This window comes from Gossypium hirsutum, chromosome A02, assembly GCF_007990345.1.
Source record: "Gossypium hirsutum isolate 1008001.06 chromosome A02, Gossypium_hirsutum_v2.1, whole genome shotgun sequence".
NCBI lineage: Eukaryota > Viridiplantae > Streptophyta > Magnoliopsida > Malvales > Malvaceae > Gossypium > Gossypium hirsutum.
In genome coordinates, this window is record NC_053425.1 from 105,751,114 (window position 1) to 105,802,470 (window position 51,357).

The window sequence follows — 51,357 nt, forward strand, 5'->3', positions numbered from 1 at the left end:
TGTTGGTATGAAAATTACGGCTTACCACCCTCTCTATCTTGAAAAACGTGGTAGATATGAAGGGTCCGTTAAAGATTTTCTTTAACTTTATTATTCATATTAATTATAATTTATATTATATCACTACGTTTTTAATGTTTATTTAAAAAAAAACATTCACTATCTTAATTTAATTCTACAATTCGTATGTTCGTTTTCATAGCATAAATCATGTGTAAAATTTTTCTAATGTTTTTTTAATTTATATTTCAATTATACTTGTAGAAGAGAGAAGAGGTTGATTACTTGCGAAAATTTTTCAAATATTGCCTGATGGGAGGTAATAGATCCCTTAACAAGTGATTTTTTCTCTTGACTTTGACGAGAATTTGAGTGCTTGAGGTTGTTTAAAAAAACAATAAGTTTACAAAATTATCCATAAGTGCTATATATGTTGTAGGGAATGAACTCAAGCTTTATCAAGAACAATCCACTAAAATTGAACACCAAACTTTACTTAAATTACCTTAAATTCTTACTACTTGAATTTTTTTAGATTTAATTTAGGGTCATCCATGGCATATAATATGACCCTTTGTCTGCAATATATTGATATGAAAAACACCTTTAACCACTTGAACAGGTCATAAAGTATATGGGCAATGGCTTAAACTATATCAAAGGAAATTCAATTAATCAACATCATGTAAATAACAAATATACTAAAATTTAACAAATTTAATTGAATAAACAATCAATTAAAAATTATCTATATAAATATTTAACAAAATAAATTAAATTAACAATCAATAGAAAAACATAAAATCAAATCAATTTACCCATAAAATTTTTGTAAGTTTTAATTAGATCAACTAAATTTTTTAAAAGTTCCAATTTAATCCCTATTTTTTTTTTAAAAAAATTCATTACACTCCTTTAAAACTTAATCCCAAGATCCGTTGGCGGAACATTTTATCTATTTGTTTTTGAAGCATAAAAGAAACATTTTATCAATAAATATTAGGTGTAATGGTAAGGTACATTTTACTCTCAAAGGGAGAACGAATATGACATTGTTAGGAGGGATAATTACAAACCTCAAACACACACCATAAACCGAATATGAAAAGTAAAAATAAAAAATAATTTTTTTATATTACATATAAAATATAATAACAAGGTAAGCAATGCAAAATATCTAGTGTATTTTAATAATATACAAGCAAATGCAATGAGACAACTAATATATCCCATGAAGGCGGTGTAGGATTTTGAGATAACCCTCTCTATCCAACTAGCGAGCCACCCATATAAATTGCATATGGAATTTTATCAAAATCCTCAGTATCAATTAGTCCAACTTGTGTTTAAACCCTAAACCCTATAAATGTATATATGTCTGCGTGCATTGCTCATCGAACCACTCGCATTAACTAGCTTGGAATCCAGTTCTCTTTGTAAAAAAATTTTAAAAAATAAGGGTCTGCAAGCAAACCTTAGCCATCACATGTTGGCATGTTCTAATACCCTGAAATTTGTTGGCCACCGTTTTTCTTTTTTTCTTCTTCCCTTTCTTAAGCACCCAATCATTTTTCAGCTTTTTTTCGGCCTTTGCTTACTTTACAATTCATTGTTTTTTTGGTTTACCCTATTTCTATATGTATTCTATACTTTGCTTTTTTAGGGTATTGTTTAATAGCATCAACATGTATTGGATGCTTTTAGTAGTTGAATTCCAAGAACCAAAAACCTTAGCTAATCTTATCATGTGCTCACTTTCTTGCCCAACTTTTTCTTTTTCAAGGAATTCCATTTATCGGTATATTTTAGGGGTTTTTTTCAATGGATATGGGAAGAGTTTATGGTTTTTCTTTTGAGTTCAATTTATTTTTCAAAGCCAACGAGGACTTGATTTAGTTTGGGTTCTTTTTATATTTATTTTGGGATGAAGTTAGAAAATTATTTTAGGGGACCAAAAATGAATGATGAATTTTTAAGAGGTTAAAATATAATTTTATCATCACACTAACTTGCAATTTCATAAATTTTGAAAAGGTTATAAGAAAATTCTACCTTTTTTTAAACCCTTAGATATATATGTATCCTTGGACTTAAGTTTCATTATGTGTGAATCTATCTTAATTTAGTTTTGAACATATTTTAATTATCAATCCCATCAGACCTTATAATATATATATTGGTAAAATAAACAATTTTGATCCTCTTTATTAAAGTAGATTTTGATCCTTCAAACTTGTTGTCACTAAACGATTTTAAGATTATCCAATTAGATGGTGACCTCGTCATATTATTATTTTTAGGGTGCGTTTGGTTCGCTGTATTGGATTAGAGGTGTATTGGATTAGAAGTGTATTGGATTAGAGGTGTATTGGATTAGAGGTGTAATAGTAAATCAACTGTTTGGTTGAATGTAATGGAATAGAGGCGTAATAGTAATCTTGTGTTTGGTTGAATGGAATAGAGGTGTAATAGCATAGTGGAAAAAACTAAAATGACTAGAATACCCTTAGCATAAATTTGTTTTGGTAAATGATTATTGTTATTGTTATTTAAATTTTAATAAGATTATTATTATCAATAATAAATATTTTAATCATATTTAAACATAATTATTATTAAATATATTATAATTAAAATATATAATTTAATAAAATTCTTAATAATTAATATTCTTATATGAATTTACTCAAATCATAATATATGATACCATAAAAGATAATTTGAAATAATTAATATTAAATATATTTTAATTAAAATATATGATTTAATAAAATTTAAAATAATTATAACTAATAAATTATCTTACATGAATTTGTATAATTTAAAATAATTATTATTACATATAATTTAATAATATATAATTTCATAAAATTCTTGATAATAAATTTTCTTATATGAATTTATACAATTTAAAATAATTAATATTAAAAAGAACTAAAAAGCACGTCCCGATGAATTTGGATAAATGATTGTCTAGATGCACTTGAATCAATAAATTCATTCTTGATGTAAAAACCTTTTTTTTATATTAATTTATAAAATTTAAAATTTCAAAATACTAATAATATAAATAACCACTTATTAAAAAATACATATAGAATGGATCAAGATAAATAGGTGTCCAAATTCAATTGTATCTAGATAATATTCAAATAATAAACATAAAACAGAATGGAATGAAGAGGGCAGACAGTAAAATTTTGCCATAAAAGTATGACTGCGGATGCCTGCTAAATAGAATGCATGTCTTACAAGATCCACCTTGTTTCTCAAATGATTGGATAAATTTTTCTCACACAATTATTTTCTTATCATTACAGCCTAATCTTTCCAACCCAGATCACCGCACAAGAGAAAAAGGGGTTAAAACAACAGAAACGGTTCAGAAATTCTAGTCGAGACCAAAAGCTTGGCCATTAAATTCACAAAGATGTCAATAGCCCCAGTAGTCATTCCGGATCTCATCATCGAATTTCTTTTTAAGCTCTGGATGTTTCTCAAAGTACTCTTCTGCGGTCATGGTGCTGATCTTTTGCTGTTCATAAAAAAAGATAAAAAAATTCAGCAATTGTGATTTGGAACACAACAACACACATTCCGGCATTGTTTTATTTATTACCTTAAGTTCTTGAACCTCGGCAATTTCTTTCTCCAATCGCTCAGACTCTTTCAAGGATTTCTCCTCTGCCTCTTTCAATTCTACAAGCTATAACCACAAATAAATAGCACATCATTCGAGGAAAAAACTTGGAGACAGGGTAAAAGAGAGTCAATTATCCAGTTGATTCTCACCAATTCATCAAATTTTGGTTTGTATTGAGGAGTGACGGTGTCAACAAACTTGGGGATCTCTACACCTGCAATGGAAGAGTATATAACATTTGTAACGGTGAATCCCTCAAAACTCCATCCAAACCTTATAACAAGCATGATAAATATGATTACTTCGACTGCTAGAAATTGCAGACAAGTGAGAATTGAGTAGCTAGATGTCTATATTTTCTTCATTCTACTTTGAACATAAGTATAGGAGTATCTCAAGTTTTGGTGTCCAGAAGAATCTGATCACATAATAGCATTATTGAAATGAAACATCTACGGCATTAATCTGAAATTGTTAAATGCTAATAGCATTCAACAAGTGAATTGCACATAAATAAGAATTGTATTTGCAAACAAAATAGCAGCCAATTTAAACAATGTCCTCATTGGCAATTGATTTCCATTGAACTTTCAGTGAAGTATGGGGCATGGAACTGATCTAGGAAAGATCAAGGAGATCTGGAGCTGGAAAATGATTGATAACTGTGTTACGCAAACTCGAGTGCAAGTGTCAGATCAGGCTAAATGTCCAAAATGGGTATGTTCAACTTTTTTCCAAGAATTTGTAGGGTCCTTGAAGGGTCATATCCCCATATCTATGGTCCAGATATAGGTCAGGCATTGATATTTCCGTAAAAAACAGTCAGATAAATATAAAGCAATAGCAATATAAAGCAAAGGGCACAGAAATCCTCAGGAATCAGAAAGCTCAATCTGAAACTGCAAATTCCATTCTAAATACTATCACATGCTATGACCAGCAGAAGGGAGAGGAGTATCTTGGCTGAATGAACCATGCAGAAGATCACCTGTACGGTGGAAGCAGACGATAGTTGACAATTTCAAGCACCAGAAGTGTCACCGCAGGCTTGCTCAATAAAGAAGCATTCCTCTGTGCCAAATGCTGCAAAGAAGGCATTTTAAAGAAATCCTATTATTCTATTAGCAAGTGACAATATATTTTTGTAAATCCATAAAGAGAGAATAAGGAAATCAGACTTTAGCTTTGGTCTAAATTGAAAAAATCAGCAGTCAGACAACAACTAAGCCTTCTCCCACTACATGGAGTCATCTATTGATCATAAATCATCATTGGCTCTTATATAAGTTGCCAATGGATGGTTACAATGGGTTTGGAAAGAAATTTCCAAAGTGCAATTTTCTAAATTAAATGATTTAATAAAGTGTGAATTGTTACATTTAGTCAGTTAGTTGGTTTGGATGAAAAGTAGCATGATCTTGAACAGATGTCAGGAAATCTGAAAAACAAATATTATATTGACAGATAAAGTCATTATAAGTCAAAATTTGTTTTTCCAAATTAGTAGGATGATTGACTTACTTTCAGCCAGTAGCAAGAATGAGGTTACAAGTATATTGAAAGTGGCAATTACTTCTTAAGACTTCCATTAAAAATGAGATGGAATAACTTTTCCAATGGACAAAATTTATACCACAAATCTCGAAAACTGCATGACACTAATCCTTTACTAAGAAATCTTCTAAAAGATAAGAAATAATAACATTAGAAGGGAAGCAAGTTACACTGAAGTGCGAACAAAATAACGAATGAGGTGCAATGAGCAACAATCTGGTGTATGTTTCAACCATAGCAATACTAGGAACAACCTGCGTCAAACGAATCAATACCAAGCATTAGAAATAGTTTGAAAATCAGTAGTGATCCAATTGTCAAAGACCAAATAAAAATTAATTAAGCCTACAAGAAAATAGTGATCAATTTATAAATTAGATTACATTACTCTATTCAGGATAATACCTGCCCAGCAAATAAAGATTCTTCCATTTGAAAGACCAACTTCAAATAAAGATTCATTGAAAAGCCAGATAACAGTGAAATAGGCAATGGACTAACTTCCCGCATCACCATGAATCTCTCATTGGGCTGTACATTTGCTTCAGGTAACAACTCTGTAACTCCACCAGAAGATAACCAATTCATGACCGTTTCACAAGCTGGCTGCGCCATCGTGTAGGAGACAACCCAAAACATCCCAATTGATTTATAGAGAGAATAAAAAAGGAGCTAGGGATTAGAGAGAAGAAAAAGACCTGGCTGAATTTGGTTTGTAAAGTAGAGTTAACTTCATCAAAAGTGCGACGAAGAGTAGCGAACTCTTTGCGAGCCTCATCGGAGACCAAAAGCTTAGCCATCCCTTCCCAATCAATGTTCTTTGATGCTTTGAACGCGACATCGACGACTTTTTTCCCCGGTCTGCTCATTTTTCTCGCACTTTCTCGCTTCCCAAACGCGAGACGGTGGAGATTTGGTTCGAAGAAAACTGCTGTTGATGTTGGGAGGGAGAGGGTGGGGTGGAGCAGCAGATTTTGGCTGGGGAGGGTAAAACAGAAACGATTAGCTAATCCTTACTTTTGAAACGGATTGGCTAATCGTTGTTGAAGCAGAGAAAATGAGGAATACATCCGTGTTGTAATAGGCCTGTAATAGGCAATACATCAAACCAAACACGGGATTAAGTGGGGATTAGTGGGGCCCACGGATTAGGGGTGTATTGGCTAATCCAATACACCCAACCAAACATGCTGTTAAAGTAAAAGTAAATCATTTAATATATCCCAAAACTCAACAAAAACGACTGAACATTTTCCTAAGAAGCGATCATAGTTCAAAATCTAATTTTATTTTTATTTACACACGAAGAAAGTTATTAAAACGATATATTAAGATTAAATTCATGTTCCATAACTAATAATGTAATCATTTCGTACAAATTTATAAACTTTATAAAATAATTGATATAACTGAAGTTACCCCAAGTTGTGTACCAGAAAGTCCCACATCATAATTAGTGTCCAAGGTGAATGAATGGGGGGAATTGTGGGGTTGAAGCATTGCTTAAAATGTGTGAGTTCCAAGTTACTTAACTGACAATAAAGGGTAAAATCACGTCAACATGCATACATCAAAGCCTGCACTGAAAAAGAGAGCCGAAATTCTGGCCACTATTATTATTTTTCCCAATTTTTCTTTTTTTAAATAAAAAATTTCATTTTTTTGTGTGCAATTCTTTGCATGAAAGTGGCAGAATGGGTGTGATTTATTCATTAGATATAGGAGCTCACTTTTTTCTTTTTTTCAGTTTGTTATTTTCTTTTAATAGGAAGAGTCCAAGTTACACGTAAGTGATAATATATAAAATAGCCTTTATATATTAAAAAATTGGGTATACTATGAGTAAATTACATTTTATCTTTTTACTTAAGAAGATTAGATTAAAGAGTAAACTAATTTTTTTGTTAAAAAATTTATCTATCTATTTTTATTGTTAAAAATTATATTATACATGGGTATGAGATATACATGAAATGTCACGTGTGACTATCTAGTCATTTCATCAGTCACACCAGTTTTTAATAGTACAAATAAATATAATTTTAACAAAAAGTGATCAATTTATTCTTTAATCTTATTTTTTAGTAAAAAAATCAAATTCAATCTGATTAATACAGGATCTTTCGTGATACTTATACAGTGAATCATGTATTTATAATTATAATTAATTAAAGATGAGTTAAAGTTAATGAAGATGGGCAAATTGTGTGATTGAGTTGCAGAGGTTATTAAAATTAACTTTATTGAAAAAAGTTTGGTGACATTCAAGTTGCTTTCAATTTTTTAATCTATGGGATAAGCATGAAACAGCCTTATAGCTTAGCTTAGCCTACTTTTTTACATTACTTTAGGCAAACATTAAATTCATGGGAACATGTATTTAACGGCTCAACGTAGATTTTTATCAAAGGAATATTTTCACAATTACTTTAAAAATAATTAATATATCATTTATAACGGTATCAAATTTGACCATCAATTCTTTCATAAAAACTTAAAATTATTATTTTTTAATAAAAATATTAATTAAAATATTAAAATTTTAAATATGATAAATTATATAATACTTTATGTGTAATTCATATATTTTTATAATAAATAATACCATGTCCTAGGAAGTACAGATTAACTTTCCTATCGATTGTCATGCTGGCAAAATAATGTAATTTCAAGTTTTGTTTGTTGAATTAATCAAATAAAAATTATTATTATGTACCAAAGATCTATTGTATACCACAAAATATCTGCCACTTGCAGTCAAAAGGTCTATTTTCCTGGGAGAAACAGAAAATAAATTATATTATATTATATTAAAATTGAATTAGTGGGATTTTGTCAGTTAATGGATTAGGCAACGACTCACGTGACGTGAGTCAAGATACATCGAACCGTAATTAAAGCCGACGACGGCTTGACCGTCGCCTAATCCAATTTATTTACGTATCACATTGTCAAAACCATGAAACGGCCGACGGCCGATGGTCCATAAACAAAGCATTTATAGCCACCACCCAAATAACTAGCTAAAGCAACTTGATTCATGTAATGAACCGAATTTTTGTGTATATATCCATAAATTTGAGATTAAGCTATTTAGGTCATTTAAAAATATTGATAAATTTATAAAAAAATACGTCAAAATTGGATTAATGTAACAAATTAATCTTAATTTAGATGAAATAATTTTTTATTTTGAATTGTATTTATTTGAGTTGAATTTAAATTAGATATAACATGTTTTTTGTTGGCACGTAATTAACATGTTTTAAACTCTATTGGTGTTTGTACTTTCTTTTTGAAATCAATTATGTAAAAACATATCAATTTAAGTTTTTTGATTAACAATTTTTGTCATAGATCGTTAAAGTGTTGATATAGCTATTAACAATTATTGACTCAGTCGTTGTGATGGTGATGTGGTGGTCCACATAAAAATAATTAAATAAATATCAAATATAAAAATATTTTTTTAATACATAATCAATGTAATGGAATTGTCAAACTAAACTAAACAGAATGGAAATTAAAGTTGAACATAAAAAGTTTTAGAACCAAATCACAATGTGATAGGTGGAGTTAAAATGCACCAACTTGAGTCAATATCCACGCATAAAATGCAGCCTCATGTTGTGGGGGGACTCCCATCAAATGAGCTCATGCATATGCAACCACCTTTCACAGGTTCATGGAATCTAAGATACATTAGCCATGGTCATGGGGGCCAGCCCCTTTGATTATGACCCTTTTCGGCTTTAGCCACTGGTAGTTTTTGCTCAATTTGTAAAGTCCCAAATTTATTTAAGCTTTCGGCTACACTACCATTGCTGGGGTTTTATTGTTATTTTCCCTTTTTTCTTTTTTTTTTTGAGTTAAATCTTTTGGTTAATTGTATCCATATTGATCTTAATCTTGTTTGTATCAGGTTTTTGGACCTACATAAGTGATCCACATATCATGGGAGATTCTCTTATAAGATCTTTTATTTTTGGTTGCCCCTCCTTTTAAAATGCTATCAACTTGGTTATTGCAGAAATCTTTACTTGGATTTGAACTTTGCAAATAGATTTTAGCCGCAATTTAAAGGTTAAAAAAAGAAGAAAAATAAATGTTTGAAATTTTACTTTTTAGAATCTATAAAATATCATTTTATGAAAAGGACTCTTGAATAAAAATGGTTGACGTTTAGGGAAAATATACTTCACACAATTCAAAATTCCCCACGTTTATACAAATAGTCTCTCTACCATGTTGAAGTGTGATTGAATACATTTACTTCAAAATTTCGTATAATTTGATCTTTATACATATATAATGTTATCGATGGGTTTAAATTTATAATGTTGTTAATTGTTGTTCTTAAAATCATAGTAAAAATAATTTTTTAATAGTAAAAACCCATGCTATCATTTTAGCAGAATTTAAATCTACTAATAATATTATAAATTAGAGAAAGTAGATTATGCCAAATTTTAATATGAGGATTAAAATAAAATTAAACAAAAAAAAAGTACATGTATATGTTAGACTTTGATCAAAATCTCGAGTTGCTGAGCTGCTGAACTTGGAAGAGAAAAATTATATAACAATTTAAAATTACTTTGGTTGATTGAAAACTTTGATAGTGGAATCAAATTTGTACTAACTACAATTCAAACTTACTTCATACCCAAAGTTGAATGCTTTTATTTTTCTCATTATCAAAGCTGCAAATGAGGCTTTCATTTAATGATAACATTGATATCATAAAAATGTAAATTTTAAGTTTGAGTATCATTTTTTTTTTGTAAATATGCTAATTTTCTCTCAAATTTATTTTAGTTAGTTAGTTAATTTGTTTAAATCGAGCTAGTTGTTAGTATTTAGTATTAGAACTATTGTAATTTAAATTTAATGTGGCGCAAACAATTACATCGCTCCTCTTGTTACTTTTGTAAATAAGAGATTTAGAATTTTTTAGAAGACAGTTTACTTTCGTCTTTTTCAAATATTTTATGTGTTGAGTATTCTTTTTATCGAGTTTGCTTTCTCTACTTTCAAAGCTTGTCATATTTTTCATTCTTTTGGTAAGTTTTTACTTCATTCTATGTTGTTCTTTGAATCATCTCTATTAGCCATTTCTCTTTTTGTGCTTCCTTTATATTTATGGTGGGTTCGTCTATAAAATCGAGAATGAGATAATATCCCTATTGTAAATGATGTGCGATGAGTCCTGTAATTAAGGAAACTCAAAAACCCCTATTATTATTTTTATTTCTCAAGATATGAAACCCAATAACTAATAAAGCGAAATGAAATTTACATATATTGAAAAAGTCAAATGTTAATATAAAAAGGGTTAATTAGTGGATATGTACACAAATATTATAATCAAGAGAGGTCTTTATGTAATCTTAATGTCAGCAATTACATGTGCAAACAATCATAGAAGGGCACCAAATTTAGTTAGAATTGGTTAGGTAGAATTATAGAGTTCGCCAATTTGATACCAATCCACCCACCTCTGCTGCCCTTCTCTTTCAATTGAAAGGCCACTTTATTTTGGATTAGCTAATTATCAATACAACGTCGGATTCAAGGCATGATTGTTGACAACAATTTTGGTTGAAAGACAGTCCATCAAGACTGCAATTTTGCCCAAAATTTAAGTCCCTATTCACCAATTTATAAAACGTAATATTTTAAACATAAATAACTAAAATGTAATATGAGACAAACAAAATTAACTATTTTTAGAGTTTATCCTATTTATAAATACCAAAATCATTATTATTCATTATTACCCATGATCAACTCTCAATCATTTTATTCATTCCTGTAAAAGACAACTAAATACTTAAGCTTAAATTTAGACAGGATAAATCTCTGAATCCACACTTGATTTTAAATCAACTCTAAATCATTCTGATAAGAAGTCACTATATAATTAACCTTCAATTAAGACTGGAATCTGTTTGATTATGTGTATAGAATATTGGAAGAGAGATTTTACACTGTTGTTCCACCAATAACAAATCTAGACTGATAAGACAAGCCAAAGTGCAATACAAATTAAGTGTATTTGCGCCAATTTGGCATCCAAAGCTTAAATCACTATTGGGTAAATGACAGGTGCAGAGTTTAAATGATCATGATTTCTTCATATCTACAAAGAAATGACACATTAGTCTATGTTATGTCAGGCAGATTCGGAATTTTCACAACTGGGAATTTTTGACACACATTTCATATCCTAATGAGGTTTGCATGGTTGGTTCCCACTGCACAAATTTGTGAATTAACCCATGCTTTGCTCCAACTTCCTCTAATTGCTGCATTAATTTCGCCGCTGTTTTATTTAGCAATCTCTATAACTATGATGATTCGTGTCGACAATACTAATTTGATGCTTTCGAGCCAAAAAGTTTGAGAAAACTGGGTCTGAAATTTAGGTTCACAGAATTTGCGATAATATTCAATGTCTATTTAGTTAATAATTTGTAAATATTGATCTAAATTTGATACCAGTGGTGATTTGACAAAAGGGTAATAATATATAATTAAAAGCAAAATATTTCTATTTTCCTAATGATTTGTGCATGCAAAAAGAAATTTGTATTTTCTTTTATAAACTGAACTGGACCAATTGAATGAATTGGTTGGACTAGAAATCAATTAGGGTATTAATTTAAAGAATGATTTTGAATTGATTAAATCCGAAATTAGTATAGACTGGTTAAATCGACTAAAAAACTGGTTAAACTGGATTTAAAAATATATATATTTTTTAAAATTTTTAATGATTTTTTAATTGAACCGATGACCGATCTAGTTTAATCATCAATTTGATTCTAAAAACATTATTTGTGTTGTATAACTCTATGTCTATTATAAAATCAATAACATCTAAATTTAATATCATCCAATTCTAAACGATGCACACATAGTGCTTTATTTGTAATAAGCCTGCTTAAAGGTGGGGTTACTTGTCTAATTTTAAATGTTTGTTTGATATTTGTGAGTGTTAGAGAAAAATTAAATTCAAACAATGAGTTTTAGTAAAATATTAAGCTTATGTAAGATGAAACTTCGGCTTAAATTCTAGTATTTAATATTAGAACTTGAAGCCAACCTAAATAATTATACATGACATTAATACTTGTATCAATCTATTTAACTTGATTTATCAGAACCTCTAAACTTGTTGAGAAGTAATGAAGCCACTGTCATTGGGTTACATTATATAGATGTGGTTCATGAATGATCTATTTAAGGCCTGTCTTGGGTACTTCTTGGACTCATCAAAGTGAATTATGGGTCAAATCCCAAAGTTACTAAATGGAGTGGGGCTATTGCTAAAACTAATAGGACATCTCATTACATACCAAATTTGATTCAAGTTCTAGAAGTATTAAATCTTTGATAATCGAGGTTAATTAGAAGGATTTATGTACTATAGAAAGAAATATGTACATGAGATTCATATCAATCATACCACAAATTATGAGCTTTTGTTTTGGTTTTCCATTGTTTGTTGTTGGGTTGGCTGACTCGATTATAGGCCTAATCCGTAGGTCGTGTATGATCCGTTTTTGTGGCCTTTTGGGTTTAATGAAATCCCAAATGGTTGCCAAAATTAAAAATTATGGCAAATTGGTGCCATAGACTCCGTCATTTCACAATATGACTATCTTGTTATTTATTTTACCGTTAATGGAAATTAATCTTTTCACGGTTTATGACTATTTCTCTCATCAATATCATCTTTAATGTTTAAACATGAGTTCTCTCTGTATAAGTTCAATGTGTTTTACTATTACATCCAACATTGATTGGCGATATCCTACTAACCGAACAAATGTTAGTGTTTGAACTTTTATTTAATTGACGTCTAAACTTCAAAATGTTACAATTGAAATTTAAAAGTATTAATATTATATCAAATTGATCTTTTTGTAAGCTTAGCCATTATTTTAGATGGTAATTGCCAATATGGATTTCATATGAAGCAAATTCAAAATACATCCATACTTATCATATGGACAACATGGATGACATGTTAAAAAAAATAGACAAATCATTAAAATTTAAGAGGTTCTTTTTAACATGTTAAACCCAAATTATCCATGTAATATTTACACCTATGTTTATAATTTTATTTGTGTTTTGGATATATTCCAAATCACCTTTGAGCTACCATTTAATACCTAAACTAAAAGAAGGATACAATTGATATAATACAAATACTTTCAAAGATCCAATTAGAAGGTAAAAGTATTATAGAGACTCTTGTATTAGGAATAAAATTGCATTTTTGCTCTCTTTACTCAAAAAATGGACAAATTAGTCTTTAAACATTAGATCAAAGAGCAAATTGGTCCATTTTGTTAAAAACTAATGTAGCTGACAGAATTGTCAGGCAATAAAATATGGCATGCTATGTGTATCTCATGTTGACGTACAAAGACCGATTTTTAACAAATGAAATGGATGGAATTTATAATAAAATGATCAATTTACTTTTTAATCTAACGCATAAAGACTAATTTATCTATTTTTTAAATAAAAAAAATAAAATACAATCTGATTTAATCTCCGTAATACTTTCAAAGACCCTATTAAAACGGTTTAAAATCTAGAAATCAATTAAAGACTTAAAAATCCAGTACATTTAGCCTGAATTGGTACATTAGCAGAATGTCGAACGGACCCCATTTGATGAAAGATGAATCATTGTTCCTCGAATCGTTATAAGAGAATCACTGACAACAGCTCCATCAATGAAACTGAGTCTAAACATAAAAACAGGCCACCTTATTTTCTCTTATCAACTTTCAAACTTCAAACTTCTCTTTTGGTCTCCTTTGTTTCTATGAAAGAAAATTAAGGAAAAAGGGTTTATCTTTATTTGAATCCCATAGGGTTCTTCTCTCACTTCTCTGCAATGTAAAACGATAAATTCGAAGGGTTTAAGTTCCCATTGCGGCTTTTGTTTTTGTTTCATTTGGGAAACCTGTATATAAAAGAACAGATCCAATCTTTGCTGATGATAGAAACAGTATCAGTGAAAAAGGAGAGTTAAAAAACAGGGCAAGATTCCAAGGTTGGGACCATTTTCTCAGCTTTGTAATTTATCTGCACTGTTAGTTTTCTTGAATATATAAATATTTGTATATTTCGATATTTTTTTTAAAAGGGGTTCTTTGGTCACTTTTGATTTTGAGAAAAAAAATCAAAACAGTTTGTTGACATCGATATTTTTTATCTATGTAGAAGAATACATGTTCAAGTGCACTCATTCTCTTATCTAAAGGTTGAGAGAAGATGAAAATTATTTAATATCAAATTTTTAATATTTTTTTTCGTGCACAGTTATTTAAATATTGTATTTTGAGTTAGTGGAAAAATCTTAGAATTTCATACCCCCATGTGCACTTCAAAATGTACCAGTCATGGTCTTTGCTATCAAATTCTACTTAATTTATTGAAATACATGTATCGTATTGAATATGCAGTGAGTTGAACTTGGACAAGAAATCTTGTTATACTTAATTATTATTATTATTTTCACGTCATTAATTTCTGAGACAGATCCTTTTCAATTCAATATGATTGTCCTATATTACACAAATTGATGAAGACTGAAAAATATGGCAGCTTCACGAATGGAAGGTGTCAGTTAAGCAACAAAAGCAGAACAACAAAACATAATGAAGTAAAAAAGATAAAAAAAAATTCAGCAGCCGAAGCCACCATTTGTAAACTTGGAGTTGCAGTGGAAGAGGGTCACTGGCTCTCTGCAATTGCTGCACCACCGTCACCCCTTCTTCTATCCACGTTAAAAAGTGTGCCAAAGGTAAAGCAATGATGAGAGAGACTGGACTGTACTTATATAGTTAGTTACTAAGTAGTAAAAGTATTATAAAAACACTCATATAAGTATTAAATTATATTTTATATTATTTATTTACTTATTTTTAATAGAAGAAATAAAATGTAATTAAACTATTAATATAAAAATTTTAATAATAGTAACATATATACTGTGTGTGTCTCCCAAAGTTACTGGAATCTTTATCAAGCTAAAGGATTGCTTGCTGTTCTGACAATGGAGTAATGTGTGGGGTTTCATGGTAAAAAAAAAAAAAAAAAAAGACAAGATATTTTTTTTTAAGGCAAAAGCATGCAAAGCAAGTACTCAATGGCACAATCCAATAAAAAACAAAGTGGTTCATGCACCTTCTTTGAACAATTATCCTTAAATCCAAGCCATCTAATTTGTGGGCCTAAATTGGATGAATCAATTAATCTGATCTTCAACTTTGAGAGTTGGTGTTAAATAGATCGGAGGGTTGATAGGGTGAGTGAATTGAGTTTGCCCCGCACGATGGGCTGTCACTATCAGAGATCACATATTCAATCATAAATGAGTTTTTTTGGGGTCAATTTTCTGGTTTTTAGTTCTTCTAATATATTTGATTTTAGTATTTAGTCCTTATTTTTCTTTTGGCATACTCTCGATAGAAGTAAATCATTGTCAATTCACACGCTATAAATGGGATTGCTGTTATGATTCGAATCCAAGAAATAAGTTTTTGGTGAACACCCAATGCTGCTTAGTCAAAAGCTGAGGTTCATAAAGTATTTATAGGATTTGAACATAACACATCATACTTTAGTTTTTTTTTCTAAAGGCTTAAGGCATCATATTTTCCCTTATTTTAATTTTATTATTTCAATTAAAGTTATATTTCTTTTCTTTTCAAATTTACTTAATTTGATCTCTTTCTATTTATAAAATCATTAGATAGTGTATAATATTGTTGATTATTCCGGTTAAAATTTTAACATAGAGTTAGGAGTGAATGCAGAGGGAGGCAAGTAAGGGCGCTAGCCCCAAAAATATAAAATTATATTTTAACCCCTTTAAAATTTTTAAATTGTAAATTTATATGTAATAAAATTGTATTTTGGTCCCCAAAATGAAAAGAAAAACAATTTGTTTAGTCCTTTTAAAAAATGAAAACATGATTTTTTTTATAATTATAAAATAATACATGATAATATTATATTTTGACCTTCAAAAGTTTATGATTTAATTGATCCCTCTTAAAAAAATTCTAGCTTCACCCCTACGTGGATTTTTTTGTAAAAAGCATATCATGTGACGAGTTACAATGAATATTTTAAAGAAAAATCTACATAAATATTTTAACTGTAATAACTATTTGAATTACCTAATGACATCATAAAAAGAATACCAAATTGTGACAAAGTAAAAAGACTAAAACCCAAGTAAGAGCAAAGTAAAATGACCAAAACTGGAATTTAACCTTTTCTGGGAGAGGGAACTTTCCTGCAAGCTTTGCATGCATTTAAAATATATATATTGGTCACAAGTTGCTATATAAAGCCCTTTCGACTTCCTTCTTTGATATTAGTAATACTTTTTAAATCACTTTTTTCAGTTTTCTCCATATCTCTCCTTATCTTTATCTCTGCACACATTTGATTTTATAAAAAAAGAAAAGAAAAGAAAACCCTAATTCTATCACAGCTATCATCACCTTCCTCTGTCAGCTCCTCTCCATCCCTCTGCCATTCAATCTTTCAGCCCATCTCTCTTTTCTTCACTCAAATCACACCCTCAAAGTAGCAGATAATACAGATATATTTGAGTGAGATTCAATGGATGTTGACATGATCAAATCTTCATCAACCGAAGATGATCATCACATGGACATGATGACAATGATGATGCAAATGGAGAAGCTTCCTGAATTCTGTGAGCCACCGCCTGAAAGCTCCACCACTGTGTTTCCTATTTACCCTAACCCTATTCATGACCCGTTCACGGCCTTACCATTTCCAGTTCAAGAATCCATGGCTGCTCCACCACCACCTTTTCAAACCAACAAGTTCAAGTACCCATCATATCCTGATAAGAAAAACTCCATGGCAGCAATGAGGGAGATGATTTTTCGTATAGCAGCAATGCAACCTATTCATATAGACCCTGAATCCATTAAGCCACCCAAGAGAAGGAACGTTAAGATCTCTAAAGATCCACAAAGTGTAGCCGCTAGGCATAGAAGGGAAAGGATAAGTGAACGGATAAGGATACTGCAAAGACTTGTACCAGGAGGGACTAAAATGGATACTGCTTCAATGTTAGACGAAGCTATACATTACGTTAAGTTCTTGAAGAAACAAGTGCAGTCTTTGGAACAAGCTGCTGTTAATAGACCAATGGGAATTGGGTTTCCAAGTGGAGCAACAATGGCTAATGTGGGTTATTCTCCATTGATGAAAGCTTGTCAGCCACCATCTCATCATCATCAAGGTGTGGGCAATATGCAGATGCTTAGATAAGGGGAAAGGGAATTTAGAATTTTAGATTTGATTTGTGTAATGGGTTAAAGGTGTTGGGTTTTTTTTTTCAGTTGTTGTTAGTGCAACAAAGAATTTTCATAATTGTATGCTTTCATTATCTATGGATTAATGCTTTTTTTTATCAGCAAAACATGCCAATAACTTCAAGAATCATATGGAGTTTGATACTGATAATATATATATAAATTATTAACAAATGTTGGTGCTTAAGGAGAATAATTAATAAGAGATATTTCCTTCTTCCATGCATGAAAATTCCTTTTCATTTTGAGAGTTACCTCTCATAGCGCAAAGCTTATATATATATATATATAAATCTGACGTAATCATAAGAAAATTGACAGAGAGAGCAATGGCTGTTTCTTTTTTCTTTGCAGTTCCTTTTCATTCTCAAAAGTTTTCAACTTTCTTTTTCACTCAAAAGAATTCCTCTAACAAAATATTGCTTTGTTTCTCTCTCTTAAGGTATATGAATTCTCTGTAGAAAATTGAAAGATCCTAACCATGGGTATCTCATAAAATCAAAATCTGAAGCAACCAATGATAGCTTTTCATTAAAATGAAAAATCATAAATCATATCTTTTTAGTTACTATATCGTTAAATTTAGTTTCTTTTATCTTTTGTCACGCGCCATAACATTCAACATCACTTGAGATAGATTATTAAAAACATGAAGTTCAATTGCCCAACATCTAACCTGCTTAGTCATCACTCAATAATCATATTTGTCGTTCTTGGTACTTGTCTTATGTCAGACTTTCAGTTCTTCTCTATTTAATTTCTAATTTTCAGTCTTGGTTTCGATAACCCCACCCCCTTTAGTCCAAGTATTAAATCTACCGCTACTTTATAATCACACTCGATCAGCAGCCGGCGCACCCCTTTATTCCAAATTGTTTTATTTGATAGGTAGATTTTATTAATGGGTTAATATTTAATGTGGTAGTGTTTGATTCTATACTTTAAGATGATGATATATTCTTTTAATATAAAATCAAATGAATTTATTTTTAATAATTTTGAATAATATATTATCATTTAATTCAACTTTAAATTATTTTTATAATTTTTTAAAAGGTAATTATTTTTATTTCATAAGCAATTTTAAAAATTCAACATATGTTGCAATTTTTTAAATATTTATTTTATTAATATTTTGCTATGCCTTATAAGATACTTAACAATCCCATACTCTTGTTTGTGAAGTCTAAAAACTTAACTCGTAATTTAAGAAATAATTTCCCTTTATAAAAAAATTAAATATTATAAATTATATTTTATTTATACTATATAAAATATGTTAAGAAATTAAATTAAGTAGTTATTGCAATGTCTAGATAGACACTCTAATTTTTTGTAAATTGAAAAAATTATATCTTTCATTTTTTATAGATTTTTCTTTCTTTTTTAAAATGTAATTATATTTTACATTACAAACAAATCTACCTTTATTATCGTATACCAATGTAATTAACTAAATCCAACTAATTAATGGCCACTTTAGAATGGAAGTGGTAATGCAAATCTCATCAGCATGAGGTGGTACTATGATCAGCAAACTAATTCCTTCGCTTGCATCTTCAATAAAAAAGACATCCAAAAAAGAAAACACATTTTTTATTTTTTCTATTTTGGTTAGGTCTCAATATTATTAAATGAAGTGAACGTGGGAGGTAGGTTGCCTCCCAAGGCAGGGTCGACTAGTTTTAGTGTTCATGTCTCAAGGATCATGCCTCACTTAATCAATTCCATAACAACACATATTTTTTGAATAAATTTATTAAAGATGGAAATGGTCAAACCTAATCTCATCAAAATAGATCCATGTGAGATATCCCACTAAGGTCCCAACATCCCCACACAAAGGGCTTTTGATTATTGGAGAAGGGTAAGTTATATATATTAGGGAATTTTTCCTACAAGGCAATGTTCATTGCACCTTTCTCTCTTTCTGACACATCCTATCTTTTGTTTTAACTTTTCATATAAATCCATTTTATCCATCTACTTTCTTCTTTCCCTTCCTTTTAAGATAAGTTCTCATGTTCTTTGTGACAGGATAAATGGGTACATATTCATGGAAGTTTCAATTTCTATAGTTGATCTTACTTTGCAATATTTTAATATTTAATCTCTAACCATATTCCTTATAGGGTGAAAATACAAAAAGTTTAGAGAATTAAAATTGAATTATAAATTTCAAGAAGAGTCAAAAAGTAATATTATTACTATATTGATTTATAATTTTATATATTTTTTAAAGATTTTAGAAGTACTTTTTATTATTTTGAGGAGATCAAGGTCTCAACCTACCCCATATACTTACTCTTAACTATACTTGCACTTACAATTTTGATCAATTAGTATACTTATAACATTGAATAATTAGCTGAACTCTTACCAATGTTCTTTAAATCGGATTGGAGGTCAAATCGATAAGATCATCAGTTCACTGGTTCAATCAGTCTAATTGATTCGATTAAAAAATTATTAAAAATTTAAAAAATTAAAAATCCCAATTCAATCAGTTTGTACCATTTCTTGATCTAACTGATTCAAAACCACCTTCCAAATTGATCTCGAGCTAATTCCCAATTAGCTGATCCGATTCGATTCAAACAACATTGACTCAAACCATCCAATAATCTTGAATAAACTTATCTAAAACCTTAAAATACCCATGAGATTTTTCCTTTTATAGAATTTAAATATTTTTAGAATATGAATCTATTAAGTGTCCTAATTTGAACACTGAGAGCCTTGTTAGTTCTTTTTGCTTTCATTTAGACACAAAATTGGACATGATCGTTGAGATTTATTTTTAGAGGTATTTTCGTATGAAAGAGAAATTTCTCCAAATTAACAGTTTTTTTATACATTACAATTTGAAGAAGAGAATTACATCAGCAGAATTAAATTTTGGTAATCGGAAATACGAAACTTTTCCTTAACTTTGTTGGCTCGCCAAATTATAAATTGTGAATGATTTGATAAGTTATTATTTTATTTTTATTATGTACATAGGAAGAGAAAATTAAATGATGAGCAATAAAATTTTGGGAGGTGGTGAGGCTATAAATGAAGAAATTGGAGTGAGAAACCTCCAAATGCAAGACACATATTACATTAATAGATGAAGAAAAGACAATAAAAGGGTTGGTTGGTTGGTTGGTTTGGTATTGGCTTTAAAGGGAGGAGGGTGTGGAGGTTTTTGGATCTAATGTTTTTTGGACCGAAATTCTTCTTCTATTCCATGTCGCTTATGCAAGGTGAAATGCATGAAGATGTTGTAAGATCTCTGACAACACATAGTTGGATAACTTTTGCTCATGTCTTCTTTTATATTGTTTTCCCTCAAGTTATTCATTATTTAATTTATTGCATATTTTAAAGAAGAATTAGAATCTTATTGTGGATTTCATTGAAGCCAAAAGCCATTCATTGTTTGTTCAATTTCCTTGTGACCATAATGGGCTTTTAAGTTTTGAATAAAAAAGGTTTAGTTTCAGTCCTACTTAAAAGCCCCCAACTGACAGGAACATGGGGCTCTGGGTTTTGCTACATTTTTTAGTTTCAGCCCAAATCTTACAAGTTTTACAATTAATCAAAGTTGACACATAGTTTTGGGAAAAAAAATATTCTTATTTTCCCAATTAATTTATGAAGAGTGAATATGGGACCAACCAACTTTAACTTAAGTTATGAACAGCAAGATCATCTTTATTTATGTTAAATTTCCTGTATCTGCAGCCATGTAGGGAACAGATCCACAATATCTCCAAACATTGCTACAAAAGGGTAGATTTTTTCAGCCAAAAATTACATGAACCTGTTTTTATATATATAGATCTGTACAACATTCATTTACTATTTACATTGGTGTAGTAAATGAAATCTGTTACATTTTGTAGGAAATTAATAATTTGATAGTATTATACAAGAAATGTCATATTCTTCTGCTTTGCCTTTTCTGCTCTGAGCAGAGCAATTGTAGTACATGTCCCAACTTATATTAAGATATCATTCATTGACATTTAAGCCTATGAAATTATGGTATAACTTTTTGTATTAAGAGTTAATTATATTTTATCATTCCTATTTAAAGAAAGGGTAATTTAATTTCTGTACGTCAAATGAAAGAGCAAATTGATCATTTCTATTGAAAAATTCATTCCTTTGTACTATTAAAAACTGATGTGACTGATGGAATAATCAAACAATAACATGTGAAATATCACGTGCACCTCATGTTATCGTACAAATACTAGTTTTTAATAGTAGAATGGATGTAATTTAATAGAATAACCAGCTTACTCTTTAATTTAATGTACATGTACTATTTTCTCCATTGTATAAGTAGAAGGGACCAAATATAATTTGGCTTATAGTATAGGAGCCTCCATGATACTTTTACTCATTTAAGCCATTTAGCAAGGTTCCTTGGTAAAAATACCATGGAGGCCCCTGTAGTTAAAAAAAGGCAAATTAGTCCTTGAACATTAGATCAAAGAGTAAGTTGATTCTTTTTGTTAATTTTTTTTTTCATTTCTAGGGTTAAAAATTGGCATACCTAACAAAATAACCAAACAATGGCATGTGACATGCTACGTATATCTCATGATGGCATACATGGACTAGTTTTTAGCAGTAGAAATAGATTAAATTTTTAATAAAAAAACTAATTTACTCTTTAATCTGATCTACATGAACTAATGTACTAATTTTTTGAATAATAAATAAATTACGTTTTTACTCATATAAAACCTCCATAATTCTTTTACGATAAATATGTAAAACAACTTGTTATCCTAAGTTAAGAACCCGAATTTGAAAAAAATAAAAAAAAACCCCAAAAATTTTGACTTTTTGCTGTTCAATTTTGGCAGACATCTTTACTTTAAATAAGTTGAAATTGAATAGGACTTTTTTCATGTACTAAAACTAAAGTGATAGTTTAGTCAATTTATACACATTGAGAAAACATGGAAACAGTTTTATGAAATGTGAGGCAAGTAGAAAATGGAAACACAGTCTACGAGGGACCAAACAACAAACTGTAAAGACACATGGGAGCCATTGACAAATTAACAAAAGCTGTCCTTTACAATAATTATTAACCCAACGAATTGACAAAATAAACAGCAATCACTTTCATGTCAACGTAAGGTCAGTATTAAAAAGGTTTTTAACAAATCTCGATCCCCCAATCACCGTCCATGTTTATGTCTTGTATTACCGTTGATATAACGGTCGAAATATGTTTTATTTTTATAAACGATGATCCATTTTCGACCTCATAAGTAAAAGGTATGGTGAGTAATTATATCAAATTAAAATTATATATCAAATCAGAATTTATATATAAATTTAATATTTATTTCATTCTTAAGTTCGTTTCTTAAATTAGTTCTTACTCGAAATTTTATGATTATCCCTTCATTTAGCAGATAATCTTATTGATTTATGAACTTTTTCAATGTTAGGCCCAACATGGGATCAAATTAGATTTCTTTTAGAGTAATGATAAAAGGCTGTTACGGGAGGTGCAGCCATATGAAGAGGGGGGGAAGGGGGAGGGGAGGCTAAAGTCCATTTTCTCTTTTCTCTTTAATAAAATCCCACGTAAATATATGTGCCACCTCCACTTGTATGATGTATTTGCATATGAACTTTTATATATATATATATGCATGCACTGTGCACATGTTCTCGTTCAGCACATGAAAGAGGTGAATGGCGGTGGAGATATTGGCACGTGACACCGTACCAACGGTCGGTTATGGTGGTGGACGGTGGCGTTGCAATCACCGTTGCTGCATTTAAATGTCTGTCTCAGTTCACTACACTTGGTATAGTATTATATATTACTATAGTACTTTCCGCTGGTTGTAGTAGTTGGGTGTTATTAAATCTACCACTGTTTAATAGTTTATATATTTTGTTTCATTACTCGCTTCAATCAAATATAAAAGTATAATTTTGAAAATCGTTATTATCTTTATGAATGTGTTTTTTTCTATTTATCGCTCTACTTCAGTTAAACTTTTTTTCTATTTATTTTTATAATTTTTAATTATTTTAAATGTAAATAAATATTTAAACATAAAATATATGAAATTTTTTTATAACATATTATTATATTTTTACCTTTTAATAATTATATATATAAAAAAATAATAATTTCAAGGTGAGACAAGACAAACAATTATCAAACAGTTTTGTGTCGGTCACAAAACATTCACTCCGCTCTACTTCAATTTTATTTTTCTTTAAAAAAATTCTTCAATTCAAAATGAATCGATTCAAAATTTATGGACGGTTTTGATTTACTATTCCTATTATAGGCTTTGAATAATTTTATTCGAGTTAAAAAATATTATTCAAATAAAATCCTCGATTTTAGGATCCTGCCACAAATTAAATAAGGTTTTGTCTCAGTAGCATTTTCTTCTGCTAAAAGATTTCCTTTATTGGTTTGGGCTTTTAAGTTCTATTATTTACGTTTTCAGTGATCTAATTATAGTCAGCAAAACATATGTTTTAAAGTCGCATCCAAATATCAACCTAAATACTTATTTGGTAAATTACATAGTTATTTAATTATAATTTTTTATTTAAATATTAAAAATAAAAATTTTGTAGTTTAAGCTAAAAAAATTACAAATGGCAAGTTAAAGCTAAAAAAATTGATATAATAATAACTTTAGGCCTCAATTTTTACATTTTATATTGATTTAATTATAAGAAAATTAACCCTCAAAATTTAAAAAATATTCTCAATTTGATCCAAATTCTAAAAAAATTGAAAGAAATGTGTAAAGATAGATAAATATTTTTAAAAAATACATAATAAATTTCAACAATAAATTTAATTTTTATATTAATATTAAATAAATATAAATATATTAATATTAAATAAAATAAAAATTCCTTCAACCCATAACTATGTAACGTGAGTGCTTAAATTGCAATTATTTTATTTTGGATACCTAAAATGAAATTTTTTATAGTTAGATGACTATAAGTATATTTTACCCTTTTTTATTATGCAACACTAAAAATTTAATATATTATTTGGTACTTGAGTTTGATATCCTTTTAAGTTTTATAATTGTATTTTTGAGGTCTAATGCCGTATCTATATTTAACAAAAGTAATACATTTCAATATTTGAAGATAAATGTTAAAATTTTAGTGTTTAATTCGAGTTTTAAGATTATTTCAAAAAAAATTAATTGTTAATATTATTATATTTGAATTTTCATGATTTTGTTAATCGAATAAATTTAATATTAATTGTGAATTTGTTACAATATGATGTACATGATTTTTTTCGAGTTTTAGGTTTAATTTAGTGAAATGTTAATTGTTAATATCATTAATTAATTATGAATTTTCATTAAATGAATCCTAAAACTTAAATTAAATATTAATAATTTAAACCGTTATCTTATGGTAACAAAAAATTATACTATTAACCGAAAAAAAACCAATTACACCGTTATCTTTAGGTAACAGAACATATAACTTTACCAAATTCAAACATTGTACCGCAAAAAAACAAATATCACATTAAAGAGATTATGAAACCGAGAGCAGTTAGTTAATCTCACAAGACATAAACTTATTGTATTTGCAAATTTGCCCTTTAACTTTCATTAAAATTCAATTCACTGACAAAATTTAAAATTTAATCTGATATGAGATTTTGTTTTGGGATTTCTTTTTATAGCCACAGCTTTGTTGGGGGTTGAAAACACACAGACATCCTCGTTGTTTTCGTCTCTTTAAAAGCTAAACGGTGAGAAGGATTCGGTGTCAGGTTTCTGTGTGAAACTGGGGAAGCTCCCATTATCCTTTTTTTTTTTTTTTCTCTTACCTCAAGTTCCGAGAGGATTGAATTATAAAATATTAATAAAATTCTAAAGTATATAAAAGACAAATAAGGTTAAATTTTATTATTAATTCTTGTACTACAATAAGTTTACGTATTTTTCGAATTTTAAGTGTTGATTGTCCGAAATAAAAACATAGAAGTTCTTAGATGTGATATAAAGGCATGGGCTCAAGTTTTATAAAATTCAAATGATTCAATTCAACGAGATAATAATTTTGTACCATTTTAGTGAAATTGAGAAATAAAATCCCGACTTTGGGATAATATCGGATTTATTGAAAAATTTGTTAGCTCTTGATAAACAATACATTAAAAATTTCTCTCAAAAGAGTTGCAACTAAATTGTTAGGTCAAATTCTCTAATCTCGTATTATGTATAAGTTGTAGATTATAATTTATTCTCCAATTTGAACCTTTTAGTCTTGTAATTTTTAAAAATTGAAATTTAAGTCCGAAATCTTTAAAATCTAGTAGCTAAAATAATGTGTTTTTTGTGAATATTATGTAAAAATAATAAGTTGACATTGCATGTAATAATATATTTATTAGAAGTAATATTTTAATTAATAAATTTAACATCTAATATTTGAATTAAAATAAAATTTTTAAAATTTGTATTGCTAAACCGATTGAATCTTAACTCGATTGGCATGAATATTATTGCCAATACGGGAGAAAGTGAGTTTGAGTGCACTGAACCACATTATCCTCCTATTTATGGATTGAAGAGAGGCTATAAATAATTTTAAATATTGTCTAAAAATACCAGACTGATCAAAATTTATAATTAAATTATTAAAAAAATTATATTACTAAATAACCCAAGTATAATATAAAAACTGATAGCAAAATTTGAGCAAAGATAAAAAGAAAGAAGAGAAATACCATAAAATATGTAAAGCTGTAAACAACAAAAATAACCATATTTTTCATTAAATGTTTATATTAAATTATGAACAACAATTTGATTTTTACATTTTTTTTTCTCTTTTTCATAGTACAATGTGTTACTTACCCTATATTTTATTTTAATAATTCTTTTTACCCAACCCCCAAAATTTTTTAAAAAGACAGGAAAAAAGAAAAAAAAATTGAACCAATCTCATTACCGGATAACTGATTCACCAAGTTTCCCAATTTTTAGTACGAGCTCAGGGGATAATTTCTTAGCCGGTTTCTTTTCCTTTTCCGGTCGATAATCAAAACCTAGTGTTTCCGAAACTTCTTCGGAGCTCCATCCAGCTTTTCGGAGCGAATCCGAGAGCCGATCCATTTTCAAAAGAAGTGCATCGAGAACCGCTTGATTATCCAATAAAACCATCTCTTCTTCGAAAAACCCAGATGCTGACACGTGTACGATCTCTGCAATATCGGACTCGCTCCACCCGCTTTTTCTAAGAACCGACCCGATTTGCTCGATGTAATCCTCGACCCATTTCGGAATTCCGGTTCTCGGCAGATCGAAATACGTCTCGGGGGATGAATCCGAGAGCGAAGACGATGAGTTTCTCCGGCGCCGATCAACCGCCGCGTCGCTCCAGAACTCTACCCATCTAGGGGTTCGAGTGCCAGTAAGGAAACCGGCATCCATACTACGCCTGGATACGTCGGTGGACGACCCGGCTAAATTTTCGCTAACCGATCTCTGTTTCTTCAACGATTCCGGGTCGGATTCGGAGGTCCGGAAAAAAGATTCCCTGTTGAAAAAGCTGGATATATCAAATCCGCAACAGAAAATCCGGGTTTCGTCGATGAAGAAAATCGGGTTACCGGCTAAAGATGGGTTACATGGAATATAGCAGTGACTAAAAATGGGGATTAAAAGGGGAGCTCTTTTAAGTGCATTCCTCGCCACCCGTAAAGCTTTTTCTGGGTTTGAAGGTCTTGGACCCCAAGATTTGGACCATAAAGTGTTACGGGCTATCTGAAAAGAAATTGCAACGATGGGAAGATCAAGGGAAGCCCGAAGATAAGGTCGGGCTCCATTGGATCGCCAATCGGGAAAACCAGGACCCACAGGTAAACCGGCTGATAATATAGCCCGGAGGTCAGGGGGGAAAACAAAACCAAACTCAGCTTCCGCCCGAGCGAACTCAGCGTCGGATAAACCCGGTTGTACTTTGAAACCCGAATCGCGTAAATGGCTTATAACTTTATCCGCTAAAGAAGAGAAAGATTGAAGACCGTTGCGAACAGGGTGGGAAGTCGCCGTTGAAGGAGCGGAAGCACGAGCTGAGAGACGGCGTAAGCCGGCTACATGGGCCGGATTTAGACCGGACATCCTCCGATCTACGTCGACCATTATTGGTTTAATAACCAGTTCCCGTGGAGACGCTGCCGTTTAAAAAAAGGGACTTTTTGTAACCTTATTTTTATTTTACAGAGAAAAGTGAAGTGAAGAAGGGGAGTTAGGGGCTTAAACTTGGAGAAATGGAGGAGGGGTGGTATATATATAGCTGTTTTCATCATGGGCCTACCTTTGAGATTCTGCTACTGTTTTCTTTACCAATATCTTAGAAAATATTTTTTTTTTAATTCCTTAAATCGAAATTGTTTATACGGTAGTTACACATATATCGAATATTTATACGGGTGAATATTTAATACACTGTTAATGAATAAATCTTATATACAGTTAATGTTGAATAATATAATATTTCGCCACTTCCAAAATTAAAAAAAAGTAAAAAATTTATAATAAATACTAATAATTTTATTTATTTATAAGTGATGAGGTGTTGTATTATTTAATAATTGTCTATAAAGTTCATTCATTAATAACACATTCATTATTATTTTGATTTATAAATATAATTTATTTCATAAGTTACATTATTTAAAAATTAATTAGGCTTAATACATAATTGGGTACCTGAGTTTGGTAATAATATTATTTTTTTAGTAATTAATTCGGGTTTAAATGTTGATTTGATGAAAATTTATAATTAGCTAATAATATTAGAAATTAACTTTCACCAAATCAACTCTAAAACGCGAATTAAATTAAATTCATTGGATTGTATTTGACAAATTAAAAATTAAATTAAATAAATTCACAATTAGTATTAAATTTATTATATCAACAAAATCATGAAAAATTAAACATAATAATATTAACAATCAACTTCCATCAGATCAACCCTAAATCCGAGTTAAACACTAAAAATTTAATATCACTACCTTTGAAAATATGATTTGATTATTTGGTAAAATATGGTTCATGTGTTGGATAAAATCTACTATTTTAAAAAAAAGAAATAAGATTTGATATCCTTAACCATCAATTAACCTTTATACGATTCCTTAATTTAATCCCTTTAATTAAATTAATAGAAAGAAAGAAAGAAAGGTTTGTGTTTTGTTTAAGTTATTGTTAAATGCAAAACTTTTGCTTGGTTGGGTCAATTTGGGGTCCTGTTTGCAATCATGAATTAGCTTCACATTCATAATCACACACTCTTCTTCTCTAACGTTTACATTTTTTTACTTCATTTTTAATCTTGGTTTGGTGCTCCTCAATAGGATTACAATTTTTTAGGTAAATTTACTTAAAAATTGAGTAAATTAATTACTGTATGTTAAATTAAAAAATAAACTAATAATTTCAATTAGAATTTTTTTTATTTCTACTATTAAAAATTAATGTGGCTTACGAAATAATATGACAATTACATATCGTGTATCACATGTACCTCATGTTGACATACATAGACTAATTTTTAATAATAGAAATTGATAAAATTTTAATAGAAAGACTGATTTGCTCTTCAATCTAATGTATTAGGACTAATTTACTCTTTTTTTAGGTAGGAAGAAAATAAAATTTGACTTTTAATATAAGAATCTCCAATTACCGAATTTATTACAAATTATCACGAAATTTATGTACGAATACATGTATTTCTCTCAATTTCAGTTGGGCGCTTTCAATGAAAGAAAGACTTTGGGGTTTAGACCCGTGGGATACCAATTTGCAAGGACCAAGTTATAGCAACAACAAAGGTTTGAGATTAGATTTGTAGGGCTTTAAACGGGGCGAGAGGATGGACCAAATGGCCGGCAATATGGTCACCAAGTATTAAAATCATAAGCTACAAAAAAAAAAAATTCTAGGAGACCGGTCATGAAATGTTGTGTGAATGTGGAACCATAGGGGCAATTAGCTGCCATTGTCCTATATATGAAGCTAGTGGGGGTCCGAGGACTGAAAAGTAGTGGTCATGAAGGATTGCTTATTTGTCTTCCTCATTAGGGTTTTCATATATGTTCCCTTTGAACATCAATAAGTCAAACCATCCTCCTTCTACCATGGTCCATTAACGTTCACCCAATAAACGAATTTGACAAAGGATGACATCATCGAACATTATTGTTGGTAGGAGCAAGTGTTCGATTGACTCGAGTGAAAAATTTTAAATTAATAAGTCCTATTATTATAAATATTTTGGATTTTATTTTTGTAATTTTTGTTGAGAGAAACTAATTTGTTCATTTTCATAACTGACAATGACCAAAAGGGTATTTAAACCAATCTGTCATTCGAATTGTAAAATTTAACTCAACTCGAACTTGAAACTCGAATTACATATTCGAGTTGACTTGAAAAAAATCAAATAACTCGATACGATTAACTTGAAATTTGATTTTTTCGAATTGAATCGAGTTTTGCTCATTCCTAGTTGTTGGCATAAGAGTGGGTATATGAGCTAGAAATGTCCAATGGTCAAGCTGAATCCATGTATGGTACTAACATACTATTTATTTAAACGTTTTATTGAATTAGTGTCATTCTTAACTAGGCCACAAATTCAATTATGAAATTACAAAAAACATTTCTTTTAAATTATAATTAATATTATTACGATTACACTTTTGTCTTTTTATGCTTTTATATCATCTTTAAATAAAACAATTAACAATTAAAAATTCAAGGATTGAACATGTTTTCAATTGTACTAAAACATAAGTTCATTACCACTCATCCTATATTTATTATCGAATAAATTTTAATATTTTCTTTCACTCATGTCGTGAGTGTGACAAAATCTAATAATTGTTTAAGTTTATTTCAACTTGAAATATGAATCTTAAATTTTGTTCAATCTAACCCATAATTATAAATCTTTAATTCAAGCTTGCTTGGGTCTTAAAAAATATTTTTATTTAATATATAGTAATCTTGTATATTTTGTGTTTTTGTCTAATTAACATATTTTTAATATTTTCATTATAGTATTATATATTGAATTTTTTATATGATATAAATTACATCGTATATAAAAAAATAAAAAGTAGAAATAAAAGGGCTAGGCTTGAAATTGAGCCTTGAATGTAAAAATTCAAATACAATTCATATTTAATTTTTTATCTAATTTTATATTTCGAGCCTAATATTTTTATTTAGACTTTTTTAAATATTATATGAATTTTTAGACTTAATAAATAATTAGACATTTTGAGAGATTTAATATGAACCAGATGAACAAAAATTAGGGTTGTACAAGGTTGATATTTCGTTTTGGATGTGCTCTAATTTTGATAACAAAATTTAGTTGGTTTTTGTTTGTTTCTTGGGAAACTGATGGATTTAAATGATCTTTGAGTTTGAGATTCTAAAAGGAACAAAGCAATCACTATACTGGTGCGAAATAAGTGACCAAAATGGTCCGCAAGAATGATTCCGGCTAGTAGCTATGGCCCTTTTGTAGGTCTCTTAGCTATAGTGGAATTTGCATTGTCACTATTAGAGAACCCACTTGCTCATATATGGACACATATTTCACGGTTAGACCTGTCCGTGAACCGTGTTATCTGGCTTAGTCTAAAAGTTTTAATGAAAATAGGAAGAATTTGTGTAAAAATATAAGTTCAAAAAATAGATTTAGACAAAAAATAAGATTTATTTAGAAAATAAGTCGGGTCTCATGCAAGACCTTCTAACCCGAGCCCATCCCAAATATGCAAAAAAAACAACTGCAGTTTTTTCAAAATTATTTTATTGCTATTTTTTTGTTGTTTTTTTCACTATTTTGTTACAATTTTATAATTATTTTGCTACTATGTTGTTTTTATTATTTGAATATAACTCTTATTTTATTGTTAATTTTGTTACTATTTTAGAGACATTTGTTTATAAAGGTGCACATATCTTACTGTTATTTAAGTATACATATTTTTTAAAATTTATTTTCAATTTTTTGGGAAATATTTATTTTAATGTTTTAGTATTTTGGATGTATTATATATATTTTTAAAAAATTATATAAAAAAATAATACGGGTAGGCCAGGACTGAGTTTTAGCATGTTTATTTGAGTCACGCTTGGACAAAATTTTAGACCTATTTTTCAGGTCGAGCCTAGCAAATGAGTCTAAAATTTTAGTTGAGCCCAACCCAGTCCAACCCATGGGCACCTCTAATCACGGTCTACAAAATTGTACATTGACAGAGTTAAAGTCTTTATTTTTTATTATATATCTCTTTTGAGAAATATTAAACAATATTGTAGTATCTAATAATATCATCAAAGTTATTTGATAAATTGATAGTGAAATTTATAGATTAAGTTAATCGCATTAGATATCTTCAAGTTATAGTTAAGATTTTAAATTGATTTCTAAAATTTCAAAATATTTTAACCGAATACTTAAAGTAACAGTACGTGTGTACTTATCACATGAAATTTTTTTTCAAAATAAATAACCTTTCTAAACTCTAATAACGATGTGTTTTTTTCCGAAACAAATCAAGTCTAAATTGTTCATGTGATAAGTACACATATTTACAAGTTAATCTACGTATTTAAAAAATATTTCGCATTAGACCCAAATTAGTGTTTAGCAATTGATTGTTAGGTTGACAAAAGATTTGATTAATACAATACTATACTTTGAAGACTCAATTAGAGCATTTTGAAATTTAAAGACCCATTTAAAATCATGAGGATAGTTTGAGGACGTTAAGTGGAATTAAACCTTACGTACAAATTTAATAAGCTCATAAGAGATGACATCATGTTTGATGCGAGAAGAAAATAGAAAAAAAGATCATCACATTTTAACCCCTAAAAGATGAAAGAGGGATTAATAAAAAAAATTAGCAAAGAAATATAGATGCTTTGGAGAATCTTTAATCAAATTGTAGAGCAAGATCTAAGCTATGGATTAATCATTTTATTTATAGAAAGATTAGCAAATTAAATTAATCATAGATATATACATCCCCCATGTGCTTCCTCCATAATTTGTAATCAAGCAAATTAATTAATTGAGTTGCTAACTAGGGTTTGCTAGGAATAATTTAGCCGATAAAGTCAAGTTCAAGTGGTTGATTTAACAAATACATAAATTGGGATTCTTTTGGGTCATTGTTTAATTAATTAAATCTTAATAAAGCTAAATTCAAATGTTAACCTATTACGTAAAAAAGTCTCCTCAAGAAGGTACTTGATTATCAAGGCTCCTTCTATAAAGAATGGTTTTAGTGAAAAGAAAGCAATATTATATGATTAATCTTTTTACCAAGCACATTTGAAACAATGCTTTTGGTTTAAGTTCCTTCAATTTATATCGAAATGTATTGCTCCATATTTATGATTAGTAAATATTAACCATTTCATATTTAATAATATTAGTTACAAATATAGCACGAGTATATGTTTCGGAGTGTCTATACTCAATTTTAGTTTCAAGTTTTTGTCTTCTTATTTTGAGGATATCACAAAGAGATTCATAGAGTTTTGATGGAAACCCTTAGGTCCACCAATAGAATGTTGTATCATTTAGACTTTTTAAGAGTAGGGTTCAAACCCTATCGATGCCAAATAATAAACATTTCTTTGGTGGACTTAAGCATTCCCACCAAAACTCTATAAATCTCTTTTGACCCTCCTCGAAATAAGGAGACAAAAATTTAAGACTAAAATTAAGTATAAACACTCTAAAAACGATACTTCTATCGTTAAAAAAATAAGACACTCTAAAATAACACTCCCTCAATGCTGTATTTTTAAAAAAAATAAAGTAACATAATCTATGATTACAAGATAGGCAACACTAACCTAAAGCTAAAAAAAGTTACCAACATCACATGTAATAATTTTTATGAAAATCCATATGGGATGAAAGTGGGTGATTAAAGTAAGTGTCCCCCTCGTGTGGTGGTGGGATCATTGTCCATGAATTTGATGAATGATGATCTATTTTTTTTTTAATTTTATTTTTTGGGTTGCTTTTTATGATCAACTATGAACCAATAGGTAGCTAGAAGATAGGCAGGGTAACTAAAAGGGGGAGGGGGGGGGGGTTTCTCAATATTTATTTGTGGTTAAAGTTTTAAGAGAGAAGCCCCTGCTTTTCTTTTCCGAATGTAGAGACTCGAGCATGCGTGCGTGCATACATTTGACAATATGGAATAAAGGGTGGATTCGATTTTATTTATCTAAATATCTTTATTAATATTAATTTTTTTATTGATTTAAATGCTACGAGTCAATCAAATATTAATTCAATTGGATAATAATAAAAATATTTCTATTAATATTAAATTTTTTATTAAATTTGGTGTCATACATCAATCTAACATTAACTCAGTTGGATAATGATGAAAATATCTTTATTTTACAAAGTAAATTATGTTTTTTTGAAGGCATTTTTATCATTTAATATCTTATACATAATATGATTTAGGCTAAACTACAAAAATAGTTACTTTTGTTTGTCTTGGATTACATTTTAGTAACTTATATTTGAAATGTTACGTTTTAGTCACTTACGTTAATCGTTTTGCTACGAAGTGGTCACTCTACTGTTAAACTCCGTTACCTCCCTAACGACAGTCCTACGTGGCTGTCCAAATAGGTTTTAAATGCTAATTTGGATATCCACTTGCTTGGATGAAAAAATGTTTTTAATTAAATACATTTAAATTGAACTGCCACATAGGACAATCAAGTTGGCATTTAAAACCCATTTAGATTGTCATGTAGGACCGCCATTAGAGAGGTAACAGAGCTTAACGGTAGAGTGACCACTTCTAACAAAACGATAGTGTAAGTGACTAAAACGTAACATTTTAAATACAAGTGACTAAAATATAATCTGATGCAAACAAAATTGACTATTTTTATAGTTTATCCTATGATTTAAACTTAAGCCTTTATAATTTTAAACAATAATATATCACCACTCAACCAGAACCTCATTTATTATTTATGCCAATTTTTAAAGAATATATCTATTACATAAATATATTTTTCACTCACATTATAAATACATCATAATCTAGTATTATATAATTTTATTCGTCGTTAATGTATCATCATTTAATCCACTGGTATCACATAAATTTATAGCTTTAGTACATCAAATATAGGATCTTTTTATTTAGATGATGACAGAAATAACTTTTCTTCATAATTAATTTTTTGAATTGCAAATATGTTAGTATTTTTTTTTACTTAATTGGTGGGGTTTAGACAAATATCAAGAACAGAAAAAGCTTGGTTCATATTATGAGATTTAAGCAAGGAAGTTGTTAGACATATGACTGAATAATTCCACAATTTCCCACTCTTTTGAGTCATATACCAAAGGGGAGCCATTATTGCCACTAAAATTATCCTAAATCATTCGTAACTCAACACATGTTTTTTTCCATTGTCCCAAGTCATGTCATATTAGCCAAACATTAGTGCTATCAATATCAGATTAGAAAGTTTAAATTGAAAGGATAAATTTTGTATACTAATTATGTTTTGGTGTTGTCATTTATTCAATTTTAATTATGAAAAGTGAAACATATTATTGAATAATGTGATAAATTTGGACTATGCATCATCTAAATTAGAAATTCAACAGTCTCTTCCTATCTTAAGGTGATAGAGTTTACCCAATATGTCATGATAACTTTATAAACACAATCTTAAAAATCTTTTATTAATGGTTGAAATTAGTCTGCACTAAATTCATTTGTGATTAGTTGTAATCACTTAATGGAGGTCCATCAATTAATCTACAATCACTTTGAGAATTTAGTTACTATTTCATATAATGATAACCAGTGGCAGAGTAAAGGAGTAGTAGGGCTTTGGTCCCTAAAAAGGAAAAGTTTTAATTTAAGTTTTTTATAGTTTATAAAATTTAAAATTAATAATGGTAAAATTATATTTTAGTTCTCAAAATGATAAAATTTGATTTAATCATTTAAAATTTATAAATATATAGTAATATTGTATTTTTTTACTATCGTAAAGATATACAATTTAATTTCGCCCACGCAAAAAATTTTTCTAGCCCTGCTTGTTGGTGATAATAATCTTATTATTAAAGTTAAAATATTATATATTTATCTTCTTTCTTCTAACATTTAATATTTTAAATTTTTTACTATATTATAAAGAGGTATGTATCATCATTCTAATTTTCAGTTATACTTACGGAATTTTTTCAATACGTCACTGTTGCTTCATCATAGGGAAAGTGAAAGCTAAGAATTTCTGGCCTCCACCTTTCCACCAAGGTTGTAGTTAATAACGACCGTATTGGTATACAAGGTACTTCAGTAACCTTAAAAAAAATAAAACCCGCTATACCTAAATGTTCTATAAGTCGACCATACTCTTTATTCAACATCGAATAATGTATGTTTCTTCGAATTTAGAGCTTTTGTTCATCAACCTAGTAAGTATACGAAAACAAAAATAAGTCAATGTTTTATATTCAATATAATAAAAAAATTAAAACTAAAATTAAATATTAACATATGATACTTGCTTAACTAATAAGTTAATAAAAATTAGAGTAATATGATTCTCTTCCCTCAATAGAGCCATAGCAGGGTTTAGAAAAATCGTTTTCAAGATAAATAAATTAGGATATGAAAATATTTTTGCCTTAAGAAGCCGACAGTTATGGGAGATAATTTTTGTTTGTCTCAACAAAAAATGAGAAGAAGAGGTATTTATAGGCATAGTAAAAAAAATATTTAATTAGTAGACTCTTTGAGTGTTTTGAGGGTTAGATTTATGATAAATGGTGAAAATTCAAATAAAATTAAATTTACCACCCATAAGTGTGAGTTTCTTTAAACATATTTCTTAGAGTTAAGTTTATGGTAAACGATGAAAATTTAAATTAAAAATAACTCGATACTAGGTGTCGAGTTTCATTAAACACATTTATTAAGGTTAGGTTTTTCAAATGGTTAAAATAATAATTCAAATGTAACTCTAACAATGAAAAAAAAAACTATATCCAAGTAGAAAAATCCTTCATGTATACATGTATAAAAGCTCCATCAATATCTCCATTTTGAGGTTTAGGGTATATAGCTTTATTACATCTAACAAAATGACAGAACCCCAATATTTCGAATGGCAATCAAAAGGAATTTACTTGGATTTTGCAGGATGCTTAAAAATATTTCCTCAATCAATTCAATATAGGGTTTGATATTGGTCCAACTAGAATGGGCATGATGAAGTAGAGTGGTGAGTGAGAGTGATGAGTATCCACCACCTCAAAGATGAGTTTGGATGTGACTCCTACACACTTAGAACCGGCATGTGGGGAGCCCTCTGTACTCCAACTACTAAACATCCACCCCCCTTTTTCGACATACATCCTATGTATTTCTATACTAAGATAACATCACGCCAATTGAGGCCCAGGTTTTAGAAGCTTTAGGCCTCAACTCAATCACTATTATTATTATTATTATTATTTAGGTTATGTATGATAGATTAAAAAATTAAGTGTTAAAAAAATAAGTGTTAAAAATAAGTATTAAAAAATTAAGTATTGAATTTAATTTATAAAATATGTTTGTTATTTTATTTAAAATTAAATACTGAATATAATTAGATTATTTGGTAAAAATAATATAATATTAAATGAAATAGAGTAAAATAAAATAAAAATTTATTAAATTTATTCTCTATTAAGTGATAAATAAATGCCTTATCTATTTATCATGTTGTACATTTTTTTTAGAAAAAATTTCTGTCTAATAGTTTTATTTTAAGTTATCAAATATATTTAAAAAATAAATTTATTGAATGACTTTATCTAATTCTAATTCCATTTAGTATCCTAAATGCTGTAGGAGTCATTTTTAAATCTTACATTCGTGTTGAAACATGTTAAAAATATTATAAATATTTCAATAGTTAGAAGTGAAATATTATTATTAATAATAAAATTATATTTAGTGGATTAAAGGTGATTAAAAGAGTTTTAACTATTTAAATATATATTTATTAATTCTTCAAAAAGTATATATTTGTTAAATAAATTTATTTATTTTTAAAATATGAGAGATCTTAGTTACGTCTTTATTAAGCTACATAAAAACTTTTATAAATAGGAATTACATTTATTTATAAGATAAGTTAAAATTTCAAAAATAAAAATTTCTCTACATCTATGATTCTTAAATTATTCTATTAAGGATTATTACACGAATTTTTTATATTAACTGATATTCTTATAGTCATTTAACTTCAATTTATCCTCGAAACTCATTTAATTGTATCTCTTTTGCACACCCAAAAATACAACAAGGGCAAATAAAACTTTGAAAAATAACTTGATATAAACCTTGGAACATCATCCCATTGATTGGTTTTTCCTATTCAAGCATTATTTGTGTTCCATTTGTGTTTGAGACTTCCTCGTCAATAATTCAAACATGTCAACATGAACAAAAAACCATAAGATATAGGTCTGATTCTTTGGATGCTACTACGTGTGATTTGACTTTCAAAATTGGATAAATTTATAATAATGAAAAACAATTCTGATAAATAAATATATTTAAAGAATTTTTTTAAGATTAAAACATCTTATTTATAAAAGTATTAATGTATTATATTTGAATAACATGTAAAACTAATCCCAATACCCATATTCTTATCGAACCCTGCATAACATAGATATCAAATACCCTGCTTGCTTGCCAGCAATATTTGCAGCAATCACCTTCTAATTCAGTACCTTGAATGGCTTCTTACCCTGTATTTTTTATACCAACATTAAATCAGCCTCCAAGCATCATTCAGAGAAAAGTCTTCACTGCCAAGCATTTTACCTGGGTGAGCGAGACTTTGAACGAGAATGCGAGCGAGAGTAAGAGCGGGACCTAGATCGTGAACGTGAGCGAGAAACATATCTTCGACTACGGCTCCTACTAGAACTTCTACTTCGTCGATGTCTTCTGCAGTAAACAAATTATTCCCCTCATAAATAGGATACATTATATGAGAGCACCGTGACAAAATTCTTTGCCTTCAACAATATGGAGTGAGCACAAAAATATATTCCAGGATATATACCTTGGAGGAGAACGACTATTGCTCCTACTGCGACTGTGGCTTTGGTACCTTTGACGACTTAATCGGCTTGTGTCTTCAAGTTTTTCCAGTCTTTGGCGCTCCTGCTCTCGTTTCTTAGCCATTTCCGCAGCAGTGTCCTTCTTAACTATAGAGGCACTCAGCTCATCAAATCATAAATAGAACACAAGAAACAATGTGATAGGACAAGCAGAAACCCAATTGTGCAAATACAAACTGCCTCTTTTTATAACTCCAATGGAGCATGACAGCATATCATTGAACCAACAGCTGCATAAAATAAATATCATTTATATCATACTTTGCTTGTTTAACTGTTTGTTCATAATCCTTTTTAGTCGCTCCTGTGGAGTTTCTTTCTTTTCAACCTGCCCCTGTTTTGAGGGCCCTCCAGAGGCACTTGCTTTTGTCAACTTGGCTAATGCTGATGTTCCACTAACAGAAAAGAAATAAAATTGTCAAATTCAATGCAACTCAAAAACTATTAACTAAACCTTTGTGGAAAAATGTAATGATAGAAGCAAAAATTTCCGTGATACCTCAATGCTGGTTTTAACACTTCACCACTCTTTTCTTTGTTAAGAGATACACCAGATGCAGGATCACCATGAAGTGCCTCGAGTATATGACCAGATGATGGCCTGCAGGAGAGGAAAAGCATTAGTTATGGCCATCCTTACGGTCTCATTCAACTGGGAAGCATTCACAAAGATTCCATTTCAGGAAAAAATATGATCTTCAGAAGGGAAGCTTCCTTCCTATTCCCTCTTTCCAGTTATGCTGATAAACCTAGGGAAGATCCATTTAAACTGGAAAAGATTGCCTCAGGCAACAAAATGGGGATAAGCTGCAGCAGAGTAAAGAATGCCAATCTATCTTTGCAAGAATGAAAGGTCGAGTGCTCCGACCGGTTTAAAATGTCAGCCTGAGATGGAGGAGATGATGGTGGAGAAACTCCATCAAGCTTTGGTCCATTTCCGTCACCAGAACCCCCAAACTCTGTAATATACTCTATTTTTGGAGCCTTTGGCTTTCTTCTATGAGAATCATCAGAATAACCTCCACGGGCATGGCGCCTTGAGTATGATGGAGAATATGAACGTGATTTAGATCTTGACCTGAATAGGAAAATCCATATTTAAATTCATTTTATGTGTCTCAAATAATAGCTCCAAGAAAAGCCTAGAACAGGGTATACCTCCTACGTGGATAAGCATCATAGGTTGGACTACGCCTAGATTCCCTGATTTGGCAAAAGAAAGCATTGAAACTTCTATGCATGATGTCAAACCCAATTCTAAAAGTATGTATCAGAGATCTAACAAACTTGGTACCGGTAGGGATCAGTACGGAGTACTCGTGTTCCAGTTATCCGTGCAGCTTCTCTTTCTCTCTCCCTCTCTATTTGAGAAGCTTTTCTCCTTTCTTTGCGACTCAGTTTCCTCTAAAAGATTTCACATTTGTTATCAACATACATTAAATAATAAAATTCAACTACAACCAATGCGTCTTTTCCAACTTACAATTGCAGGATCGCCTTTGATTACTTCTTTCTGTCTTTTTTCCTCCTCTTTTGCTTTTTTATCCATATAAACAAGCCAACCATACCTTTTCACTCCAAATCCTTTCGCTATTATTTCCATTCCTTCATCATTACTATCATCACTGTCGAATTCATCATCATCTACTTCATCCTCCTCTTCTTCATCAGCATCTGAAAAGTAAGCTTCCTCTTTCCCACCATCATAAGAAAATCCAACCTGTGAATAAGAACTTTTATTAGCTGGTTGCGCTGGTTGTGATCTGCCAACATACCAAAAGAGAAAAGAGAAAGAAGTCACAAAACAACATACAGCAGTCAGATATATCAAAATAAGTAAAAAGTGGCAAACTTTCCTAAAGGCGGAAATTATAACCCTGATAACCAACAGATCGTAATATATGCATCAAAATCATTAACAAAAAATTATGTATTTCTCCTGCTTAGCAATCAATCAACTATGTATAGCAAAGAATAAGCCCACTAAAGACGACTCCCAAAAATCATATGAAGAATAAGTTTATAACTTTCGTCTTCAATAAAGCTAACCAATCTCACATTTGTTTCTGAATAGCATGACACTAAAAGATTTATCCCAACCATAAACATAATTTCATGTCTAAAATTACCCTGAAACCCTATGCAACACACATCAAAAGTAATTGCAAAGAACCAGAGTTCTCTTTAAACTTAAATAAAAGTCGAACTTTCAAATTTCAAATATATATGAAATATATTAACTCTACCACTATCATATGCATTACCTGTCTGATTGAAATGGCGTGAGAACTTTCGCCTCCATTTCTAGATTCACATGTTGTAAACCCTCCTCATCCGTAACTGTCCAAAAATACAAACTTCAGCTCATAAAGCACATTCTGAAACTAAAATTTATTCTTATAACAGACTTTCATACTTATTATATCTTATATAACAATGGTAACAATAATGCATTCAACACAAACAAAGAAAACTAAAAAAAATAAAGATCATCAATTCAGGGAATTAAAAAAGAAGTACCGACATCCTCTACGCCGATGCTTAATTAAATCCCAATAACGCTCAAAATTAACAATTTCTTCTAATTCTTCCTCTTCTTCAGACTTTTCTAGATTCCTAAAATTCCGTGTTCTTGGCTCCCGAATAAAATCAAGTAGAGCTCGGCCATCAAATCTATAATATAAACAAATGCATTATTTTCCATAAATTAAAAAAAAAGATCTAATAAATGTAACAAAAAAGGGAAAAGAAAAAGAGAAATCAAACTACCTATCAATCAAAACGTCTTGTTTTCCATTCCAAGGAATCCTGTAAATATATGGAGTAAAAAAGTTGAAATATTTAAGAAATATTAGTAAGATTATTAATAGGAAATTTGATTAATTTACTTACAGGCCTTGCTGGTCTTGAGTGACGTGATAGAGAGCATCGTCGCGGTAGATACGGCAGCGAGAGCCGATGAGTTGAATGGATTGTTGAGGATCGCCACGTCTTTTGGCTAAGAAAATGGCTCGTCTTTGAGCTCTCTTTCGAGCCGCGTCCATCATGTCGTGGACTTTCCTCTCTGATCGCCGAGCTTCGTGCCACATCTTTGAGGAACAGAATCGGGAGTATCTAAACCCTAAATGAAAGCAAATCGAAGATTATGAGAATTGGAGTGAAATGGAAAAATTAGCGACGATTCTCAAAAATAAATCTCGGCTTTGTTTGGTTTCGCGGAAAATTTAGTTTGGTAGAAAACTGGGTTAATAACTGAAAATCCCATGTTTTTGCTTGCTTTAATGGTTAAATGGTGTTTTTTTTAAATAAAAAAAGGCCCAGATTTTTTAGAAATGAATGGGCTGATAGGCCTCTTCTTTATATTTAGGATGATTACAATTTTTATTTAAATAAATCGATAAATCTTAAAATTACAAGTGAATTTCTAAAATTACTCGTGAATTTACATTAATTTTGTTTTTCTGCAATTATAAATTTGATATTCTGATTTAATTTATAACATTATTTTATATTTATATATTATATATATAAAATAATTATACTTATCTAATATAAAAATAAATTTATATATATAAGTATATATATATTTTAAAATGTATCCAATTGAATCAAAATCAAAATTATAATTGTACAAAATTAGAATTCATATAGGACATTGAATCAAATTAGTATATAAACACTTTGATGGTCCTAATTTGTTGTTTTAATTACTATTCATAGAAGGAAGGAGAAAATTGTATGGAATACAAAAAATGTAAAATATAAACTATATAAATGATGACTCGATTATTAGAAATTTTTTTATTAAATCATTCAAATTTAAAAAATTATAAAATATCATCCAACTTATCTTTTTATTTGTATTTTAAATCTAAAATCATTAAATACTTAACAGTTGATTGGTTTAGTGTAAATGTTAAGTAAATTTTTTTAACATTTATTTTTAATACGCATCATTTATGTAGTTTACCCAAATATAAAACGAGAACTATATTAAACCGAACAGTCAAATTAGTATCAAATTCCATTAGTTAGGTGCTGCTGACGTGATTAAGATGTTCAAATTTCCAAACAACACAATATAATCCAAACACAATTAAGCCTTGTTGTACATTAAGTTTAGGGTTCCAAAATTGCTTTTACACCCAAAAGGATAATTGATTTTTAGGGTCAAAATTACGGTGAAAAATTGTTTTACACCGAGAAGGATAACTGATTTTTGGGTCAAAAACTACGGTGAAAAAATATTTTTCTACTTAAATGCAAAAATTGGGATAGAATCACTTTTACCTTTTGGAAGTGAAAGTTATCAAAAATATCATTATTTATATTAATTATTTAAAAAGTAGATAAAAATAGATTAATTTATATTTTGTACCATTATATTAAATTATTTAAATATAATTTATCATTGTATTAAATTATTTAATATAATTTATTATTATATTTAAGTTTTTAAAATATTTTATCTATCATTATTTTTATAAATACTTTATATTAATTACTTAAAAGTGTTCAAAATTTATACTTAATGTACCATTATATTAAGATATTAAAATATCATATAATTTAATTAATTTTTAATTTTTTACAGGTTGAGTTTTAACTTGATTGACATGGGTATTATTATCAACCTAGGAATACATTGTTCAACTACAATGAAGTATAATATCATTCTATTTATGAGTTATGATAGCCAGCATTTTCAAAAGCATTAAAAAAACACTTTCAAATACCACTTTTAACCACAACAATTGATAACTAGCACTTAATAAGAGGTTACTTAGGAGTAGTTGGTAAAGATAATTTGCGGTGGACATTGACATGAGAACATGCCAGGAAAGTCCTAGAGTTGACCTGAAATGAGTAATTTTAGCTTACCCTTTTCTGCAAATCAAACGAATGGGAGATTCAGTTTCCATTTTCAAGGAGAAATACAAAGGTTTTCTTGTCATCAGAGGCATGTCTGCTAAGTTTTTTACTTTTGTTTTGCTATTAATATTGTCATCAAAATGTAGTGGGATAAGAGATGGAGATGATCAGAAAGATAGAGAGGATGATTCATGTTTGATGAGTTGTAACAAAGCCTCAGATGTACACCATATCCAGTTAAAATTCAACCATTCGCCTGGGAATGTTACACCCATAGATCTATATGGTAAAATGTTTTATAATATTTGTTTATGAATTATGATCGAACCTAATTATGTTAGAATTGATGTATGAATCTGACAAGGAGAAAGGTGTTGTGTTGTTGATAATACTGCAGATGAATATCAAAATTATGTTGCCACAAAAAATTTGACTTCACACAGCTTACCGATTCTATGTATTGTCACAAGTTATGAAATTGCTTTCTCTGCTGAAATCAATGCGTTTACCAGGAGAGCCAAGGCAAACATACTTTGTGCGCTGCCTGCAATAGATAAAGCAACAATGGGAAACGAATCTTCGACGAGTTACATATCTCGTCATATGTACAAAATTGCTCGAGAAATTGCTGGTCTAATAGGGAACGGCCTGTGGTTGAAGCCTGGGACGTCTGTCTACGAGGAATCTGACAGAATTAGTGATTTAGACATTGTCAATTTCAACTTGAACAGCCGTAATCCAACGCCGAATTTAGGTGGGTCATTCAAATGGCTACAACTTTATCGTTTTCGACATGCAAGCCAGTTCACTATTATACAGAGATAACCATTACCGTACCAGTAAGATCGATTCCCATGCAGTTTCTTAACATAAGACAGGACGAGAAGAACCATAATGAAGCACAAATAATAGGGTTTTGGATTGATCTTTTTAAAGAAGCTATTGCAGTGATGTCAATCAATACCACTTATAAACTGGTTCCTTTTTACGGTTCTGATGATCAATTGTTTAAGGCACTTGCTCGTAGGGTTAGTTTGTGACTTTGTTCCTTATATTTCCTACAAATTATCAAACATCAGTTGACTGACTGAAATTTTTTCAAATATTTTTCATGTATTGAAGACTTTTGATGCAGCCATTGGCTTAACAGTAATGACCAAAAAAGGGTCTGAGCTTATAGAATTTTCATATCCATATTTCGGAGTAGGCCCGATGCTAGTGATGAAGGAAAAACCTGAACTGAACCAAGTTTTTTCATTCATGATGCCTTTCACCAACGAGATGTGGTGTACTTTGGCAGCTATGACGGTGTTCAATGCTTTTGTTATTTGGTTAGTTGAGTCTGGAACTGGTCATGAATCTATCTTCTGGTTCCCTTTGGCGACCCTCTTCTATGGAGAGCATAGTAAGATTTATGTTAACTTCAAGCATTTCACCTTGTTATTGAGCATGTTCTGTATAGACTAGATGAATATGTTTTGTAATGCAGGGGAATCACCGGGGAGCAACTTAACATATTTTGTGTTAACCCCATGGTTGGTCCTGATCCTGGTTGTTTCTTCAACCTATACACAAAGCTTTACTTCCATGATAACAATAAGCTCAGACATCGAGTCATCATCTTGCTTACATATAGAAGATCTCAAGAAAACAAATGCTATTGTGGGTTGTGATATGGAAGATTCAATTATGTTGCAGCATTTAGTGGAGTACATTAGGTTCCAAAGAAAGAACATTAATCACATTCCTCAATCTTCAATCGATGATTATGCTAAAACTCTATCAACTGGAAAAATAAAGGCTGCATTCTTTTAGGAACCTTATTGGGGTCTTTTTCTCGCAAAATACTGCAAAGGTTTCAGACTTGGGGCCCCGACTGTAATCTACATGGTTCTTCAGTTGTAATATAAGCCATACTCTTCAATTTTAACTCTATTAATCTATTGTTCAAGCTTTGAGTAATGTCATATGTTCATTTCTACAGATTTTTCCAAGGGGTTCTCCTTTTGCTCCATATATGTCAGAGGCCATGGTGCGATTATATGGGAGTGGAAAATTCAAGCGAATGAAGGATGATTTACTATCATTTCCAGAGTGTTCGAGTTCAACAATTGATGTCACCATGAAACGACGAATAGGACCTGGGCCCTTCTTAGGTTTATTTATTTTATGAGGCACGGCATCTGCAGTTGCAATATTGATCACGATTATTCGACCGATGAGAAGACGCTGGGAAAGGTTGGCTCAAGGAATGTTGATGGGTAAAGGACTTTGGGTATGGCTGACTACTCTGTTTTCTCGAGATCAAAGGGGAAATCAGCTCTAAGTTCAACTAGCAAGGATTACTTTCACGTCCTAAACACAACTTACCAGCTCCTAGCATCATGAGTGTTAATGGAGGTCGAAGATGTATTTAGTTTCTTATATTTATTATGCCAATGAAAACGGTCATGTTAGAAATCTGTAAGGAATGATCATAGAAAAATCAAAATATGTTTGAAATGGTAAAATTTAGTTTGAGTTGAAATATATAAATATAAATATATATATAAAATTACTTCATAGTTGAGTATAAAAATATGAGGAACGATGGGTGCCTTCGATCGCCTTGTCCAGGCATTGAAGGCCCTGTACTTGTACATCAGCTCACCAGATCTGATCGACGAGTATGGAACTCCGGCCTCTTGGATTGTTACGAGTTATGAAATTGCATTCGTTAGGAAAATCAATATGTTTACCAGGAGAGCCAAGGCCAATGTACTTTGTGCGCTGCCTGCGAAAGATAAAACAACAATGGGGAATGAATCTTCGACGAGTTACATGTCAAATGTATGAAATTTCTAGTCTAATCGGAAACTACCTATGGTTGAAGCCTGGGACATCTGTCTACGAGGAATGACAAAATTAGTAGTGATTTAGACATAGTCACTTTCAACTTGAACAGCCGTAATCCTACTTAAAAAACAGGAGGATCATTCAAATGGCTGCAACTTCATCGTTTTCGACATCCAAGCCGCTTCACTATTATACAGTGTTAAGTATTGCTGTACCAGTAAGATCGATTCCCAGCCAGTTTCTTTATATAAGCCATGAAGACAAGAGCCATAATGAAGCACAAATAATAGGGTTTTGGATTGATCTGTTTAAAGAAGCTATTGCAGTGATGCCAATCAATACCACTTATAAACTGGTTCCTTTCTATGGTTCTGATGATTAATTGTTTGAGACACTAGCTAGCAGGTTAGTTTGTAACTTTGTTCCTTATATTTCCTACAAATTATCAAGCATCAGTTGACTTACTGAAATTTCCAAATTCTTTTTTATGTATTAAAGACTTTTGCTGCAGCCATTGGCCCATGGTTGGCCCTGATCCTGGTTGTTTCTTCAACCTATACACAAAGCTTTATTTCCATGATAACAACAAGCTCAGACACCGAGTCATCATCTTGCTTGGATATAGAAAATCTCAAGAAAGCAAATGCTATTGTAGGTTGTGATATGGAAGATTCAATTATGTTGCAGCATTTAGTAGAGGTCATTGGGTTCCGAAGGAACAATAATCCATTGATGATTATGCAAAGGCTTTATCAACTGGAAATATAAATGCTGCCTTCTTTTGGGCGCCTTATTCGAGTTTTTTCCTTGCAAAATACTGCAAAGGCTTCAGATCTTGGTGCACCAACCATACTAATCCCTCTATTTTGTAGGCCGGTAAACGTTGGCCACAAATTTTAAAACTACTTTATACTTAAAATGAGGATGGAACCCCCAACCACTGTTTAATATAAGAGCATTGGTGGAGCCAGGGGCTGAGAGGGGCCTGATCCCCCTAAAATAAAATTTTTTCTATTTAGTCCCTTTATAATTTATAAAATTTTAAATTAGTAATAGTAAAATTGTATTTTGACCCCTAAATAATAAAAAATTAATTTAATCTTTTAAAAATTATAAAGATATAGACTATTAAAATAGTGAAATTACATTTTTAGTATTGTAAAAATATATAATTTAATTTTGCTCCCCTAAAATAATTTTTTAGCTCAACCACTGGATAGGAGAGATCCTACCATCTCACCTAACTTCCGTGGTTCAAGTTTATTCATTCTATCATGCACGACATTTGCAATTGCAATGTTGATCACGGTTATTCGACCAATGAGAAGACATTGGGAGAGGATGATTCAAGGAATGTGGATGGGTAGAGGACTTTGGGTAGGGTTGACTACTATGTTTTCTTGAAATCGGATGGGAAACCATATTCAACTTCAACTAGCAAGTATTAATTCCACTTCCCAAACATAAGTTACCAACTCTTATCATTACTGATGCAAATGACGGTCATAGATGCAAAAATAGGATTAATATTTATTACATGTTATACATGAATATATACTTTATAAAGTATTGTTTTTGCATGTATAAAATTCATGTACTCTTCATCTATAATTGTTTAATAGATTCTAATATTTGTGATAAATAATACAATTGAGTATAAGCTACATATACAATTCATGTTATGTGGACATGCGGTCTAATTTAAGTGAGCCCCATTTGTGTGTGTTTATTAGTTATAATTAGGTCTCTTTCATTCTTAATGCTATTGATAAACTAAATTCAATGAGCGAATTTATAGAGTTTTTTTAAGGAAGAAGTTATAAGACTGGTTATTGATAAGAGGAATAATTTCAACAAGCTTTCTTTTGATAATGAAATTATTTTTACATTGATGATCAAACTAATGAATCAAAATTGAGAAATTACTATTGAGACTCTCATTATATTAAATTTTTAAAATTTTATTTTGTGATATCCTTTTACATAATTATATATGTTTTATTAAAAACATAGAGTTATCATACATGAATTTAAAAAACATAAAATTATAATACTTGGATTTAATCCTACTTGAGTAGGAATTTATTTTTGTCTTGACAACCATAAAGTTGTATTTAAATGAAAACCATACGTGCATTTTTTTATTATATTGTGTTTATTGTGATTAAAGACCTAATGGATACTAGTCAGTACTTACCGCAACAAGTAAACGTAACAAATTTGTTTTTTATGTAGAACTAAGATAATCTAGTTTTATCATGTTGTCACTAGCAATAGGAGAGAACCTTAATTGGTAGCAATGATACGAACGACGCTTCAGTCATGGTCTAACACCCCCTACCCGTATTCCGAGCCTAGAATAGGGTATGAGGCATTACCGAACTTAATATGATCAATCATGTAAAAATCAGCCATAAAATTCCTTCTAAATTAAAAACTTTCATACATATGTTTAACGTCCCTTATATGGGCCTACGGGGCCCAAAACATACATTCAGGATGGTTTGGGACCAAACCGTAAACATATGAAACTTTTGCAACACTTAGAAAATTTTCACACTTTGGAGAGTCACACGCCCGTGTTTTCAACCCGTGTAACTCTCTGTTTATAACTTCATCACCCTTGTCATCGTACACTTCATATAAATAACAAGAAACGTGTATGGGCTCAATTCTCATTAAATTTCTCATATATATACACAATTTCACGTTATGTAATCATACAACATATATCAGCTATATCTTTGTAATCTAAATATATTTTCATAGCAACTTATCTTGATTTCATACTATTTCATATTTAAGCTTAAATAACCAAAGTATTTGAAATATCATCTTTATGCAAATAGTACACATGAGGTATATAATTCCATAATTATGAATAAACACATTTATCAAACATTTTCCATATTCATATATCAATGTCTCATGTCTCCATATATCAATAACCGTCATTTTCATGAATTTCGAGTTCAATTTCATAATTATTTGTCTCGTGTTCAATTTATTCCATGTCGGAACTTTATTCATTAAAACATTGGAATTATCAATACATATGGACAGTACATTCAAGATGAACAATTATATAATCACAAATGAATTCATTTATCAACCAAGTTCTATACTCATATCTTATCAACTCGTGCTTCCTTGTATCACATAATTCCATGTAACACTTACCAAACGTTGTCAAATTAGTGAACGCCTTACGGAATTGAGTACTTCGTTTTCTCGATGCCATAGTTCAACTATGGTCTTACACATCTTCACATAATGATGCCATAGCCCAGCTATGGTCTTACACATATTCATATATCGATGCCATAGCCTAGCTATGGTCTTACACGAATCACATATCTCACTGATGCCATATCTTAGATATGGTCTTATACAGTAGCATATATCACACCGATGCCATATCCCAGATATGGTCTTATACGGAAATCACTTGTCACTTGTAGCCGAAGCTACCACTATTCACTGATCAGGTAGCCGGAGCTACCATTTTTCACTGATTAGGTAGCCGGAGCTACCACTTTTCACTGATTAGGTAGCAGAAGCTACCACTTTTCACTAATCAGGTACCCGAAGCTACCACTTTTCACTTGTCATTTGTCCTTGATCAGATAAGTGTAGCCGAAGCTATTACTTATCACTTTCATTTATCCTTGATCAGATAAGTGTAGCCGAAGCTATCACTTATCACTTGTTGCCATGGTCCAACCATGGTCTTTTCCTTCAATTCATCTTGTCACTGAACTGAAATGCTCAATTTGATCATTTATTCAATTTTCATGCTTTTACATTATTCACGATTTTAATCATCAATACATATGAAATAACACATCATGAAATTCATAAAATTAACAAATAATCACTAAAATTTAGCCATATAAACTCACAAGTTCAATTTTTGTATTATAACGATAATCATAATTTCATAATAAATGTTCCAAATAAAACATTATATCATTTCTAATCCAACACTTATCGATTATAATCGGGCATGTGATCAATTTATACACGAGCCATTCATATATATTTTCCTCCTCCTCCTCTCCATCCACATCCTTGGTATAAATAACACACTTGTAAGTAACCTTATCCATAATTTTCACTAATTACTTATGTGAATATTCAAGCTATCCACCTGTGTCATAGTCACTAAATTATTTATATTTGAAGCTACAGAACTCCAAATTAAGATCTGCTAATTTTTCCTGAAACTAGACTCACATATCTTCTTATCATAAAAATTTCATAATTTTTGGTTGGTCCAGTTAATACAGTTTATTCATTGAATTCTCCCTTGTTCTGCTATTTGATAGTTCCGACCCTTCTTCACTAAAAATTAATTATCTCCTAGTAAAGGATTCGAATGATGTTCATGTTTGTTTCTCTTGAAATAGACTCATTAAAGATTCTAAAAATATAAATTTAAGCCCCTAATTATTTTTATACAATTTTTTATGATTTTACAAAGTCAGAACAGGGGAACCCAAAATCATTCTGACCTTGTCTCACAAAATTTATCATATCTCATGGTTTACAATTCCATTGCTTACATCATTTCTTCTATAAGAAACTAGACTCAATAAGCTTTAATTTCACATTTTATTCATCCTTTAATTCCATTTTTAAAATTTTTGGTGATTTTTCAAAGTTAGACTACTACTTCTGTCCAAAACAGTTTTATTGCAAAATGTTAATTTCCATTTTGCCCCAAATTTCACAATTCATACAATTCAGTCCTTACTCAATTAACCCCTCAATTAAGATAATTTTCTCAATTAATAC

The 51,357-nt window shown here is 30.0% G+C and overlaps 5 protein-coding genes across 10 annotated transcripts; 2 read left to right on the forward strand and 3 right to left on the reverse strand.

Annotated features, from left to right (window-relative positions):
• Nucleotides 1–3,265: 3,265 nt before the first annotated feature.
• On the reverse strand, nt 3,266–5,865 carry LOC107931639 (ATP synthase subunit d, mitochondrial). 2 transcript variants are annotated; one of them, XM_041080461.1, is made up of 5 exons: nt 5,603–5,865; nt 5,368–5,451; nt 4,632–4,726; nt 3,793–3,857; nt 3,620–3,706 (listed from the first exon to the last, which is right to left on the reverse strand). In XM_041080461.1, exons 1-4 carry the CDS (start codon nt 5,834–5,836, stop codon nt 3,833–3,835), a joined length of 438 nt encoding a protein of 145 aa, XP_040936395.1. In that variant the 5' UTR covers nt 5,837–5,865; the 3' UTR covers nt 3,620–3,706; nt 3,793–3,832. The 2 variants fall into 2 exon arrangements, with proteins under 2 accessions (XP_040936401.1, XP_040936395.1); XM_041080467.1 differs by lacking the exons at nt 4,632–4,726; nt 5,368–5,451; nt 5,603–5,865 and adding an exon at nt 3,266–3,535 and having other exon boundaries at nt 3,793–4,202.
• Nucleotides 5,866–16,614: 10,749 nt separating this feature from the next.
• On the forward strand, nt 16,615–17,687 carry LOC107931658 (transcription factor HEC2). Its single transcript, XM_016863593.2, has one exon. It carries the CDS (start codon nt 16,862–16,864, stop codon nt 17,543–17,545), a length of 684 nt encoding a protein of 227 aa, XP_016719082.1. The 5' UTR covers nt 16,615–16,861; the 3' UTR covers nt 17,546–17,687.
• An 8,703-nt stretch (nt 17,688–26,390) lies between these two features.
• On the reverse strand, nt 26,391–27,881 carry LOC107931628 (uncharacterized). Its single transcript, XM_016863568.2, has one exon. The coding sequence runs from the start codon at nt 27,765–27,767 to the stop codon at nt 26,571–26,573; it is 1,197 nt and encodes a 398-aa protein (XP_016719057.1). The 5' UTR covers nt 27,768–27,881; the 3' UTR covers nt 26,391–26,570.
• Nucleotides 27,882–38,212: 10,331 nt separating this feature from the next.
• On the reverse strand, nt 38,213–42,128 carry LOC107931682 (CLK4-associating serine/arginine rich protein). Of its 3 annotated transcripts, none has more exons than XM_016863618.2 (13): nt 41,746–42,128; nt 41,623–41,661; nt 41,378–41,526; nt 41,118–41,193; nt 40,337–40,616; nt 40,148–40,257; nt 40,012–40,056; nt 39,722–39,931; nt 39,353–39,454; nt 39,115–39,248; nt 38,796–38,940; nt 38,552–38,674; nt 38,213–38,475 (listed from the first exon to the last, which is right to left on the reverse strand). In XM_016863618.2, the coding sequence occupies exons 1-13, from the start codon at nt 41,940–41,942 to the stop codon at nt 38,451–38,453; spliced, it is 1,635 nt and encodes a 544-aa protein (XP_016719107.2). In that variant the 5' UTR covers nt 41,943–42,128; the 3' UTR covers nt 38,213–38,450. The 3 variants fall into 3 exon arrangements, with proteins under 3 accessions (XP_016719107.2, XP_016719106.2, XP_040936413.1); XM_016863617.2 differs by having other exon boundaries at nt 38,552–38,677; XM_041080479.1 differs by lacking the exon at nt 41,118–41,193 and having other exon boundaries at nt 38,552–38,677; nt 41,374–41,526; nt 41,746–42,123.
• Nucleotides 42,129–43,677: 1,549 nt separating this feature from the next.
• Nucleotides 43,678–46,225, forward strand: LOC121209585 (glutamate receptor 3.5-like). 3 transcript variants are annotated; one of them, XR_005904710.1, is made up of 5 exons: nt 43,678–44,011; nt 44,123–44,753; nt 44,848–45,130; nt 45,215–45,626; nt 45,710–46,225. XR_005904710.1 is itself a non-coding variant. In XM_041080482.1 (4 exons), exons 2-4 carry the CDS (start codon nt 44,493–44,495, stop codon nt 45,538–45,540), a joined length of 870 nt encoding a protein of 289 aa, XP_040936416.1. In that variant the 5' UTR covers nt 43,678–44,011; nt 44,123–44,492; the 3' UTR covers nt 45,541–46,225. The 3 variants fall into 3 exon arrangements, 2 of the variants coding, with proteins under 2 accessions (XP_040936416.1, XP_040936420.1); XM_041080482.1 differs by having other exon boundaries at nt 45,215–46,225; XM_041080486.1 differs by having other exon boundaries at nt 43,678–44,753; nt 45,215–46,225.
• Nucleotides 46,226–51,357: the final 5,132 nt, after the last annotated feature.

What these genes read in the sequence shown, in the direction of transcription:
- LOC107931658 (XM_016863593.2), top strand. Translation starts at nt 16,862, where the DNA reads ATGGATGTTGACATGATCAAATCTTCATCAACCGAAGATGATCATCAC.
- LOC107931628 (XM_016863568.2), bottom strand. Translation starts at nt 27,767, where the DNA reads ATGGTCGACGTAGATCGGAGGATGTCCGGTCTAAATCCGGCCCATGTA.
- LOC107931682 (XM_016863617.2), bottom strand. Translation starts at nt 41,942, where the DNA reads ATGTGGCACGAAGCTCGGCGATCAGAGAGGAAAGTCCACGACATGATG. An exon ending in ACGCCATTTCAATCAGACAG is followed by an intron (nt 40,617 to 41,117) that starts GTAATGCATATG and finishes GTATGTTGGCAG; the next exon opens with ATCACAACCAGCGCAACCAG. An exon ending in CAAACAGTTAAACAAGCAAA is followed by an intron (nt 38,941 to 39,114) that starts GTATGATATAAA and finishes GTGCCTCTATAG; the next exon opens with TTAAGAAGGACACTGCTGCG.
- LOC121209585 (XM_041080486.1), top strand. Translation starts at nt 44,493, where the DNA reads ATGGCTACAACTTTATCGTTTTCGACATGCAAGCCAGTTCACTATTAT. An exon ending in TTAAGGCACTTGCTCGTAGG is followed by an intron (nt 44,754 to 44,847) that starts GTTAGTTTGTGA and finishes CATGTATTGAAG; the next exon opens with ACTTTTGATGCAGCCATTGG. An exon ending in CCTCTTCTATGGAGAGCATA is followed by an intron (nt 45,131 to 45,214) that starts GTAAGATTTATG and finishes TTTGTAATGCAG; the next exon opens with GGGAATCACCGGGGAGCAAC.
- LOC107931639 (XM_041080461.1), bottom strand. Translation starts at nt 5,836, where the DNA reads ATGTTTTGGGTTGTCTCCTACACGATGGCGCAGCCAGCTTGTGAAACG. An exon ending in AATCTTTATTTGCTGGGCAG is followed by an intron (nt 5,452 to 5,602) that starts GTATTATCCTGA and finishes CGTTTGACGCAG; the next exon opens with GTTGTTCCTAGTATTGCTAT. An exon ending in CGTCTGCTTCCACCGTACAG is followed by an intron (nt 3,858 to 4,631) that starts GTGATCTTCTGC and finishes CTTCCATTGCAG; the next exon opens with GTGTAGAGATCCCCAAGTTT.